Raw genomic sequence first — 72,089 nt, forward strand, 5'->3', positions numbered from 1 at the left:
ACTCATAAAGAGAATTGATTTCATGGTACTTCTCGGTATATCGATATTCTATCAAGTGTTACGGGAGAACTGAAGACATTTGTCTGATTAAAGCCTTTTTTCGTATATTAATAATTTTACTGTGTTTTTGGAAGTATTTGTCCTACTTAACTTTTGGACTTGTTTGTTTATATCAATAATTTCGGACATTTTGGTTTCCCTTTGTCATTGGTTTGGTATATGCCAGTTTTCGCTCCGGGAACCTACAAAATTGAAGGTTTGTTTTGTAATTGTTAGAATCATTGTTATTAGAACGACATTTGGGTCGACTATTTGTAAATCGCGAGTAAACTATGGTATCTAATTGGAATTTGGTTCTGTTGTTGTTGCAAATAGATCGACATACCGTACTCCAATAAAGGGAACTGGCAAAAACTTAGACGTGACATCAAGTATATCTTCAAAGCTCTTCGCTTCTGACTTTTGATCTCACTGGGTTGGCGTATTTGATCAAAGAAAGTGTTACTGGGTGAGGGGTTGTCAAACTCCGAATACTTGTGGAGTCTTTAGTGGTGAGTCCGACGTCATCTGGTACACCTAATTGTATATTGTGTGTCTGTTTCTTGTTGGAACCTCGTAAACCATTTTTTATTCCACTTTTCACGTAGTATGATATTTTGTAGTATTTTTGGATGCTTTTTTATCGTTCATTACAATACTTTATATTAATTATGACCGAACAGACTCCTAAACTATTTAAGATCAGAACACTTTCACCCCCCCCCTCATTTCGACTAATGCCATTCTTACCCAACAACATCGTAGTCAGGCTCTGCTACGAAGAATGTGGTTTCCACGAGCACGACGTGACAGACCTACGTACACAATTCCTTACAGTAATGAAGGCACTACCGCGCGATTTCAGTAAGTATATCACACCGAGTTTGTTTACTAGTAATGATCAGAAAACTTACGAAACGCTAAAAATGATATTCTTAAGCGTGGAGATATAACCAACCGACAAAGGTTGGACCAGCGTTTCCACAACATCAAGCTGTAACATAGCTCAGCAACAGAAATGTCGCCAGGAGTGTGAGAGATCATTGGTCGATGAACATTTGACGAGGGGTTGTTCAGACATTATTTCTAAACTTCCTCGACAGGTGCAGGCAAAACTTGTCTCATATCAAAACAACTCAGTAAACGAACTGGCTGCGCCTGCTGATACTGGAGATCACCAGAACCCACAACGCCAGGGTCTATTCGGTCAAAGAAAAGCCACAAAGAACAAGAAATGGCGTCACAGGCCTCTATAATACCCGGACACGTTACTTTGATGTTCATCACGACCGTATAACTCCTCAGAGGCATTCTTCAGAAAAACGACAGGTCTCTAGATCACTAGAGACAGATAACCCTGATCGGTGCTGGCACCATAATAAGTATGGAAAATCTTGAAATTGCAGAAAACTCTGCAGTCTCCCTAGCTCCAAACCACACAGCACAAGAAACGCTTCCGGAAACTTTCTAGCCGGCCCGGGTTAACGACAATCATGACCGACGAACATAGCTGTATGTTATATACCTTTGGCGTAATGACAAAAGTTCGCTTCTTCGTCTACATCGGCGCAGAAGTTAGCGCTGTCTCTTCAATTCGTAACGACCGACTGCACGAAGCAGTTTTCAACTTACAGGCGGTGAATGGGAAGCCAATCGCCACATATTGAAAGCGATATGTTTATCTTAACGTGGGTTTACACGAACTCAACTAAAATTGAGACGGATGCACCTGGGTTCAAGAATTTTATATAATCGTGTTCAAAAGTTTTATGGGATTTTTTGAACCGGTTTGAAACCTATCACCAAATGATAATCGGTATATTTATCCTAACGTGCGTTTACGCAAACCCATACAATGGATTTTCGTTGTTGCAGATGTTTCTATGCTAGTCATTGGAACTGACCTACCACATCATCATAATTTACTCATCAATACGCGTAAACGGAGGTAAGTAGACGGAAACCCTAATTTATATGTTTGTTTAACTGGTTTTTCCTGTTGTATATTCTCTCCAGTCACAGCAAAACACAAGATCGATCCACACTATCAACAAGTACTTGATAAGTACCTCCCGCTAAGCCAAACGCAACCGATATTGCCATATGTAACCGTGCTGGTTGCATATCACATCACAACTACAGGACCACTCGTAGCCTCAAAAACGCATCGACTACCTCCCGAAACGCTGAAGCTGGGTAAAGATGAATTCGAACACATGATAAACTCAGGAATCATTCGAGCGTCAAACAGCCCATGAGCATATCTCTTGCTCATGGTCCCTTAAAAAACATCAGTGATTGTCGTCCAACCGGTGACTATCGGCGACTGAATGCAAAAACCATTCTCCATAGTTACTCGCTACCTCACATTCACGGGTTGACAGTTCCTGTGAAAGATACAAATGTGTTTTCAAAAATCGATTTGGTTGAGACATATAACCAAATCCCCACAGCTGTTGACGACATTCCTAAACACGCTCTCATCACAGACTTTTGCACATTCTACAGATTCTCGGATGACCATTTTCGAGGTTTCAACTTCGTACACGCATATGTGGTTGACTGCTTGATCAGAAGTCCAAACATAGAATCTCATCTCCAGCATCTGCACCTTGTTTTTGAAAGACCACAGAAACACACATTACTGTAAATATTCGGAAATGTTGGATCGGCTTCGACTCCCTGGATTTTCTCAAACGGTGGCCATTCTGAATTACCCATAATCCGCCAAAACCAAGCAACCAGGCACGTTCAACGGCCTGGTAAGTTTTAGTCGACGGTTCATACCAAACCACGCGTCTCTCATAAGACCTTTAAGCGACCGACTTCGTGTAAATGCGAAATTCATCTATTTTGAACGACATCGTGAAGAATGCATTCTCCAAAGTTAAGGAAGTTATTACCAGAGCAACACTGCTTGCACACCAGGACACCGTAGCACCCATCAGTATCACAGCAGACTCATCTGACTCAGCGATAGGAGCAGTCAAACTACAATGAATAAAGAAAAGTTGGCAACCTTTGGCATGCTCGAGATGATTACTAGACACTAAATCGAGGTATTGCACTTTCGGTATGGAACTGCTGGCTATATATCTTGTTGTGCGGTACATTAAAATCTCTGAAGAAAGTTGAGAGTTCATTCTCTTCACCAATTGCAAACCTCTTACGTTTTCGTTTAGTGAGGGAGGAAATACCATGTTTCTGTGCTCTAAATGGAGACGAATGAAACTGCTGAAGATTGTGGGAAACGTTTTTCCATTAAACTGGCAAAAAATGTGCTTAAATGTTATGAGTGCAAGATTTTCTTGAAAGGCATTTTTGTCGCAATTGGCATAAGACTTCAAATCGTAGGGTTCCAACACTCATATGTCGTTTGCGAATTGGGGCACTTCGTGGGAAGAATTTCCTAGATTGTAACCGTGGTCTGCAACATATTTTAGGTGGACTACTTTACACTTTGAAGTGTTAAAGGTAAGTCCGTAATCATCTGCTTAACTTCGAAGTCGGGTCAGATCCTCCCGAAGTGCCTGTATATCCTCTTGTTTAAGTATCACTCTCCAAAGTTTCACACCATCAGCAAAAAGTTATAAATCTGACAATAGCTTTTGTGGAAGATCATTTATGTGGATCAAGAAGAGAAGAGATCTTAGTATTTAGCCCTGGCGGACTCCACTAGAACATTCCATAGTCGGAGATAAAGTGAAGTTAACCCTGACCTTAAAATGTCGATTTTTCAGATATGAAGTGAGCCTATCAATTAGAGGTAGTCAGATACCCAATCGTCTGAGCTTATTAATAAAACATATATGGTTAACCCTATCAAAAGCTTTTGAAAAATAAAGGTAAATGATATCAATCTTCCCCTTGCGATAGAGGATGCTTATCCATCTGTCCACCGCAGTCGGCAGGTTGGTTATACAAGAGTAACCATTCCTGAAACCATGCTGTTGTGGTGGGAAGAAATCTAAGGACAGTAAATAGTCATATATACCATCGCATATCATAGACTCCATGGTTTTTGAAGGTATAGAGAGAAGTGCCACCGGTTGACAACGTGAAGGTTATCTGCGTCGACCTCCTTTGAAAATCGGTGTGATGTGAGCCAGCCTCCAAATTTCTGTTAGTTCGCCTTGTCTTAGCGAGTGTGAGAACATTACGCTAAGCGGTGTTGCCAAGATTGAGGCTGCCTCCCTCAATATAGCAGAATGAACCATATCCGGGCCAGGAGAAGTGTCTTTTCTTAGGTGTTGTAGTTTCCGGAACACCAAGTCAGCTCTGATGTTCACTGCGGAAAGTCCTGTGCAGTTGCAGATGAAGCTGTCATCAGTGTAGTTGATGTGTGTCGGTTGAAATATCAGAGAGTATTGTTCAACCAAAGGGTTAGCGGCGTCGCCGTCGTTATTGGCCGGGCCATTAGGACCTAGCAGTTGCGAAACTCCAGTTTTGGCTTCACGAAGAGAGGCTGCATAACGGAATAAGCTTTCGGATTGGAGACAAATTTATCCATAAGCTTTATCTGGTACTGTAGCCCGTCTTCTTTTATAGCCTTTGTGTTTATAGTGCCTGTACGCACTGTTCTTATCAGTTCGTTTGTATTCTGCCCAACAGTGCCTTTTGCGGCTTAGCGAACAAAGGGTGCGGTTTTCGATTATTGTAGGTTGCTTGTAGCTATTGGAGACCGTTTGGGGAACTGGCTGCCTTGTAGTACATAAGAGCTCTTCCCCAGGTGAGCCAGGATTGAGAGGTTGTCAACTGGAAATTCTTCAATTGTAAATACACAGTCTAAGCGCAACGGCGTCTGATTGTTTCTTCAACGAGTTGCCGATTTCACATTCTTGTGTAATCCCAGATCCTCAATGAGGTTGAAGAACCGAGCTTCAGTTGTGTTTTCACCTCCAATATACGTATGTCCCGCGAAATTGACTCCAGGGAGATTGAAGTCCCCTCGAATCAGGATATGAGTGAATCTGTGACGAGTAGAGCGGGATAATCCTTCCAGTATACAGTTGTCGTACTCGATGTCAACAGTGGGCTTCATATAGATGACCTCGACTAGGCATCTTGAAGTGCTAGACAATCTTACTGAATACCATATGTATTCATCAAGATTCATAAACCCTCGGTTATGAAGTTGGTGTACCTCCAGGCAAGATCTTATGCATAAGGCTACTCCACCCCAAATTCCTGTTTTTCTGTCATTGCGAAACAAAGATATCCCAGGTATTGCTAGCTCCTGGTTCGTAAACTGAGAAGATATCCAAGTTTCAGATATTCCTATCAGATGAGCATTATCAGCATTGCTAAGTTCACTTAGCTCATCCGTTTTATTTGGTAGACTCGCTGCGTTCATGTATAAGCAGTTTATACTTTCAATTTGAAACACGTTAGCTTCTTTCTGTTCGTCTGTATGAGCCTTACGTGGATGGACAGATAGCCTTCTTATATAAGGTTTGCCGAGTTGGTAGGCCCTGTCTTATACACGTTTTTTGTGGTGAAGACAGTTCACAAGTGGAATGATCAGCTCCAACTTGCCTTTGTGCTTGATCCTGGCGTCATGTGGCCTATCCGGGTGCATATGGATTCCAGTTGGCAACCGACGTCTGTTGGTACGAAATGCTTCCCGAGTTGCAGCCGCCATATGGGAGGATGGGAAAGTTGTTCTCACTAGCCGAGATCTAGAACCTCCCTCCTTCTTGGCTAGGCTCGTCACATGTTGAGTCAGTATGTTTTTGAGACTCAAGGATCGCTTGATGAATTCCCATTCCCTATTATCAGAGCATTCTTAAGTGCTACACGAGGTATCCTTGGGTGATTCTGATGCTTAGATTCTTTTCTTCTAGTGAGCCATGTGACCGTCAAAGGCTCTATTCTAAGATGTTCAAGCTTCTTGTTCAATTTTCTCCAAAGCATCCTGTCATTTTTGTCCTGCAAACTGAGAGGGAGGTCAGGGTTGTCTTTGATGTTCATGATTATTAGAGAGTCATCACGAACTGTTATTGTTTTCCCAGGTTTTCCGATGCGTTCAGCACCTTGTTGTTTGGAAATCGAAGCACGTTTCTGATTCCTAGGCTCTTTGATGACCGGACGGACATTCTTTGCGGTAGACTGTGCGGTCAAGTCACCAGCTGATTTCCGCACAATACTTGCGATGTTCAGCTTAGACGGTGACGCCTGGTCCTTTTTAGCTCTGTTGACGTGGGTCCAGTCACCCGCATAGTTTTGGGGAATCACTGTTGCATTCAAGTACCCTGTTCTGGGAGACTCAAGTTTGCTGAAGGAGTCTATTACCGTCGATGTTATGATGGTGCTGAGTTTCAGCATGTTATCACTAGTGCTAATGCATGCTTCATCGACATTTGACCTGTCGACATCCCTCTCGTTGTTTCCATTGCGCGTCCATGTTCGTCTACCCGTTTCGTGACTGTCTTTTTCCAAGTTTGCTGATAACTTATTCAGCAGACCCGTCAATGGTACAATGATGTTACTTAGCAAAACCACAGCATCCGTGCTGCACGTAACACATATCCACTTATGATCCGATTTGCTGAATCTGTTCTAAGCAGCTGCTGTGAGATCTGCGCACGCTTCATGGAACCAACCTTCGAAGTTATTGCACTACATACCAGATGTAACAGCGAAACGACATCCGGGTCGTTTGCATGATGTTTTCATGACTATATTGACGTAAACTGTATTATAGATGTTAGCAAAAGCCTAAGACCGTCAAAAATACACTAAAAAGCACACTCAAAGCAGGCAAAAATTGATAAAAACAGATGAGATAAACTGAACTAACCTTTACGTGAAAAACTAAAAAAAAGTAATAATAAGTTGAGGTAAAACCACAATTAGCTATTAAATTGAGTGAAACTCGAAAAAAGTAATCTACTGAACAAATGGCCAAGAATAGGTTCTTGAGATCAGAAATGGTACTGTTGTTGCGTAAGAACACAGCAAAAGTTTGAAAAATGCAAACCAAATTAGGACTAAACATCCCGTTTGAAAAGCGCGCGTTTATGCAGACTTATATGTTCATAGTATAAACATTGTTCCAGCACCATCGTAGCAAACCAGAGTGTTGTTCGCAGTGTAAATTCAATAACTCAATACTTGTTTTACAGTATGGTGATGATCATACATTAATGTCGTAAAAAGGCGCCTTGTGCGTATTGCAGACGTTTTCAACTGTCATTCCGAAAAGCAAGCGAAGCCATGAGTCATACTAGAGATGCAGCTGACCAAAACTTCGATTACATGTTCAAACTGCTTATTATCGGCAATTCGTCTGTTGGAAAAACGTCGTTCCTTTTTCGGTACGCTGACGATAGCTTCACATCGGCTTTCGTTTCGACTGTCGGGATTGACTTCAAAGTAAAGACAGTATTCAGACAAGACAAAAGGGTGAAACTGCAAATATGGGTGAGCAAGAATACTTTCAGTTTATATATCTCGTCTTTATTGTATTCGGGAATGAACCCAGTCTTACGTCATCCAGTCAGTCGTGGACAACATAGGATCTGTCACGTGTGTGCATCTGTCCAAGTTGCCATCAAGACAACTACCTAAGTAATAGATTTGTTAGTGTTAGTAATAGTGAAAAGATAGCAATATGTATAGACAATATGATTTTAAGGAAATTTATTTCCTTTCTTATTTGCTTCTACCTCCGTTCACTGATGTGGTTACTTGAGCAGTTCGTTATTCTCTCAGCTCGTATCTCTATCTTCTACCATATTATAGGATAAGTTGTTATTGATATAGCCAAATTTTACTCGCTAAAGTGATATGTCTGACTACGAGCGAGTTAAAAAATCTTCCATCTCTAAGGTGTTCATGTGACAAGTGTATAAATCCCACTGGATTTAATATGGCTGTGTTGGACCGTGGAGGAAACTACAAAAGCTGGTAGTATTAACAGTATATACTAAGGGATGTTCACTTCTTCGCTTTCACTCTGTTAGGTGTAGTGTTGGGACAATCTGAATGTTTACACGCCTCATAAATTTATCCATGTAGGGATTTTTAGTTCCCTCATAGAGTAGACAACGTATTTCCCATTAACCAAAAAGTTTAGGGGGGCACAGATCATTTTGAGCAGTTTAGTGGAAGATGTGTGTTTACGTTACATTTCGCACCTACTTTATCAAGAATGACTTTATGGTTTAAGTTTTGAGTGTTTATCACTCTTACCATCTAAGTTTCATGGACACATATAGAAAAAGCTAGTCTTCATCATGACTTACAACCGGTTGTAAGCTATTCAGACGTGTATCAAAGTATGTCTTTCAAATGTAGACAAGATAATAGTAGATATTCATAGGTACCCTCAAGTATTCACTGAGATTTGGTATGACTTCCGAAGAAAATGACGATTGGACGTAAGGCTTTAGGCGAGCGTGGCAAGATATTTGAAGAGGTGAAATTTCAATCTACCATGCCGTCTATATGTGTTGTGCATCAAATTGCTGCTTGGTTTGATGTTTTACCCCGTCATAAACAGGTAATGTGATTTGAGGTGTGTTGAAAGTAAATTTCTCATCTAAGCTTATTCAAGTGACAAAAGTCGGCAAATATTTTAAAATTCTCATGGTAGGCATTCGATCAACATAATCCACAAACTTTCACTCTGCCTTTTCCTAGGTTGTCCAAATATACTTTCAGTCCTATGTTATCACAACGGTAGCACTTAATCCGTTGGTTGTTTGTCCGTTTCCGAGAATTTGTGACAAATTGATGTAATGTGTAGATATACTAGGTTTGGACGTCAAATTAGTCTGTTTGCTGTGTGCACAGAAGTAGCTTGTTCGGGGATCTACTTTCCATTAGTCTTGCTGATTGAAATGCACCACGCCCCTAAAATGAGGTTAGAATAGGGTCTCTTATTACTTGTGTTAGCACAACCGTAGATTATCATATGGCTTCAAATATGTATGCTGAATCATTGCATCAACCCTTTGGTTTCTGAACGTTCCCTTCCAACCATGTACCCTTATGTTTGTTGTCTGAGACTTCCTGTTTCATTTTCATAAATTTAGATGTCTGGTTCCACATACCTATTGCGTTTACCACTATCATACTTAAGCACCGTAGTTGTTATTCATTTACGATAAAGATTTGCCTAGAAATTATTTACCTGATGTTTACCGTTGTTTGTTGCCTAATCTAGTCATGTAATTATTCATGGTAATTACACAAGGACTAATTGTAGACTCCTGGTATGCAGGCCTATTGTTCAGTCGCATAGGTTTTGAGAAGACTATGTTAGGCAGTTTACTTGTCCGTATTGTTTACTGGATCTTACATTTACTAGATAAAATTAAGTTAAGACCTGTCTGGATAGATTGCTTAATAGAACAGTAACCTGGTAATCTCAGTATAATCCTGACCCTATCTTTCTACAACTCCAATTATTAATCATGCAGTCCGCATTATTTCATGCTCTTTAGTGTAAACCATACAATCAGTTGTTTGGATTTGTGCTTGATAGAGTACCCGGGATTCAGACCTGTTAATACTTGTGGGTTTAAGTCAGTATATAACTTCTCTAAATCTAGGAGACAGTCATAAATCAACCTAGCCTATGCATATCTATAAATATATTGGAATGATAAATTTTTTATTAGTAAATCTTTTCTAGTGACAACAAATAATGTAATGAGTTATGTCGTGTCTGTCAAAGTAGACAGTGGATCTTATTAGTTTAAAGGATTGTGTTAATATACCCTACCCGTAATGATAAACTGTCACTTACTATAGACAGAGTTTTGTAAAAATTATGAATAAGTCTATCTTAACTCGTATAGTAAATTATTTTCCAGCATTGCTTTTAATTATCATTATCAGTTTTACTGTTGTAGTTATTTCAGGGATTCGTTGTCAACCATGTTGGTCACTCACCATGATTTGTGTTTTATAATGCTCAATTTAAAGTAGACAACAGCCTTGCTGTAAAAAAGGAACGTGACGTCATTATTAACGTACGTTCGGTATACAGATTAAAAAAATAACCAAAATCAGGTTATTGTAGCGCCGAATATCGATGAAAATCAGATTTTTTAAGATCTCATTGGATGCAAATTCCTCGATTTACCTGTTTCATGAAATGCATTTGTAAATCTCTAGAGTGCCCTTATTGGAACGTTAGTTTTATGATTGAAGGGACAAATTTGTATTGTTATTCTGTGTGCTTAGATCAAACAATCAATGTGTAGTCACCCGGAATTAATGTTATGTAATTTCCACTTGATTACCGAAATAGGACACAGCTGGTCAGGAACGTTACCGTACCATAACAACAGCTTATTACCGTGGTGCAATGGGTTTCATATTAATGTATGATATTACCAACGAAGAATCTTTCAATGCTGTTCAGGATTGGTGAGTTGTTTAATCTGAATTTATTCTTTCTCTAGAAAGCCCCAAAATTATGCTAATCCGATTCCCATATATTTTAAATTGTTGGGACTTGTGTAGGCAACTATTCAGTAAAAAAGGACACATCGTAATAGTGATAGTATAGTTCCATGAGTCAACAGGATAAATAAACAGATTGCCGATCGGTGGCCGCAGTGCAATGATACGACATACCTAAGTGGTAACTGTTCAGGAAACTGAGCTAATGATGTATGCCGCTAGCAAACTGGTATTAAAAGACACGATCACTCATAAGTAGAAAAGGTTTCGTCTAGTAAAATGGCACGTTATACACAGTCCTAAACACAAAAATAAGTGTAATCAGAAGTCACTTGTACCGTAAGAGGTGGAAGGATACGGATCTCATAGATCACTCAATTCCAATGAAATTAGAATCTGGCTGTCCTCAAGCAGATCGTAGGAATAGATATTCTTGTGTTTTATACTCATGCTGATAGAAACGTCATTAGAAATAAAAACAATTTAGGATTGTTACTTCTTACCTTCTATGTTAGATACCAGTGGGTTTTTTTATAGGAAACACAGAATATTGAATTCAGAGTTTCCTTTGGTAAAAGGTATAAAAGTTTCAGATACTCTTACGTACACTGATGTAAAAACAGTTGGATAATAATAGTTACATTACTCTTTTTCTAACGTAATCGTAATAAACATCCAGTCGTACACATGAAAGCCCTGTTTACTTGCTTTTTAACTTCCTGCTTTCCTGGCTGCGATTTTTTAAGAGCTATCATAAGATAAAATAATGCTTAGATTACTTCCAGTGGATGGTCAATATACGCGCTCTCTCTCTAAACTTAATGTACTAAATGCCTAATTGCATCGTATAAGGTTACGTGATTTCTAATAAATAAAATAACTAGGGTATTAATATCTTCAATAAAACTTAAGAAAAACGTTTAGGGTACATATGAGTTGTTTAGAAATGCTTGTGGAAATGTTGCGTCGAAGATGTCTCTAATCTAGCAGGTCGGACGCTTTACTGAGGCTGTGAAAATTACAAGGATGATGCCAGGCTAGCACAACTATCAACCTCTTGCTTTAATGATGACATCAGACCTATACGATTTGTTATGCCTTCTAGTTGCTGATCCACTGTTTGAATGATCATCGGTGGATTGAATTTGAAGTAATCATCTATGCACATGTTTTCAGTATAACGCGAGCCGACGAGGCGGTTGTCAAGCGTTTTTAATGAACCGACTATGAAGAGTGAACTATTCGACATATATTCAATGTCACTAATCATTTGGATATTACAATAAAAAGGAGGGTTTAGTTGTCACCATAAAACGATATTGAAGAAATAACCCTTTGGTCCATGATAATTGTGTAAATACAAGGTGTTATTGTAAAGATAAATTCACGAGGTAACCTGGGCTATCAATTTTCAGTCTGGTTTCGGGTATTTTCTATCAATACCGTCAAAACTGGTTTTCAAAGGATTTAATGAATGTGACCGAAGAGTCCGTCTTAGTTTGATGTATGTGTATTTATTATGATGCCTAACAAATGTTCTATAATAATTGGCTTTGCTTTTTCCCATCCTAGCTTATTTCGCTTATCTTCTATTTTGTTCACTAATATTGCCATCATTACTTTCATCCTCTATTTATTTTTCATCATGAATCAAAACCGGTTTTGGGAGCTGGAGAGCATTAGTATTTGATTCCCCCTAGTTCGAGGTTGCTCTTCAATGGGCACCCACAACCTTATCAGGGATCAGGCTCAAAACCTGATGTCGCGATGAGCACAATACTAGTGAGTCGGTTGATCCCTAATTCCAATCACTCGGTGATTTTGTGTTTCTGTCATGCTGTTTTTTATTCCATTCTTCGTGCTGTTGGTAAGGTTGAAATACGGTAACGTGAACTAGAAGGCCATTGCTACGTTTTCTGTGCTCGTTTTGAAAATCTTAAGTGATAACGATCAAAACAATAGCATGTATATGTGATTCAACTGTTAAAACAGCTTATATTGATCTATTATTACGTTTTTAATAAACTAGACGTTGTGTTAAAATATTTAATGTACTTTCTAATTAGTTTCTCATGAGTTATAAATAATTCATTTGAAATTCACATGTTCTTTGGAAGTTAATTTTTTTCTGGTTTATTCATTATGCTTGGAAATCGTCATATGTTCAGTTTTACTATTATTCTAGGTGTTCAACCTTTTCATGTGTATTGTGCAGAAATGTTAATACTGTTTAGAAAGCTTTAAGCCACTAGTTTTCCGTTCAAGATACATTACCATAAGGGATGGAACTGACGTTTAAGGAGGTACATTCTTGTTAACTGAAGTGATTTACTGCAGCTCACTTAACTATCAAAAATTACAATTACAAACTTATACATAATCTCTTCTGTGTATATTTATATGATCACATTTCCCTAAGTATACAGGCTTTCTTGTAGATAATGTTCCCTTTTATTATTTTTGAACTACAGGATGTTGTAGAGCAAAGCCTTATAGGTTAAATCATTCAGCCATTTTAGTTGCAGGTTCATGTCTCGTTCCACTTCACTCTAGAAATTCCCTAAAACACCAGTTGCCCAGTATATAAGTGTATAATTGATAAGCTAGTTTCATTTTTACTGAGTGTTGCTTTTCATATTTAGTCCCTGGATAATATTGTGTTGTTGTATCACGACCCTTTAGGTCGATAGGATACCTTACAAATAGGAGGAGTAAGCTATTTATTCTCATGGATTATCAGATGATATGCGTTGTCATTAAGTTTGTCTCTTAATACATTAACCAATAGTTAAATGATACTTTTATGCACAATTAATTTTTATTGTATTAAACAGGGTAACTCAAATTAAAACGTATTCATGGGATAATGCGCAAGTGGTTCTTGTTGGTAATAAATGTGATCTCGTAGATGACAGAGTTGTATCTGTCGATCGAGGCAGACATTTAGCTCATCAATTGGGTGAGTTTAGTATCTTCTCAACCTATCTACAAGTTATAATATTTGATATTAATGTAGAGCAACTAATCATATGTTTGAGTTCCGCTCAGTTTTATAATTTTTTTATATTAAACCTCCACTGGTGTAGTTTTTCAAAATCCAAGTTGGTTTTAGTTGAATTTTAAAATTCGGATTGTTATCATGTTGCGCAGATTAATGTGCGTGAAGTGATGTTCGGACCTTTAACCTGCTGATTAAGTGACAAATTTTTAAGTCATTAAATTATCACTACTCAAGATTACTTATACTGGTTCACAAAATTGTTAAAGCACCATTATAACACAGTCGTATGAACACGCAGTCCGTAAACTTGAAATATGAAAACAAGGAAAACGAAAGGTTCTAACCATGTTAGAAAAAGCTCGTTATGTATGATAACGTACAACAGGATTTAGTCGCCTACAGATACAATTTTAAGCTAGTCCTTAGGCTGTCGAACACAAAGTCCTCGGTCTGAGCACACGGGCAGTATCACAGCCCACACGCGAATCAAATGACGATTACTACTGGAAATATTCTTGCATCAATTAGCATTCAGGTAAATCATATTGACAATCATTTGATAACATTCTTTATCTTTCTTTATATACTACGTCGCTTATCTACTCTCTTCTATTTTCACTTTGTGTACTCTTATTTTCCAACTTATACCGAAGCTCGCCTATGGTGGAAATTCTGTCCTATCTAAACAATCTCGAATCACTGACTGGTCGAAAGTTGAATGCTACCACCGACTAAGAATACTGAAAGTCTTTCTGAAACCACGTATACCATTCAAACTGGCTTCCTTCAACGTTCACACACTAATGCAGATCGGACAACGGATAGGTTTGGCTGTCTTTAGAAAGTCTTAATATCGATGCCTGTTTGTCCGTGACCCGTGTTTAGGACTAGTGAAGTACTACAAATTAGCTCTCCATCTGTCGCTTCAAAAGGTTTATTTTACGTGCGCTTATCCGGGGACCCTGTGGCATATTCGTCTGGTTTTGCTGGTGTTGGTGTCGCACTAAGTGCCAGAGCTGAGGCAGCACTAATCGATTGGATCCCCATTAACAGTCGGTTATGTGCTGTTATATTAGAAATTTCCATCAAAGTAAGAAGAAATCGGTGTGAGAAACGATGTCTTTTCGTCATCTCCACCTATGCTCCGACAGATTGCAGCCCGGATGCGATCAAGGATGAGTTTTACCACCAGTTATCTGTTCTTCTCCAGAAAGTGTGCCCGATAGACATTGTAATACTAGACGGAGACTTGAAAGTTCAGTTCGGGCGTCTAGGCACAGAAGAGAGTCGTTTAGGTAGCCGATGGGGACATCTTGGACGCAAGTCAGATAACGGGGACCGTCTACTTCTGTGCGCAGATCACAACCTGTTTCTCACTAGCACTAACTACCGGCACAGTCATCGCCGATGTACCACCTGGCGTCCTCCCTCTGCATCTCAAGCCTGAACTCAGATTGACCACATCGTGGTCAGCTACCAGAGGCGTGGTTGTGTACAAGACTGACACTCCTTTTGGAGTACCTTTCTAGACTCTGATCATGCCCTTGTTTGCGCTAATCTTACCTTGCTATTCACTGGCCAACAGATTCATCGTCCTAAACAAATCGATGTCAGTAAATGGGTCACAGCTTCTGTTGTAACTAAATATCAAACCGAGATAGGTTTGAGGCTATCTACCATCTCACCGAAAACTATGGATGAGCATTGGTTGAAAATGCATAATGTCATGAAAATGTCAAGTCACTCATAAGCACTGGGTTTCTTCAGGCTCCTTACAAATCGATGGAGCCCGTCGGTCTGCTCCGGGTGATTGCGAGTTTGACCACAAACAAAGATTTACGAAATGAAATTGTGAAGCAGCAACTGCATCTGGTAACTGCTGGAAGCTCGTTCAACTCATCCGAGTCACTAGGAGCAAGAACTCTGGTGTGAGTGAAACAATCTGTGAAGGTGGCGGGATGCCAATCAGTAGCATTTATTGACGTTCTGGACAATGGGTAGAGTTTTTCGAGGAGCAGCTCAACTGGTCTGCAGTCTCAGCAACATCGATCAGACTTTCCTACCCCCATGACCCGTGACGACTGATCGACCTAATGAGGCGGAAGTCCACAAGACACTCTAACTCTTGAAGTGCAACAAATCTCCAGGCCCACATTACTTACCGCAATCCATTTTTAGACTTTATGATTATGGAACTAAGTTATAAAGGTTTGGCAATAAGTGGGTTTTCCAACATCGTAGAATAAGTTAGTGTTTGTTCCCATCTTTAAAAGGGTTCGATTGACCTAGTTAACAACGTCTCACTACTTTGGTTTGGACAACCGGGTAATATAGTCGGTCCTCACACACCGAGAGTGTGGCTCATACCCAACACTTGATGAATAAGTTAATGCTTGGTTGACTGATGCGCTACCGCTTCATCTATCTCTATGTGAACATCAGGTACTAGTTCAACGCCACGACCTTGCTTGTCTCATGTCAATGTGTGTGGGTATGATTTTTGATTGGGTAAACTTCCAAATACTGTACAGTGGAAGCAAAAGAAGCCCGGTTATTTTTTTAGAGGTTTAGCACCCCACTAACACATCAGTCAATAGATCTATGTACAACCCCAAGGTCAGAGATCAAGCCAGAGGTGAAAACGATAGAGACGAATATGCAGCACAATAACAGATAACTGTTAACTAGGTTCTAGGTCAACAAAACAAGCAGCTAGTCAGTTGAGAAGAAATCTTAGTAGCTCCTTATGGAGTTGTGTATCGATGATATCAAGAAGGATAATGAAAGCATCACAATAACATCATCCAGCTCAAAAACACTGAAATAGTAATATTAATTAAAGTCGTTTGTTGAGCCTTATCCGGTCAAGAAAAAGATAAGAATGATATGCAGAACCAATCAGAAGTAGTCGAATGAAAAGTTCAGTCGATGTCAATCAGAAGTGACCTAGGTGGCGAGTACATTTCATTGTCTATGAAATGGGTCAATTTCCTGAGGATAGTGTGGTATATATGTATGAATGAGTATTTGTGCACTTTATTCGGTAGCCCAATACATTTTCTCACTCAATCTTATGTTCCCGCCCAAGTAGTCATTTGGGGGCTTAGCACATCGTTTATCAATATCGGATTTTGGACACTGCCCGTCAAAACGGTTTCTGGCGAAGTTATTTTTGTCAAGCTTACGCAATGTTATCAGATCAGCTTAAATCTATTTTTCAGCAGCAACAAAAAAAGAATTTAAAACGACTCCCTGGTTAGGATCCTACAGATGGTGCAACACATTGGCTAGAGACTTCATCAGACGTGGCTCTGAATAGAAGCCTGTGGCAATCCTGCTGTCACTTTCTTTTACTTTCTTCATAAAGAAATGAACTTGACTTCTTCAACTGAATGAATTTTTTCTGGTTGTACCTTTGCTAACTGGACTGCCCCTCCCATTATTATTATTTCACTCTCACACTAATTTCTGTTCGTCATTGTTCTGCTTTTTCTTATACGCATTTTACATTCTCTTTCTTTTCACATTCACATTGTTGTTGTGTGGCTCATATTTATTTGGTGCCCCTTTGTACCAGTATTCATATGTTCAAGTAATAATAATACTAAGTGTTAGCGTAGCCAAAGTTAGAAAAAGTAAGGTATTTGGCTAGATAAACTTGATCGGTTTCCGAAACACAATTTAACAGCGTTACTACAAAAAAAACAAATTAGTAGTCGTTTATAAAAACATAGGAGATTGTGATTGGTAAATAATTGAAGCATAGTTGCAGAATGTCATCAAAGTGATGAGCAATTACTACTATAATTGGTGAGCTTATCAATCACACCTTGCATACAACACAACCCTCTGTGATTGCTTTAAAGTTCTACTAGTAGTCGGTAGTAGACGAAAGGCAATCTAAACAATGCACTTCTGTATTCTGTTTTGTTTCTCATAACCTTTCATCTCATTCAGCATCCCAATATTTTATATCAAACTGCTCAAAAATTCACATTTATTCCATTATCATTTAAAATGCTAGAATAGACAGTTGACCTTTGGATTCCGTAATTTAGTGTAGGGTTAGGAATTTAACTGCTTCTATTGTATTTGTCCATTTTGTTCGCCGAACATAAATAATCATTTTTCAAAAGAAAAATTATCTAGCAAAATGTGCATTTGGTTATGTAATGTTGTAGACAAGTAATTATTTCGTGTTCGAATAAGAGTTAAAGTATCACAATTTTTTCCAGCCAATTAAACACAATACAGATACCAAATGCTCACTTCGTAGTTTATCCCAATTTCATGTCGATCATTTAAAAATAGTTTTCCAAGCGAATCAGTAACCATATTAGTAAGTTTTTACTAGAGGGTAACTAACAATCATATTAGGTATCTGATTATTTGGAGATTTCTGTGTGAATTACTCTGTTATCGGTCGTCAACACTCTTCTTTAAAGTAGCTTAGACATAATGTGTATGCAACAAATCTTAAAGGCCAATAATTAGATTATAACCTCGTACAACCTCACTTATATTTCTTTTTTAAATAAACTAAACAGAGAAGTATATCTTACTGTTTAAGTCATAATGAGTAACAAATCATTTGAGAATTTGAGGTATTATTCTTATAAGAGATAACAGTGCAAATCTTACAGATATGTGTTGTATATATAATGTTTACACTTATTGTATAATTAGTAGACACATGGGTCACCATATCTTTATATTTCTATTTGTGCGATTTCATTTGATACATAAACTATTCTTGTATGTATTTACTTTGAGTCTTTAATTCATCACAGACCCATTGTCTAGTTTATCTGTTTTATGGCATAGTTATACGTACAATGTAATCTTCTATTTATGTTGATATGTCCAAAAATTACTATCATAATAGCAACCACACGTTAGAGATCTTATCTCCTTTGTCGTCTTACAGGAATGAAGATAGGGCATAGAAGGCGTGCTCCTGATTCAATCGACCCTTATATTATCTCAATTACAGCTCAAGCTTGATTGTTGCCACTCAAAGAGTGTTCAGTGTTGTTTTAAGTATTAAGATGAGAAAAACCATATCTACTTTTGTTGAGATAAAAGTTTACATTCACGAACCGCTGACGACCAGATGTTTTAATTGGTCACTCTAGGTTCTAGGTTTTCGACGATCTATATCTAACTATATATATATATATATATATATATATATATATATATATATATATATTGAAAACAACAGTGCATCTTTTTTCAAGGAAGAAACAGAAATTAGTTTTACCAACTCAAAATAAGATGTTCATTTGTTTTGTTGATAATTTCCCTGATTAATTATTACTTCGTCTATAATACTTTGAAAAAGGGGTGGATGTGTTTTCTAATTATTTGTTGTTCTTTCGCTTTTTTCTTTGAAATTATATGACACTTTACGGGGACCAAAAAGGCTTGGAATTTTTCGAAGCCTCAGCCAAAGAAAATATTAACGTAAAGAATGTATTTGATCGTCTTGTTGATATTATATGCGATAAAATGTCTGATAATATAGATAATAACCCAGGTGTGGTTGGTGGGACATCGAAAGGTGAGTTTTGGGGGAAAATACATGTTTACAATAATTAGATGCTTGGCAGAAATGATTAAATCATATCTTGTTATTGAAACTTTTATTTATACTGATGACGTGGCTGTATAGTACTAACGGTCGGTCACCCAGTCTTGGAAGACACATTACCTGGTCCTGATGTGTATTATTTCTTGTTACTAAACTGAACTGACATCTTCAACCATAGTTTAGGTTTATTTCATGAATAGTGGGCTGACTTTGACGTGACATTCTTAATAAAGTCTTAAACACGTAAGAAGTTGGTGGTTTTATGATTTCGTCAGCTTACCTACCATTATTTAATAGTTAAGACCTTTAAATTTCAGCCACTAAGTTCTGAGTGCGCACCTCACTCCATCTACTTTGGTTTGGACAACCGGGTAATATAGTCGGTCCTCACACACCGAGAGTGTGGCTCATACCCAACACTTGATGAATAAGTTAATGCTTGGTTGACTGATGCGCTACCGCTTCATCTATCTCTATGTGAACATCAGGTACTAGTTCAACGCCACGACCTTGCTTGTCTCATGTCAATGTGTGTGGGTATGATTTTTGATTGGGTAAACTTCCAAATACTGTACAGTGGAAGCAAAAGAAGCCCGGTTATTTTTTTAGAGGTTTAGCACCCCACTAACACATCAGTCAATAGATCTATGTACAACCCCAAGGTCAGAGATCAAGCCAGAGGTGAAAACGATAGAGACGAATATGCAGCACAATAACAGATAACTGTTAACTAGGTTCTAGGTCAACAAAACAAGCAGCTAGTCAGTTGAGAAGAAATCTTAGTAGCTCCTTATGGAGTTGTGTATCGATGATATCAAGAAGGATAATGAAAGCATCACAATAACATCATCCAGCTCAAAAACACTGAAATAGTAATATTAATTAAAGTCGTTTGTTGAGCCTTATCCGGTCAAGAAAAAGATAAGAATGATATGCAGAACCAATCAGAAGTAGTCGAATGAAAAGTTCAGTCGATGTCAATCAGAAGTGACCTAGGTGGCGAGTACATTTCATTGTCTATGAAATGGGTCAATTTCCTGAGGATAGTGTGGTATATATGTATGAATGAGTATTTGTGCACTTTATTCGGTAGCCCAATACATTTTCTCACTCAATCTTATGTTCCCGCCCAAGTAGTCATTTGGGGGCTTAGCACATCGTTTATCAATATCGGATTTTGGACACTGCCCGTCAAAACGGTTTCTGGCGAAGTTATTTTTGTCAAGCTTACGCAATGTTATCAGATCAGCTTAAATCTATTTTTCAGCAGCAACAAGAAAAGAATTTCAAACATCGCAATTGAAAATGATCAAACTTACTGCACAAAAATGATTAATTCAAGAAAATTCGGTAGAAGTGTTTAAATTAAAAGGCTTAACTACCGTATCATTGACCAAATCAATGAGGGAGTTTTGTTTTGATATCTCCGGTCACAATCAGGATGCTGCAATTTCCCGTGAATACGGTTGTTATTTCGTATCCATACAACTTCTGTATGTAGGAGACGTGTTTGAAACCCACTAGTAAAAGTTAATGTTTTATGATAAAGAACTGAATAATCTGGTTCTTTCTGCAAAATGACCGCTATCAACCAGGTGAAGTAGAAGAGAGCTTCATAATTTCTGTTTTCCTAGTTTGAATACGCCTGGGAATTCGTTCCTCGTCTCCTTTTCCATATGTTCAAACTTTTCTACTTCCATCGATAGTTTTATTACATCTACACTGTTATTTATTTTGATAAATTCTTCTCTTTGTTTTGCGACGACTTGACATATATATCTGTAATAAGCTCTACGTTACTTCTGATTATCTGACATTGTTTACTACCACACCATTTAATTGGCTTTTCTTCATCTCCAAACATTTACTTTGTAAACTACACTCTTGCATATTGCTATCATAAACTTTATTTTTTTTTGTACTCAATAAAATTAGGTAATCGATTGACCGATAAACCTCAACAGCAACAACAAAATCAACAGGGTCAATGTCAATGCTAAACGCTTACATAAACACAGAAGAAAAAGGATAAAAGCTAGTCGCGCGTCATAACTAATACATATTAATTTGCACGTATTTTTGCTTTCATTAAATGTGAAAATTAACTTGATTTTGTTGAAACCGGGTCAAACATTAAGATAAGTATTTGATGTTATTCAATGAAGTCGTTTTTCTCTTACCTTTATCATTTAACAGTCAATACTGGTATTTATCTTTATGAAGCGACGATGTTTTGTTACAACCACAGGAATTTATCTAGTATTAACAACATAAAGCGGAAATCAATCCTTATTTATAACTTCTTGATTTTCGGAAATGTCATTCACAAAATATATACTTCACCCATTACGTGCATATATAAATGCATATACACGAGCACTTTTTCAACTAAATAAAAATACGATGAAATGCATTTAATTCATACCTATATGAATACATGACTACTGATTCATTCCGTCGTTTTTTTTTCTTAAATATTAATGTTTCCTTCTATGCCTTACATTCTGTCGAATTGATTGTTCCACTTATGTTCTTTTTGATGTTTGTCAACCTCTTTCTTCATCCTATTCTTATCAAAACTATTCATCTATGCATATGATATATGTATCATATCTTCTCATGCCCACATATTCATCACGATTACTTGATTATTGTTTCTGCTCTCTGTATTGATTCTTTTTATCATTCTTTTACAATGACAATGGATGTGGCGAAAATTGTTTTTTTCTTGTTTTGTAGATTTGTTTCTGCGATCAGGTTCTTTTTAATTATTGTTTGTATGTAACTAACAATGTAAAATCTCCTGATTTCAGTATCTCGTTTGTCTAACCAGTGATTACTCTTCAATAAAGTAGCGAGTGGTTGATACAATAAAGATAATGATACGTCATACATACTTTGTGATCTAGAAAAAGAGAAATTATTAGTGTGGCTGACGAAAATGAAAAGACATCTATTACACACTGATAAATAACTCAACTGTTCTCAATTTCACAGAATTACAAGAATAATGGTTGCAACTACTCCGTTCTTACTTCATTATTTATGTGTCTGTTGTTTGTTTATTAGAAAATTTAGTTAAACTCCCATTTATTGCTGTTGTGTGCGTTTATGTATGTGGCAGATAAAAAGCTCATTCAACTTCTACTTATTCGAAAGATCATGCATATACGCATTTTTGTCTAACTTCCTTTAATCTATTATATTATTAGACTAAATAGCCGTGTGATCACTATAGATATTCGCATTCTGGTGCAACAACTCTTTTTTCATCTTTGCTCTTACGAGCACAGTACACATTTTTCCTGTAATGTGATGTTCATAAGTTTCTTATCTATTGAGTTCCGTTTTATTCGTCCATATAAATCTTTATTTCATACTATTATATTATTTGCTGTTTTTATAATTTATCTGATCCGTGACCATTCCTATTATCTTGGAACACTTTTCATTTGCTTAACTTGGGTTTCTTCTGTCGAGGTTGTTACCCTCTTTCTTCCTTGACATTCCTATATACTTTTGTGATTGAGCTGATAGTGCTCGACCAAGAAATGAAAATTTATCAAAACCTAATGTTCTGTTTTCAATATGTCTGTGTTATTTCAGTTTTGATTTTTCTGTCATCTGTTTACTTGTTCAGATTTCTGTGAACGCTTCACTCTTTTCTCCTTATATGCACACAAGCAGTTAGTACAACTGCATATATATATATATATATATATATATATATATATATATATATATATATATATAAAGGAATGCATAATTAATCTTCTTAGATAATATTTATTTTAAAAGTTTACTCTCGACAAAATGTGGAAAAGCGTATCTTAGTTAACTATTTATTTGCTTAATGTTCTGGCCTGCCTACTAGATCTAGCACACAATATATATATATATATATATATATATATATATATATATATATATATATATATAATTCCTCTTGGTAATTGCTCCTTACAACTCGGTTCATTGTAAAATATTTTTGAGCATACGGATTGTATATTTGTAGTTTAAAATGGGTTATTATTATTTATCAATGATCCGTTGTGCCTCTGCAACTATGAACTACTTGTCTACTGATGACATTGTTGCTAGTTTCTCCACTGGGCTGTTTTTTATATAAAAAATTAGATTACAGAATAAAAATGCCTCGACAAAAGAAATTTCCTCTCCGGTAATACCAATTAATTATTCTGTCCAATCGTATTTATATTAAATAACACATCTGTTAGCCTATAATATAGTACGATGATTTTGCTTCATTTTACAAGATTATCAAAAATTAGTCTTAAAGGTAATAGAAAGTAATAAATTGAGAAACAAAACTAACAGGTGGTTGTTCACGGGGTTCATATGCAAGTGAAAAATAAGAGGATAATTGGCGTCCGTAATTAGTAGCATTGCCATGGTAAAATGAGGGATTGTACGCTCCTATTTTACTCAGATACAAAGGTTGAATTAGTAACTTCTTATAAATTCAGTCGTGCTCAAATCCCCAGACATACGTAAACACGTACGTACATTATTACTGTTTACTCACTCTTTACTGCTCTTTAGACAGTGCTGAGACCAGGAAGCGTTAATCTTCTCTGTCCTAGGTTCTCCTCTCCAGTTTTTCCCATGTGCTACGCATTCCTTTCATGTCCGTCTCCCGTTTCCGGTGCATTGTGTTCTTCCTTCTGTTCGTTTTCTTCCAGTCTTGAGGACTCCAAGTCAGGACTTGTCTTGTGATCCAGTTTGATCACTTGTGCAATCGGTATCCTACCCACCGCTAGTGTCTTTTCGTAATTTCCTCTTCAGCTGGAAGCCGGTTTGTTCTATGCCAAAACAGGTTATCTCTGATGGTGTCTGGGCAACGGATCTGAAGTATCTTGCGTGGACAGTTCTTTATAAGTCCATGCACATTTTTGGTGGTGCTTGTAGGAGTTCCGCAAGTTTCAGCTCCGTACAATAAAACTGTCTTGACGTTTGTGTTGAAAATGCTGACTGTGATGTCGGTTGACAGTTATTTTGGGTTTCATGTGTTCTTCAATTGTAGATATGCTGCCCTCCTCCTGGAGTGCTTCTATGATTACGACTGGTCATCGTTCCTGATAAAAAAGGAGTCTTACGTATGGGATTGGCAACCCTATTAGGTGGAACGACAACCTTGTTGAGAAACGCTAACCAGAGTTATTCGTGTACCTATGATAGTTTTAATATTATAAGAATAGAACGTGGTCAACAGGGTTCAAAAAGAAGAAAAGAGTACACGAAATTTGAAATGTCAAGGAAGATTGTTACTCAGAATTCAGGGAACTAAAGAGAATAAATACGTTTGTACCACGTTTCACAGCTTTCAACCTTATCATCCGGTCTCGGATCACTAATTTCATTTGTTGTTTTTATTTATAGTGATTTTTGGTTCTTCCGACTTTCGTTTAACTTTTTTTTCAGAATATTCCTATCCAGTTTTGCTCTTTCTATCACACCACATAACTTTTAGATTCTAGTCTTGTCTGTCGTATAGCGTTTAGGTTGATCTTCTTTGGCTCGTTCATAGGTTTTAGATGCTTATTCACACTTTCTTTGTGTTTTCTTTAGAGAATATTTACAGTCGCAACCAAAAGTTTATTGTTACCTAGGACTTGTCTTCTTCCTGCTATAAGTATTAACAGTAAATCCATATAATACTTAATAGTCATATTTTATCAAATAATTTATACTACTTAATTTGCCAACACTCATAGACCATCTTAACAGAATTAATGAAATAAAGAGTAATGTAGTGCCTCGTGCACTTGAATTTCTAAAAACAAAAACACCGAACAAAAGGATATATTTTGAGGTAGTTTACTCATTATCATTTCCGTTTAGAAAAAGACAAAATGTTTTAGAATATAAATTTGTTCATTAGTTGATGATAGTCATTACTATAGTGTATTGATCAGGAAACAGAAAATATAAGTAGAACAAATTATTTCCACGTCTCATTCACTTTAGGTTTTCGATCGTCTTGCTGTCCTCCATGTATTTTAAGTATTATTTTTTGTTAATTTTATGGGGATTTTGAGAGTAGCACAGACATTCAACGTTATTCAAACAGGCAGGTAATTAGCCAAATAAAAACACTCAACACTATCTTTTTGCCCATACAGATATATATATATATATATATATATATTTTTCTGATTAGTTTAGTGCGTGACAGTAAACCTTTTATCAATAGTTCAGATAAACGTCATGAAAAAACCTGGACTTGCACATCATTTAAGAAACTGATTTACTAATATTGAAGGTTCGGTCTCTGCAATCTCCACTTGCATATAGTTAATGTACGTAGTCTACGAAGCGGTCAAAATTCCCTCATCTTGTGGTAAAATTAATTAAACCTTCTGAAAGTCATCCGAAATAAGAAAATCTTGTTCAACGCCAGCCGTCTTAACTATTCACACATCAACTGAAACATGTCAGGAACTGGAAGCTTGACAAATAGCTCTAGATGTTTTACTGAAGAAGTGAATAGACGATCCCTGGAATTGCATGTCACTGTATTTACTGATATTACATTATTTTAGGAACATAGTACGATCTTCAGAGAAGCGGGTAAGGTGGTAGCTTTTCAATGGACAAATACTCAAAACCGAACACAATGTTTGCACTGAAATAGTACGGTTTTAAAATTACGCTCTAATTAAATATTAGTGCATTTATCTCTGCTAATATAATGAATGACCTGTCCCCGAAATTGTAGATGTGTCATGATGTGACTATCTAACCTATAAGCTCTTACTCAGAAGTGACGTCATAGTCTACACTGACTCGTCCTACATGACAGTCAGTAATATGTCACCTAACACTTGAGAAGCACACATTTGGTCTGGATAGGAAGGTATGTAGTCAATAAAAAGCATTAGGCTATACAGACGGCAACACTTGCATGGCTGATCCATGCCATTTTGACTCTTTGCTGCCGCCTTCACCATTACTGAACATTTCTAAGTGCTGTATGTCGAATGCAAATCTTTTCAGTAATTATATGCTCGACCTCAAAGATCATGTAGTTAGGAACCAATATCACTTCACTTTAACACAAACAAAATAAGTTCAAACAACATTTTTTAGGTTTTTAGACGTCAACAGACTATTCAATAATGCGAACACTAAGAACTGATGAAAGCTTAACTCACTCAACCGACATCGGATGTGGGATAAAAGCTTTCAGATGGGTAGTATGAAAGCTGTCTTACAACGCAGGTATGTGTAGGGGTAATAATCAACCTACTAATAAATCACAAAGTACCTTCAGGATGTAGTATTATGTCTTCGGCGAGACTATAATTTATGGACGAGCTAATCAGAAGCGTTTAAGGGATTTTAAGGTCACGGTGCCAAGTTCAGTACCTGATGCTCACATACGATCGGTTCACAGCGGACTTTAGAGAAAACGTGATAATTGAGGGGCTGAAACAAATACGAGTACTAAGAACTCCCTTTATTTGTGATTGTGGTAATCAAATTACTTATGGACTTTGTACAGACTGCCTTAATAATGTTGTCTTTCGATGTAATGTGTGTTGGAGGAAGAAGTCTGCTAGAATAGGATTTCTGTACACTTTAATTATTTGGTTTTGTGCACTATATTTTTACTCTATATCAACCTAAGCTCCCAACTTTGGCGAAACATTGGGGAAATCACCAAAGTGAAATAACCTTCCCCAGAGTTTGGGGAAATATTGGGGAAAATCCCCAAAGTGTTCGTAGCGCATTATTCCACAGTAACATTTTATCTCCATTGGATTAATAAACCATAAAATATTAAATAACAATGAACCATTATTAATTTTTATACAATAAGAAGTTTTGGTCGGGAATGGTCTGTCGAATTTCAGGTGTTGTTTTAATACGTCAAACAGACACGAGACTATTAGTTGTCAGCTCCAAACCACTTTTTCAAAATTCGAACGCTATGCAGGTGTTATTTGCACTGTCCAAAACTTCGGTTACTGTTTCTGTTCAGTCTTACTTAAGTCAATTGTCTCTTTCAGAATAATAATTTACAGCTCGATAATATTGCTAAAAGGCGGGATCAAGCCACCAAAAACCTGAGGTTGCTGGGCTGTCCCAGATCAATCTATTACAGAAGGTTGAGGAAGTCAGAGGCTGACTTCATAAAAAAGTGTCAGTTATCGAGCAGTGACGAAGAAAACGACAACTCTGTTTTCGTTACAGAAGCAGGGACCACTGCAGCTATACAGCAGTGTACTAATGTGGTCTTCGATATAGCCACTGCTTCATGTGGTCACGTCCAGTATTCTGACACTACAGCCAGCGGTAGTATAGCTTTATTTATTAACAATTTGTAGGTGCTGTGATTTCAGGAATGTCTCCAACCATTCATCTTTCAGTGAAAGAAGAGGTAGACAGAGTTGTCATTGGGATGATGAATTTTTTTTTTTTTTTTTTTTTTCTTTTTTTTTTTTTTTTTTTTTTTTTCTTTTTTTTTTTTTTTTTTTTTTTTTTTTTTTTTTTTTTTTTTTTTTTTTTTTTTTTTTTTTTTTTTTTTTTTTTTTTTTTTTTTTTTTTTTTTTTTTTTTTTTTTTTTTTTTTTTTTTTTTTTTTTTTTTTTTTTTTTTTTTTTTTTTTTTTTTTTTTTTTTTTTTTTTTTTTTTTTTTTTTTTTTTTTTTTTTTTTTTTTTTTTTTTTTTTTTTTTTTTTTTTTTTTTTTTTTTTTTTTTTTTTTTTTTTTTTTTTTTTTTTTTTTTTTTTTTTTTTTTTTTTTTTTTTTTTTTTTTTTTTTTTTTTTTTTTTTTTTTTTTTTTTTTTTTTTTTTTTTTTTTTTTTTTTTTTTTTTTTTTTTTTTTTTTTTTTTTTTTTTTTTTTTTTTTTTTTTTTTTTTTTTTTTTTTTTTTTTTTTTTTTTTTTTTTTTTTTTTTTTTTTTTTTTTTTTTTTTTTTTTTTTTTTTTTTTTTTTTTTTTTTTTTTTTTTTTTTTTTTTTTTTTTTTTTTTTTTTTTTTTTTTTTTTTTTTTTTTTTTTTTTTTTTTTTTTTTTTTTTTTTTTTTTTTTTTTTTTTTTTTTTTTTTTTTTTTTTTTTTTTTTTTTTTTTTTTTTTTTTTTTTTTTTTTTTTTTTTTTTTTTTTTTTTTTTTTTTTTTTTTTTTTTTTTTTTTTTTTTTTTTTTTTTTTTTTTTTTTTTTTTTTTTTTTTTTTTTTTTTTTTTTTTTTTTTTTTTTTTTTTTTTTTTTTTTTTTTTTTTTTTTTTTTTTTTTTTTTTTTTTTTTTTTTTTTTTTTTTTTTTTTTTTTTTTTTTTTTTTTTTTTTTTTTTTTTTTTTTTTTTTTTTTTTTTTTTTTTTTTTTTTTTTTTTTTTTTTTTTTTTTTTTTTTTTTTTTTTTTTTTTTTTTTTTTTTTTTTTTTTTTTTTTTTTTTTTTTTTTTTTTTTTTTTTTTTTTTTTTTTTTTTTTTTTTTTTTTTTTTTTTTTTTTTTTTTTTTTTTTTTTTTTTTTTTTTTTTTTTTTTTTTTTTTTTTTTTTTTTTTTTTTTTTTTTTTTTTTTTTTTTTTTTTTTTTTTTTTTTTTTTTTTTTTTTTTTTTTTTTATTTTTTTTTTTTTTTTTTTTTTTTTTTTTTTTTTTTTTTTTTTTTTTTAATTAATTTTTTTTTTTTTTTTTTTTTTTTTTAATAAAAAATTTTTTTTTTTTTTTTTTTTTTTTTTTTTTTTTTTTTTTTTTTTTTTTTTTTTTTTTTTTTTTTTTTTTTTTTTTTTTTTTTTTTTTTTTTTTTTTTTTTTTTTTTTTTTTTTTTTTTTTTTTTTTTTTTTTTTTTTTTTTTTTTTTTTTTTTTTTTTTTTTTTTTTCCCTTTTTAAACTTTATTTTTCTTATAACTTTAATACGAGTAACTCTCTGTATGCTACACACAAGAATATAGTCTAGTTTAATCGAATACATTCAGGTCGTTTCATTGGGTCTGAGAAGGAAAGGGAGAAAATAAGGAAATAGAAATAAATGAGACGCGAAATACGTAAACAGTTTAATAGGCGTGTTTGTGAACACAGAACAAGAATAAATGTCAATATATGTATCGCCAAACGAGTAACAAACATGAAATGAAATAAACATATTAGGAAAATAACTAATTATTGCAGTAAGGTATGACGTTAGAATAAGTGTTTGTGCAGTCATAGTTACGAAAGTCCCAATTAAGTGCAAAGGTTTGTTAGCTGCTTAGAGTATGGACAATACGAGTGTTTTCCGTTCATATTAATCATAATCAAATAGAAAAGTCACATGTATGGTAGGTTTCAGTTATACGACGACAAAAACAAAATATGTAAACTGTAATTTATACAAATTAAAGTTTGTCACGATGTGAAAATTGGGTTTAAGCACGCCACATGTATTCGGAGTTTTACAACACCTTAACCAGTAACACTCATATAATCGAAATGTGCCAACACAGTCGAATCAGAAGTGAAGATTGTTGTAACTTTGTGAGCCGCTTGTTATCACATAATCTATTCGCCAATCAAAATATGACTTATTCGCTCTTATACTATACTGAACCAATGACGTTCGACCGGTCTGATCAGCCTAGCGTTCTATTGGTCCGTTGCTCGCCTAACCTGTCCAGCTGAGTCCAGAATGCTAATAATAGCCTCCACTATGCGGATCATTTATTTCAGATATACTGGGTTTATATACCACGGCATTCCCACTCGTGATCTGATGAGGATGCGTGACCGAGTGCTTTCGGCTGGGTGAGTCCACCAAAACTAATGCGGTCAGCATCAAATGTCGAAGACTTACAGGGCTCTTTATTTGTCGCTACATATCACTCCACACTAGTGGGGTAGTGATGGTCCTAAGACGTGACTAGTCAGAGGCTTACACTCAATGAGCTTATCGTTGATAAACACTCTTCTGATAGCTTGCTATGTCCAACAGTGTCTGGCCTCCTTCCTTACTATAAGTGGCCATGTGATATAATATACTAATGGAAAACAAGTACAATAAAATTTCCATTCATCTTAATCTCCGTCGCTTTTCCATCCTTCCCAGCCGTCCCGGGAAGAAAGAAAAATATATGTGAGCGCGTGTCGAATTACACCCGCATGTGCGTAAGGACACAAGACGGGCGAAAAATGAACTCACATACATGCGTTTTGCAATCATGCATTTGAGTAAAAACGATTTTCGCAAAGTGATTTTTGGTTTCCCCAGAAAAATATAATTATGCACATATAAACAAGCACAATGGCAACAAAATCTTTGGGTTTTGTTTTTTCTTGGGACAAAAAAGTGTGTATGAGCATATTCAAACGTTTTTTTTGTTTTTCGGACATAATAATACGAAAACTCGAGATGAAACAAGTGTTATGCAGTGTTTTAAATGCAAGCGCTAGTTACGTTCTTATCGATTATATTGTACTTAGGTTCACACTGAAGGCCGTTGAAGGGTCCTTCGTATGTTGTTCGAGAGGTCGTCGTAATGAGTCGTGACGTGCAAAAACGTGTATACTATATCGTAGAGCGAGTTGATCGAATTCATCAGTTGATTGAGTGCGCGTTGAGTGAAAACAGTTTTGGCTACACGTATGGGGTTTGCAAGCCTGCTTGTGTAAGAGATTAGATCCACGTGAAGAATCCACGAACTCTCCTGGAATCCGAAGTGTTGTTCCATAAACGAGTTGGGCTGTAGTATATCCACTATTAGTTTTCACTTCATTGTAAATGCCTAACAACACGAGTGGAAAAGCGTCAGTCCACCGTAAAGTGTTTGCAGCTGAGATTGAAAACTTTAGCTGTATCAAAACTACTGCTTATAAACAGAAGTTTTGGTAAGTAATAAACGATCAGAACAGCAATTGAAAATACCATTGTACCCTTAAATAGCACGCGTAAATCGAGGTCTTTTTATAAAAATCATTTTATAACTACTGAAGTCAGATTTTTTAAAATTGTTGATAAGGACAGTTATATACAAAAATGTATTTTTGTTTATATTGAGTGCCTATCACCTGTTAAGCCTTAGAAGATGTATTTTCGCTGTAAGATCACAAAATAAATTTATCGCGCAAGTAAAACATCGTTATGCCAGACCTGTAACCTATTACCCCGTCGACGATAGGATGCAAAATAACAAATGCAATGAATGGTAAAAATATTTATGCTTACTTACTTACTTACTTACGCCTGTTACTCCCAATGGAGCATAGGCCGCTGACCAGCATTCTCCAACCCACTCTGTCCTGGGCCTTCTTTTCTAGTTCCATCCAATTCTTGTTCATTTTTCTCATGTCTATCTCCATTTCTCAGCGTAATGTGTTCTTTGGTCTTCCTCTTTTCCTTTGACCTTCAGGATTCCATGTGAGGGCTTGTCTTGTGACGCAGTTGGGTGCTTTCCTCAATGTGTTTCCTATCCACTTCCAGCGCTTCTTCCTGATTTCTTCCTCCACTGGGATCTGGTTTGTTCTCTCCCACAGTACGTTGTTGCTAATAGTGTCCGGCCAATGGATCTGAAGTATTTTGCGTAGACAATTGTTAATAAACACCTGTATTTTCTGGATGATGGCTTTCGTAGTTCTCCAGGTTTCTGCCCCATACAGTAGAACTGTCTTGACATTTGTATTGAAAATTCTGACCTTGGTGTTGGTTGACAGTTGCTTTGAGTTCCAGATGTTCCTCAGTTGTAAATATGCTGCTCTTGCTTTGCCGATCCGCGCCTTCACATCTGCATCAGATCCACCCTGTTCATCAATGATGCTGCCCAAATACGTAAAGGTTTTTACATCTTCCAAATCTTCTCCGTCAATTGTGATTGGATTGGTGCATTCTGTGTTGTATCGGAGAATCCTGCTTTTCCCTTTGTGTATATTGAGACCTATTGCTGCTGAGGCTGCTGCCACACTGTTCGTCTTCTCCTGCATCTGTTGTTGCGTTTGGGATAGAAGGGCCAGATCGTCTGCGAAGTCTAGATCATCCAACTGCATCTTAGATGTCCATTGTATCCCGAGCTTTCCTTCAGACGTTGACGTCTTCATGATCCAGTCGATCACCAGGAGAAAGAGAAAGGGTGAGAGTAAGCAACCTTGCCTAACACCGGTCTTCACTTTGAACGACTTTGTCAACTGTCCTCCATGTACGATTTTGCAGTGTAATCCATCATATGAGTTCTGTATGATATTGACTATCTTCTGAGGCACGCCGTAGTGTCGAAGAAGTTTCCATAGTGTTGTTCTGTCCACGCTATCAAATGCCTTTTCGTAGTCAATGAAGTTGATGTAGAGTGATGAGTTCCATTCAATTGATTGTTCCACAATGATCCGTAGGGTTGCTATTTGGTCTGTACACGATCTATCCTTACGGAATCCTGCCTGTTGGTCACGAAGTTGGGCGTCTACGCAGTCCTTCATCCTGTTTAACAATACCCTGTTGAAGACTTTTCCCGGTATTGAGAGAAGAGTGATGCCCCTGTAATTATCACAGTTGCTGAGATCGCCTTTCTTCGTTATTTTGATCGGAAGTCCTTCTTTCCAGTCTTTTGGTACTTGTTCTTCATCCAAATCTTATTGAAGAGAATGTGGAGTATCCTTGCAGTTACCGCTACGTCTGCTTTCAGTGCCTCTGCTGGAATGTTGTCTGGTCCTGCTGCTTTGCCACTCTTGATTTGCCTGATGGCCATGCTTTTCTCTTCAGTTGTTGGTGGGCCAACATTGATTGGGAGGGCCGTGGGTGCTGTTTCGATGTTGGGTGGGTTCAGTGGGGCCGGTCGATTCAAGAGTTCTTTGAAGTGTTCTACCCACCTGTTTTGTTGCTCTTCAATGTTGGTGATTACCTCGCCTTCCTTGCTTTTCACTGGTCGTTCTGGTTTACGGCGATTTCCAGAGAGTTTCTTTGTCGTGTCATGCAGTTTTCTCATATTTCCTTCTCTTGCAGCCTTTTCCGCCGTCGTTGCTAAATCTTCCACATATTTACGTTTGTCGGTTCTGATGCTCCTCTTCACTTGTTTGTTTATTTCCGTGCATTCAGCTTGTGCCTTGGCTTTTTCTGCTCTTGTTCGGCTGGTATTGATCGCTGCCTTCTTGTTCCTCCTTTCTAGAATCTTATCCAGTGTATCAACAGTGATCCATTCCTTGTGGTGGTGCTTCTTGTGACCCAGAACCTCATGACATGTTGAAGTGATCGCCTCTTTGATCCCCTTCCAGTTGCTCTCCACAGTAGTTCCTTCTCCATTGAGTAGATCATGAAAGGCCTGGAACTTGTTGCTGGGGACTATCTTGAATTTGTTGAGTTTGTTAGTATCCTGAAGAAAGGCCGTATTGAACTTTTGTGATACTATCTGCCCCGTTGTCCAGTGTTTCTTGAGTTTCAATTTCATCTTGGCGACCAGTAAGTGATGATCTGATGCTATATCAGCTCCTCTCTTGGTTCTCACGTCCTCTATAATCCTCCTGAACGTTTTGTTGATGCAAATATGGTCGATTTGGTTTTGTGTATAGTGATCCGGTGAAGTCCATGTGGTTTTGTGTATGCGTTTATGTGGGAATATGGTGCCGCCTATGACCAGCTTATTGAAGGCACATAGATTTGCAAATCTCTCACCATTTTCGTTTCTTTCTCCCAGTCCGTGTCGTCCCATGATGTCTTCATATCCAGTGTTGTCCGTTCCAACCTTGGCGTTGAAATCTCCCACCAGAATGGTCGGGTCCTTTGTTGGGCACTTCTCGACTATTGACTGCAGCCTATTGTAGAATTGATCCTTAGCGTCTTCATTGTAGTCGTTGGTAGGCGCATAGCACTGGATGATGTTCATCGAAATGCCCTCTTTCTTTGTTTTAAACGAGGCTTTGATGATCCTTGGTCCATGAGATTCCCATCCTATAAGCGCATTTTGCGCTTGTTTGGACAGCATCAATGCAACTCCTTGTGTATGTGGTGCATTTTCTTCTTCATGGCCGGAGTATAACAGGAGCTCTCCTGTAGTTAGTCGTTGTTGTCCAACTTGTGTCCAATGTGTTTCACTGATCCCAAGTACCTCTAGGTTGTATCTTCTCATTTCTGCAGCAATCTGGAAGGCTCTTCCGGTGTCCCACACTGTACGAATATTACATTAACCTAAATAAATGGTCGCTCTGGTTGTCAGAAGGGGCATCGGCCTCGTAACTTACGAAGGGATTCGGCTTTCATCATGCGGCGTCATAATTCTTCTAAATGAAGATCTTCTGACTCCCACGGCAGAGTTTCAAATGTTTCAATAATTTTCTCTGGTTAGCGTTTTTTTAGCGAGTTAGCATTCTACGGGATGGGGACGCTAAACACATGCTCAAACCTCCTCCTCTATCCGGGCTTCGGACCGGCAATAACCACCGGAGGGACTACAGGCGGAGTTTATACACCAAACTATTAATGGCCACACAGGCAAGAAATTGCAAAAAATCAGTCAAGACCAACGATGTAGCACCGTCTACTGACGAAGGTTACTGAGCTTTTGAAGGTCAATCTGTTGTAGAACGATTCGTGCGTCACCTCGACAAATCGCAAGGTTTTGCAGAAGCGGTCAATTCAAGACAACTTTGAATTTGATTTGAATTTAGGTACACTGTCTGGTAACATCCATCCGTCAAGTGATGAAAGTGATGCCATGTGGAAGACCTGCATGCTTTTTTCCAGTGGATGATGGAATTCAGTGTGACAACTGCGATAAGTGGTATCACAATGTGTGCACCGCACTCACACTGCCGTAGTGGTAGAAGTATTGAGAGTATAAGCAGTAATCCGAAAGATTGGGGTTTGAAGATATTATTCAAGGAGTATAATCCAGTGAAATAAATTTGGAAAGAGAAAAAAGAAAGAGACTTGAAGAATTCAGAAGATTAGAATTTGGGAGAACACAGAGAGTGGATACACCTGCTCCTTAGCAAACGATTCTGAGCCATGTATGTCATTCAGGGTCTTTAACCGTCACCACCGCGTAGATATATCTGGTGGGAATTCTTAATGCTGTGACACTGATTTTGCTTCTCACTATGTCACATCAATTGTCGCTTGTGATTACCACCTGACATACCCTTGGTAGTGACAAGTAATGCCTCAAAATAGTGTTTCTATCGGGGTTGGCAAGACTACAATAGTCATATAAGTAACAGCATTATACCTACATTTATGAATTACAATTGTCCTAACTAACCTAGGATAAATTATGTATTCTAACTTGTGAATAACTGCTTTCAGGAATGCGACTATGACCACAGTTCAAATTTCTTTACCGGAAATCTAAGTAACAGAGATTCATGTGATCGTTTGACAAACGTATGACAGTATTTTATTAGCTCTTCTGAATATATTGTCTTTTCTCATGTGTAAAAGCACCAGTGTAACGACAACACTTATGAACCATATGGGAAATTGCAAAAACAATTGAGGAATATAAGAAGTGAAATACACCACTGAAAATTAGGTTAATAGTTTTAGGGTAACTTAAATAACTACGAATTCTTACACACACGAAAACTTTCGAATTCCATGAGGATAGTATCTTACATTTTCTGCAGTTCGCAAACACAAAACTGGAAAGTATTGACAAAACTGACAATGCCATACACCTACAATATAATATTCAATAGAAGCAGCTAGAAATAACATAATCAACTATATGGTGCACAACAACAGCCTTTTGAATCCATTATTTATCTCTAAAGCTATCAGAAGAAATGTTTCAGTAATAGACATTCCATATACTTAAGATACAACACCATCCCTCTTAATTCCTGATCTCATGAGATCGTTTGTAATGCTACTGCAGTAACATTCCTAGTGTTCTCAATTGAGAACTTTAAAGTCCTTGTTCTGGACAAAAGTACTGGATACATTACCGGGGAACTGAGTATATGTAACAAGAAAGTAAAATACTGATATCATTAAGTAGTAGCATATGGAGTCTCAGATATGTATTGAACAATATTACCCACCACAATCAAGATTGGAGACGAACAGTATCAAGTAAATATGCCAAATAATAGACATCAATGTACGTAGATGAATAAGTTTTCCTTTGAAAAGATAAGTTATAATTTCAAACCCACATTACTGAGAAAAGGGACTACATCGATACAAGACACACGTTCAATCTATAAGTCAAAGCCAACGATGTAGCACCGTCTACTGACGAAGGTTACTGAGCTTTTGAAGGTCAATCTGTTGTAGAACGATTCGTGCGTCACCTCGACAAATCGCAAGGTTTTGCAGAAGCGGTCAATTCAAGACAACTTTGAATTTGATTTGAATTTAGGTACACTGTCTGGTAACATCCATCCGTCAAGTGATGAAAGTGATGCCATGTGGAAGACCTGCATGCTTTTTTCCAGTGGATGATGGAATTCAGTGTGACAACTGCGATAAGTGGTATCACAATGTGTGCACCGCACTCACACTGCCGTAGTGGTAGAAGTATTGAGAGTATAAGCAGTAATCCGAAAGATTGGGGTTTGAAGATATTATTCAAGGAGTATAATCCAGTGAAATAAATTTGGAAAGAGAAAAAAGAAAGAAACTTGAAGAATTCAGAAGATTAGAATTTGGGAGAACACAGAGAGTGGATACACCTGCTCCTTAGCAAACGATTCTGAGCCATGTATGTCATTCAGGGTCTTTAACCGTCACCACCGCGTAGATATATCTGGTGGGAATTCTTAATGCTGTGACACTGATTTTGCTTCTCACTATGTCACATCAATTGTCGCTTGTGATTACCACCTGACATACCCTTGGTAGTGACAAGTAATGCCTCAAAATAGTGTTTCTATCGGGGTTGGCAAGACTACAATAGTCATATAAGTAACAGCATTATACCTACATTTATGAATTACAATTGTCCTAACTAACCTAGGATAAATTATGTATTCTAACTTGTGAATAACTGCTTTCAGGAATGCGACTATGACCACAGTTCAAATTTCTTTACCGGAAATCTAAGTAACAGAGATTCATGTGATCGTTTGACAAACGTATGACAGTATTTTATTAGCTCTTCTGAATATATTGTCTTTTCTCATGTGTAAAAGCACCAGTGTAACGACAACACTTATGAACCATATGGGAAATTGCAAAAACAATTGAGGAATATAAGAAGTGAAATACACCACTGAAAATTAGGTTAATAGTTTTAGGGTAACTTAAATAACTACGAATTCTTACACACACGAAAACTCTCGAATTCCATGAGGATAGTATCTTACATTTTCTGCAGTTTGCAAACACAAAACTGGAAAGTATTGACAAAACTGACAATGCCATACACCTACAATATAATATTCAATAGAAGCAGCTAGAAATAACATAATCAACTATATGGTGCACAACAACAGCCTTTTGAATCCATTATTTATCTCTAAAGCTATCAGAAGAAATGTTTCAGTAATAGACATTCCATATACTTAAGATACAACACCATCCCTCTTAATTCCTGATCTCATGAGATCGTTTGTAATGCTACTGCAGTAACATTCCTAGTGTTCTCAATTGAGAACTTTAAAGTCCTTGTTCTGGACAAAAGTACTGGATACATTACCGGGGAACTGAGTATATGTAACAAGAAAGTAAAATACTGATATCATTAAGTAGTAGCATATGGAGTCTCAGATATGTATTGAACAATATTACCCACCACAATCAAGATTGGAGACGAACAGTATCAAGTAAATATGCCAAATAATAGACATCAATGTACGTAGATGAATAAGTTTTCCTTTGAAAAGATAAGTTATAATTTCAAACCCACATTACTGAGAAAAGGGACTACATCGATACAAGACACACGTTTAATCTATAAGTCAAAGCCAACGATGTAGCACCGTCTACTGACGAAGGTTACTGAGCTTTTGAAGGTCAATCTGTTGTAGAACGATTCGTGCGTCACCTCGACAAATCGCAAGGTTTTGCAGAAGCGGTCAATTCAAGACAACTTTGAATTTGATTTGAATTTAGGTACACTGTCTGGTAACATCCATCCGTCAAGTGATGAAAGTGATGCCATGTGGAAGACCTGCATGCTTTTTTCCAGTGGATGATGGAATTCAGTGTGACAACTGCGATAAGTGGTATCACAATGTGTGCACCGCACTCACACTGCCGTAGTGGTAGAAGTATTGAGAGTATAAGCAGTAATCCGAAAGATTGGGGTTTGAAGATATTATTCAAGGAGTATAATCCAGTGAAATAAATTTGGAAAGAGAAAAAAGAAAGGGACTCGAAGAATTCAGAAGATTAGAATTTGGGAGAACACAGAGAGTGGATACACCTGCTCCTTAGCAAACGATTCTGAGCCATGTATGTCATTCAGGGTCTTTAACCGTCACCACCGCGTAAATATATCTGGTGGGAATTCTTAATGCTGTGACACTGATTTTGCTTCTCACTATGTCACATCAATTGTCGCTTGTGATTACCACCTGACATACCCTTGGTAGTGACAAGTAATGCCTCAAAATAGTGTTTCTATCGGGGTTGGCAAGACTACAATAGTCATATAAGTAACAGCATTATACCTACATTTATGAATTACAATTGTCCTAACTAACCTAGGATAAATTATGTATTCTAACTTGTGAATAACTGCTTTCAGGAATGCGACTATGACCACAGTTCAAATTTCTTTACCGGAAATCTAAGTAACAGAGATTCATGTGATCGTTTGACAAACGTATGACAGTATTTTATTAGCTCTTCTGAATATATTGTCTTTTCTCATGTGTAAAAGCACCAGTGTAACGACAACACTTATGAACCATATGGGAAATTGCAAAAACAATTGAGGAATATAAGAAGTGAAATACACCACTGAAAATTAGGTTAATAGTTTTAGGGTAACTTAAATAACTACGAATTCTTACACACACGAAAACTTTCGAATTCCATGAGGATAGTATCTTACATTTTCTGCAGTTTGCAAACACAAAACTGGAAAGTATTGACAAAACTGACAATGCCATACACCTACAATATAATATTCAATAGAAGCAGCTAGAAATAACATAATCAACTATATGGTGCACAACAACAGCCTTTTGAATCCATTATTTATCTCTAAAGCTATCAGAAGAAATGTTTCAGTAATAGACATTCCATATACTTAAGATACAACACCATCCCTCTTAATTCCTGATCTCATGAGATCGTTTGTAATGCTACTGCAGTAACATTCCTAGTGTTCTCAATTGAGAACTTTAAAGTCCTTGTTCTGGACAAAAGTACTGGATACATTACCGGGGAACTGAGTATATGTAACAAGAAAGTAAAATACTGATATCATTAAGTAGTAGCATATGGAGTCTCAGATATGTATTGAACAATATTACCCACCACAATCAAGATTGGAGACGAACAGTATCAAGTAAATATGCCAAATAATAGACATCAATGTACGTAGATGAATAAGTTTTCCTTTGAAAAGATAAGTTATAATTTCAAACCCACATTACTGAGAAAAGGGACTACATCGATACAAGACACACGTTTAATCTATAAGTCAAAGCCAACGATGTAGCACCGTCTACTGACGAAGGTTACTGAGCTTTTGAAGGTCAATCTGTTGTAGAACGATTCGTGCGTCACCTCGACAAATCGCAAGGTTTTGCAGAAGCGGTCAATTCAAGACAACTTTGAATTTGATTTGAATTTAGGTACACTGTCTGGTAACATCCATCCGTCAAGTGATGAAAGTGATGCCATGTGGAAGACCTGCATGCTTTTTTCCAGTGGATGATGGAATTCAGTGTGACAACTGCGATAAGTGGTATCACAATGTGTGCACCGCACTCACACTGCCGTAGTGGTAGAAGTATTGAGAGTATAAGCAGTAATCCGAAAGATTGGGGTTTGAAGATATTATTCAAGGAGTATAATCCAGTGAAATAAATTTGGAAAGAGAAAAAAGAAAGAAACTTGAAGAATTCAGAAGATTAGAATTTGGGAGAACACAGAGAGTGGATACACCTGCTCCTTAGCAAACGATTCTGAGCCATGTATGTCATTCAGGGTCTTTAACCGTCACCACCGCGTAGATATATCTGGTGGGAATTCTTAATGCTGTGACACTGATTTTGCTTCTCACTATGTCACATCAATTGTCGCTTGTGATTACCACCTGACATACCCTTGGTAGTGACAAGTAATGCCTCAAAATAGTGTTTCTATCGGGGTTGGCAAGACTACAATAGTCATATAAGTAACAGCATTATACCTACATTTATGAATTACAATTGTCCTAACTAACCTAGGATAAATTATGTATTCTAACTTGTGAATAACTGCTTTCAGGAATGCGACTATGACCACAGTTCAAATTTCTTTACCGGAAATCTAAGTAACAGAGATTCATGTGATCGTTTGACAAACGTATGACAGTATTTTATTAGCTCTTCTGAATATATTGTCTTTTCTCATGTGTAAAAGCACCAGTGTAACGACAACACTTATGAACCATATGGGAAATTGCAAAAACAATTGAGGAATATAAGAAGTGAAATACACCACTGAAAATTAGGTTAATAGTTTTAGGGTAACTTAAATAACTACGAATTCTTACACACACGAAAACTTTCGAATTCCATGAGGATAGTATCTTACATTTTCTGCAGTTTGCAAACACAAAACTGGAAAGTATTGACAAAACTGACAATGCCATACACCTACAATATAATATTCAATAGAAGCAGCTAGAAATAACATAATCAACTATATGGTGCACAACAACAGCCTTTTGAATCCATTATTTATCTCTAAAGCTATCAGAAGAAATGTTTCAGTAATAGACATTCCATATACTTAAGATACAACACCATCCCTCTTAATTCCTGATCTCATGAGATCGTTTGTAATGCTACTGCAGTAACATTCCTAGTGTTCTCAATTGAGAACTTTAAAGTCCTTGTTCTGGACAAAAGTACTGGATACATTACCGGGGAACTGAGTATATGTAACAAGAAAGTAAAATACTGATATCATTAAGTAGTAGCATATGGAGTCTCAGATATGTATTGAACAATATTACCCACCACAATCAAGATTGGAGACGAACAGTATCAAGTAAATATGCCAAATAATAGACATCAATGTACGTAGATGAATAAGTTTTCCTTTGAAAAGATAAGTTATAATTTCAAACCCACATTACTGAGAAAAGGGACTACATCGATACAAGACACACGTTTAATCTATAAGTCAAAGCCAACGATGTAGCACCGTCTACTGACGAAGGTTACTGAGCTTTTGAAGGTCAATCTGTTGTAGAACGATTCGTGCGTCACCTCGACAAATCGCAAGGTTTTGCAGAAGCGGTCAATTCAAGACAACTTTGAATTTGATTTGAATTTAGGTACACTGTCTGGTAACATCCATCCGTCAAGTGATGAAAGTGATGCCATGTGGAAGACCTGCATGCTTTTTCCAGTGGATGATGGAATTCAGTGTGACAACTGCGATAAGTGGTATCACAATGTGTGCACCGCACTCACACTGCCGTAGTGGTAGAAGTATTGAGAGTATAAGCAGTAATCCGAAAGATTGGGGTTTGAAGATATTATTCAAGGAGTATAATCCAGTGAAATAAATTTGGAAAGAGAAAAAAGAAAGAAACTTGAAGAATTCAGAAGATTAGAATTTGGGAGAACACAGAGAGTGGATACACCTGCTCCTTAGCAAACGATTCTGAGCCATGTATGTCATTCAGGGTCTTTAACCGTCACCACCGCGTAGATATATCTGGTGGGAATTCTTAATGCTGTGACACTGATTTTGCTTCTCACTATGTCACATCAATTGTCGCTTGTGATTACCACCTGACATACCCTTGGTAGTGACAAGTAATGCCTCAAAATAGTGTTTCTATCGGGGTTGGCAAGACTACAATAGTCATATAAGTAACAGCATTATACCTACATTTATGAATTACAATTGTCCTAACTAACCTAGGATAAATTATGTATTCTAACTTGTGAATAACTGCTTTCAGGAATGCGACTATGACCACAGTTCAAATTTCTTTACCGGAAATCTAAGTAACAGAGATTCATGTGATCGTTTGACAAACGTATGACAGTATTTTATTAGCTCTTCTGAATATATTGTCTTTTCTCATGTGTAAAAGCACCAGTGTAACGACAACACTTATGAACCATATGGGAAATTGCAAAAACAATTGAGGAATATAAGAAGTGAAATACACCACTGAAAATTAGGTTAATAGTTTTAGGGTAACTTAAATAACTACGAATTCTTACACACACGAAAACTTTCGAATTCCATGAGGATAGTATCTTACATTTTCTGCAGTTTGCAAACACAAAACTGGAAAGTATTGACAAAACTGACAATGCCATACACCTACAATATAATATTCAATAGAAGCAGCTAGAAATAACATAATCAACTATATGGTGCACAACAACAGCCTTTTGAATCCATTATTTATCTCTAAAGCTATCAGAAGAAATGTTTCAGTAATAGACATTCCATATACTTAAGATACAACACCATCCCTCTTAATTCCTGATCTCATGAGATCGTTTGTAATGCTACTGCAGTAACATTCCTAGTGTTCTCAATTGAGAACTTTAAAGTCCTTGTTCTGGACAAAAGTACTGGATACATTACCGGGGAACTGAGTATATGTAACAAGAAAGTAAAATACTGATATCATTAAGTAGTAGCATATGGAGTCTCAGATATGTATTGAACAATATTACCCACCACAATCAAGATTGGAGACGAACAGTATCAAGTAAATATGCCAAATAATAGACATCAATGTACGTAGATGAATAAGTTTTCCTTTGAAAAGATAAGTTATAATTTCAAACCCACATTACTGAGAAAAGGGACTACATCGATACAAGACACACGTTTAATCTATAAGTCAAAGCCAACGATGTAGCACCGTCTACTGACGAAGGTTACTGAGCTTTTGAAGGTCAATCTGTTGTAGAACGATTCGTGCGTCACCTCGACAAATCGCAAGGTTTTGCAGAAGCGGTCAATTCAAGACAACTTTGAATTTGATTTGAATTTAGGTACACTGTCTGGTAACATCCATCCGTCAAGTGATGAAAGTGATGCCATGTGGAAGACCTGCATGCTTTTTTCCAGTGGATGATGGAATTCAGTGTGACAACTGCGATAAGTGGTATCACAATGTGTGCACCGCACTCACACTGCCGTAGTGGTAGAAGTATTGAGAGTATAAGCAGTAATCCGAAAGATTGGGGTTTGAAGATATTATTCAAGGAGTATAATCCAGTGAAATAAATTTGGAAAGAGAAAAAAGAAAGAAACTTGAAGAATTCAGAAGATTAGAATTTGGGAGAACACAGAGAGTGGATACACCTGCTCCTTAGCAAACGATTCTGAGCCATGTATGTCATTCAGGGTCTTTAACCGTCACCACCGCGTAGATATATCTGGTGGGAATTCTTAATGCTGTGACACTGATTTTGCTTCTCACTATGTCACATCAATTGTCGCTTGTGATTACCACCTGACATACCCTTGGTAGTGACAAGTAATGCCTCAAAATAGTGTTTCTATCGGGGTTGGCAAGACTACAATAGTCATATAAGTAACAGCATTATACCTACATTTATGAATTACAATTGTCCTAACTAACCTAGGATAAATTATGTATTCTAACTTGTGAATAACTGCTTTCAGGAATGCGACTATGACCACAGTTCAAATTTCTTTACCGGAAATCTAAGTAACAGAGATTCATGTGATCGTTTGACAAACGTATGACAGTATTTTATTAGCTCTTCTGAATATATTGTCTTTTCTCATGTGTAAAAGCACCAGTGTAACGACAACACTTATGAACCATATGGGAAATTGCAAAAACAATTGAGGAATATAAGAAGTGAAATACACCACTGAAAATTAGGTTAATAGTTTTAGGGTAACTTAAATAACTACGAATTCTTACACACACGAAAACTTTCGAATTCCATGAGGATAGTATCTTACATTTTCTGCAGTTTGCAAACACAAAACTGGAAAGTATTGACAAAACTGACAATGCCATACACCTACAATATAATATTCAATAGAAGCAGCTAGAAATAACATAATCAACTATATGGTGCACAACAACAGCCTTTTGAATCCATTATTTATCTCTAAAGCTATCAGAAGAAATGTTTCAGTAATAGACATTCCATATACTTAAGATACAACACCATCCCTCTTAATTCCTGATCTCATGAGATCGTTTGTAATGCTACTGCAGTAACATTCCTAGTGTTCTCAATTGAGAACTTTAAAGTCCTTGTTCTGGACAAAAGTACTGGATACATTACCGGGGAACTGAGTATATGTAACAAGAAAGTAAAATACTGATATCATTAAGTAGTAGCATATGGAGTCTCAGATATGTATTGAACAATATTACCCACCACAATCAAGATTGGAGACGAACAGTATCAAGTAAATATGCCAAATAATAGACATCAATGTACGTAGATGAATAAGTTTTCCTTTGAAAAGATAAGTTATAATTTCAAACCCACATTACTGAGAAAAGGGACTACATCGATACAAGACACACGTTTAATCTATAAGTCAAAGCCAACGATGTAGCACCGTCTACTGACGAAGGTTACTGAGCTTTTGAAGGTCAATCTGTTGTACAACGATTCGTGCGTCACCTCGACAAATCGCAAGGTTTTGCAGAAGCGGTCAATTCAAGACAACTTTGAATTTGATTTGAATTTAGGTACACTGTCTGGTAACATCCATCCGTCAAGTGATGAAAGTGATGCCATGTGGAAGACCTGCATGCTTTTTCCAGTGGATGATGGAATTCAGTGTGACAACTGCGATAAGTGGTATCACAATGTGTGCACCGCACTCACACTGCCGTAGTGGTAGAAGTATTGAGAGTATAAGCAGTAATCCGAAAGATTGGGGTTTGAAGATATTATTCAAGGAGTATAATCCAGTGAAATAAATTTGGAAAGAGAAAAAAGAAAGAAACTTGAAGAATTCAGAAGATTAGAATTTGGGAGAACACAGAGAGTGGATACACCTGCTCCTTAGCAAACGATTCTGAGCCATGTATGTCATTCAGGGTCTTTAACCGTCACCACCGCGTAGATATATCTGGTGGGAATTCTTAATGCTGTGACACTGATTTTGCTTCTCACTATGTCACATCAATTGTCGCTTGTGATTACCACCTGACATACCCTTGGTAGTGACAAGTAATGCCTCAAAATAGTGTTTCTATCGGGGTTGGCAAGACTACAATAGTCATATAAGTAACAGCATTATACCTACATTTATGAATTACAATTGTCCTAACTAACCTAGGATAAATTATGTATTCTAACTTGTGAATAACTGCTTTCAGGAATGCGACTATGACCACAGTTCAAATTTCTTTACCGGAAATCTAAGTAACAGAGATTCATGTGATCGTTTGACAAACGTATGACAGTATTTTATTAGCTCTTCTGAATATATTGTCTTTTCTCATGTGTAAAAGCACCAGTGTAACGACAACACTTATGAACCATATGGGAAATTGCAAAAACAATTGAGGAATATAAGAAGTGAAATACACCACTGAAAATTAGGTTAATAGTTTTAGGGTAACTTAAATAACTACGAATTCTTACACACACGAAAACTTTCGAATTCCATGAGGATAGTATCTTACATTTTCTGCAGTTTGCAAACACAAAACTGGAAAGTATTGACAAAACTGACAATGCCATACACCTACAATATAATATTCAATAGAAGCAGCTAGAAATAACATAATCAACTATATGGTGCACAACAACAGCCTTTTGAATCCATTATTTATCTCTAAAGCTATCAGAAGAAATGTTTCAGTAATAGACATTCCATATACTTAAGATACAACACCATCCCTCTTAATTCCTGATCTCATGAGATCGTTTGTAATGCTACTGCAGTAACATTCCTAGTGTTCTCAATTGAGAACTTTAAAGTCCTTGTTCTGGACAAAAGTACTGGATACATTACCGGGGAACTGAGTATATGTAACAAGAAAGTAAAATACTGATATCATTAAGTAGTAGCATATGGAGTCTCAGATATGTATTGAACAATATTACCCACCACAATCAAGATTGGAGACGAACAGTATCAAGTAAATATGCCAAATAATAGACATCAATGTACGTAGATGAATAAGTTTTCCTTTGAAAAGATAAGTTATAATTTCAAACCCACATTACTGAGAAAAGGGACTACATCGATACAAGACACACGTTCAATCTATAAGTCAAAGCCAACGATGTAGCACCGTCTACTGACGAAGGTTACTGAGCTTTTGAAGGTCAATCTGTTGTACAACGATTCGTGCGTCACCTCGACAAATCGCAAGGTTTTGCAGAAGCGGTCAATTCAAGACAACTTTGAATTTGATTTGAATTTATGTACACTGTCTCTGGGTAAACCTACTCCTAAGCAAACGATTCTGAGCCATGTATGTCATTCAGGGTCTTTAACCGTCACCACCGCGTAGATATATCTGGTGGGAATTCTTAATGCTGTGACACTGATTTTGCTTCTCACTATGTCACATCAATTGTCGCTTGTGATTACCACCTGACATACCCTTGGTAGTGACAAGTAATGCCTCAAAATAGTGTTTCTATCGGGGTTGGCAAGACTACAATAGTCATATAAGTAACAGCATTATACCTACATTTATGAATTACAATTGTCCTAACTAACCTAGGATAAATTATGTATTCTAACTTGTGAATAACTGCTTTCAGGAATGCGACTATGACCACAGTTCAAATTTCTTTACCGGAAATCTAAGTAACAGAGATTCATGTGATCGTTTGACAAACGTATGACAGTATTTTATTAGCTCTTCTGAATATATTGTCTTTTCTCATGTGTAAAAGCACCAGTGTAACGACAACACTTATGAACCATATGGGAAATTGCAAAAACAATTGAGGAATATAAGAAGTGAAATACACCACTGAAAATTAGGTTAATAGTTTTAGGGTAACTTAAATAACTACGAATTCTTACACACACGAAAACTTTCGAATTCCATGAGGATAGTATCTTACATTTTCTGCAGTTTGCAAACACAAAACTGGAAAGTATTGACAAAACTGACAATGCCATACACCTACAATATAATATTCAATAGAAGCAGCTAGAAATAACATAATCAACTATATGGTGCACAACAACAGCCTTTTGAATCCATTATTTATCTCTAAAGCTATCAGAAGAAATGTTTCAGTAATAGACATTCCATATACTTAAGATACAACACCATCCCTCTTAATTCCTGATCTCATGAGATCGTTTGTAATGCTACTGCAGTAACATTCCTAGTGTTCTCAATTGAGAACTTTAAAGTCCTTGTTCTGGACAAAAGTACTGGATACATTACCGGGGAACTGAGTATATGTAACAAGAAAGTAAAATACTGATATCATTAAGTAGTAGCATATGGAGTCTCAGATATGTATTGAACAATATTACCCACCACAATCAAGATTGGAGACGAACAGTATCAAGTAAATATGCCAAATAATAGACATCAATGTACGTAGATGAATAAGTTTTCCTTTGAAAAGATAAGTTATAATTTCAAACCCACATTACCGAGAAAAGGGACTACATCGATACAAGACACACGTTCAATCTATAAGTCAAAGCCAACGATGTAGCACCGTCTACTGACGAAGGTTACTGAGCTTTTGAAGGTCAATCTGTTGTAGAACGATTCGTGCGTCACCTCGACAAATCGCAAGGTTTTGCAGAAGCGGTCAATTCAAGACAACTTTGAATTTGATTTGAATTTATGTACACTGTCTCTGGGTAAACCTACTCCTAAGCAAACGATTCTGAGCCATTTATGTCATTCAGGGTCTTTAACCGTCACCACCGCGTAGATATATCTGGTGGGAATTCTTAATGCTGTGACACTGATTTTGCTTCTCACTATGTCACATCAATTGTCGCTTGTGATTACCACCTGACATACCCTTGGTAGTGACAAGTAATGCCTCAAAATAGTGTTTCTATCGGGGTTGGCAAGACTACAATAGTCATATAAGTAACAGCATTATACCTACATTTATGAATTACAATTGTCCTAACTAACCTAGGATAAATTATGTATTCTAACTTGTGAATAACTGCTTTCAGGAATGCGACTATGACCACAGTTCAAATTTCTTTACCGGAAATCTAAGTAACAGAGATTCATGTGATCGTTTGACAAACGTATGACAGTATTTTATTAGCTCTTCTGAATATATTGTCTTTTCTCATGTGTAAAAGCACCAGTGTAACGACAACACTTATGAACCATATGGGAAATTGCAAAAACAATTGAGGAATATAAGAAGTGAAATACACCACTGAAAATTAGGTTAATAGTTTTAGGGTAACTTAAATAACTACGAATTCTTACACACACGAAAACTTTCGAATTCCATGAGGATAGTATCTTACATTTTCTGCAGTTTGCAAACACAAAACTGGAAAGTATTGACAAAACTGACAATGCCATACACCTACAATATAATATTCAATAGAAGCAGCTAGAAATAACATAATCAACTATATGGTGCACAACAACAGCCTTTTGAATCCATTATTTATCTCTAAAGCTATCAGAAGAAATGTTTCAGTAATAGACATTCCATATACTTAAGATACAACACCATCCCTCTTAATTCCTGATCTCATGAGATCGTTTGTAATGCTACTGCAGTAACATTCCTAGTGTTCTCAATTGAGAACTTTAAAGTCCTTGTTCTGGACAAAAGTACTGGATACATTACCGGGGAACTGAGTATATGTAACAAGAAAGTAAAATACTGATATCATTAAGTAGTAGCATATGGAGTCTCAGATATGTATTGAACAATATTACCCACCACAATCAAGATTGGAGACGAACAGTATCAAGTAAATATGCCAAATAATAGACATCAATGTACGTAGATGAATAAGTTTTCCTTTGAAAAGATAAGTTATAATTTCAAACCCACATTACTGAGAAAAGGGACTACATCGATACAAGACACACGTTCAATCTATAAGTCAAAGCCAACGATGTAGCACCGTCTACTGACGAAGGTTACTGAGCTTTTGAAGGTCAATCTGTTGTAGAACGATTCGTGCGTCACCTCGACAAATCGCAAGGTTTTGCAGAAGCGGTCAATTCAAGACAACTTTGAATTTGATTTGAATTTAGGTACACTGTCTGGTAACATCCATCCGTCAAGTGATGAAAGTGATGCCATGTGGAAGACCTGCATGCTTTTTTCCAGTGGATGATGGAATTCAGTGTGACAACTGCGATAAGTGGTATCACAATGTGTGCACCGCACTCACACTCCCGTAGTGGTAGAAGTATTGAGAGTATAAGCAGTAATCCGAAAGATTGGGGTTTGAAGATATTATTCAAGGAGTATAATCCAGTGAAATAAATTTGGAAAGAGAAAAAAGAAAGGGACTTGAAGAATTCAAAAGATTAGAATTTGGGAGAACACAGAGAGTGGATACACCTGCTCCTTAGCAAACGATTCTGAGCCATGTATGTCATTCAGGGTCTTTAACCGTCACCACCGCGTAGATATATCTGGTGGGAATTCTTAATGCTGTGACACTGATTTTGCTTCTCACTATGTCACATCAATTGTCGCTTGTGATTACCACCTGACATACCCTTGGTAGTGACAAGTAATGCCTCAAAATAGTGTTTCTATCGGGGTTGGCAAGACTACAATAGTCATATAAGTAACAGCATTATACCTACATTTATGAATTACAATTGTCCTAACTAACCTAGGATAAATTATGTATTCTAACTTGTGAATAACTGCTTTCAGGAATGCGACTATGACCACAGTTCAAATTTCTTTACCGGAAATCTAAGTAACAGAGATTCATGTGATCGTTTGACAAACGTATGACAGTATTTTATTAGCTCTTCTGAATATATTGTCTTTTCTCATGTGTAAAAGCACCAGTGTAACGACAACACTTATGAACCATATGGGAAATTGCAAAAACAATTGAGGAATATAAGAAGTGAAATACACCACTGAAAATTAGGTTAATAGTTTTAGGGTAACTTAAATAACTACGAATTCTTACACACACGAAAACTTTCGAATTCCATGAGGATAGTATCTTACATTTTCTGCAGTTTGCAAACACAAAACTGGAAAGTATTGACAAAACTGACAATGCCATACACCTACAATATAATATTCAATAGAAGCAGCTAGAAATAACATAATCAACTATATGGTGCACAACAACAGCCTTTTGAATCCATTATTTATCTCTAAAGCTATCAGAAGAAATGTTTCAGTAATAGACATTCCATATACTTAAGATACAACACCATCCCTCTTAATTCCTGATCTCATGAGATCGTTTGTAATGCTACTGCAGTAACATTCCTAGTGTTCTCAATTGAGAACTTTAAAGTCCTTGTTCTGGACAAAAGTACTGGATACATTACCGGGGAACTGAGTATATGTAACAAGAAAGTAAAATACTGATATCATTAAGTAGTAGCATATGGAGTCTCAGATATGTATTGAACAATATTACCCACCACAATCAAGATTGGAGACGAACAGTATCAAGTAAATATGCCAAATAATAGACATCAATGTACGTAGATGAATAAGTTTTCCTTTGAAAAGATAAGTTATAATTTCAAACCCACATTACTGAGAAAAGGGACTACATCGATACAAGACACACGTTCAATCTATAAGTCAAAGCCAACGATGTAGCACCGTCTACTGACGAAGGTTACTGAGCTTTTGAAGGTCAATCTGTTGTACAACGATTCGTGCGTCACCTCGACAAATCGCAAGGTTTTGCAGAAGCGGTCAATTCAAGACAACTTTGAATTTGATTTGAATTTAGGTACACTGTCTGTGGATACACCTGCTCCTTAGCAAACGATTCTGAGCCATGTATGTCATTCAGGGTCTTTAACCGTCACCACCGCGTAGATATATCTGGTGGGAATTCTTAATGCTGTGACACTGATTTTGCTTCTCACTATGTCACATCAATTGTCGCTTGTGATTACCACCTGACATACCCTTGGTAGTGACAAGTAATGCCTCAAAATAGTGTTTCTATCGGGGTTGGCAAGACTACAATAGTCATATAAGTAACAGCATTATACCTACATTTATGAATTACAATTGTCCTAACTAACCTAGGATAAATTATGTATTCTAACTTGTGAATAACTGCTTTCAGGAATGCGACTATGACCACAGTTCAAATTTCTTTACCGGAAATCTAAGTAACAGAGATTCATGTGATCGTTTGACAAACGTATGACAGTATTTTATTAGCTCTTCTGAATATATTGTCTTTTCTCATGTGTAAAAGCACCAGTGTAACGACAACACTTATGAACCATATGGGAAATTGCAAAAACAATTGAGGAATATAAGAAGTGAAATACACCACTGAAAATTAGGTTAATAGTTTTAGGGTAACTTAAATAACTACGAATTCTTACACACACGAAAACTTTCGAATTCCATGAGGATAGTATCTTACATTTTCTGCAGTTTGCAAACACAAAACTGGAAAGTATTGACAAAACTGACAATGCCATACACCTACAATATAATATTCAATAGAAGCAGCTAGAAATAACATAATCAACTATATGGTGCACAACAACAGCCTTTTGAATCCATTATTTATCTCTAAAGCTATCAGAAGAAATGTTTCAGTAATAGACATTCCATATACTTAAGATACAACACCATCCCTCTTAATTCCTGATCTCATGAGATCGTTTGTAATGCTACTGCAGTAACATTCCTAGTGTTCTCAATTGAGAACTTTAAAGTCCTTGTTCTGGACAAAAGTACTGGATACATTACCGGGGAACTGAGTATATGTAACAAGAAAGTAAAATACTGATATCATTAAGTAGTAGCATATGGAGTCTCAGATATGTATTGAACAATATTACCCACCACAATCAAGATTGGAGACGAACAGTATCAAGTAAATATGCCAAATAATAGACATCAATGTACGTAGATGAATAAGTTTTCCTTTGAAAAGATAAGTTATAATTTCAAACCCACATTACCGAGAAAAGGGACTACATCGATACAAGACACACGTTCAATCTATAAGTCAAAGCCAACGATGTAGCACCGTCTACTGACGAAGGTTACTGAGCTTTTGAAGGTCAATCTGTTGTAGAACGATTCGTGCGTCACCTCGACAAATCGCAAGGTTTTGCAGAAGCGGTCAATTCAAGACAACTTTGAATTTGATTTGAATTTAGGTACACTGTCTGTGGATACACCTGCTCCTTAGCAAACGATTCTGAGCCATGTATGTCATTCAGGGTCTTTAACCGTCACCACCGCGTAGATATATCTGGTGGGAATTCTTAATGCTGTGACACTGATTTTGCTTCTCACTATGTCACATCAATTGTCGCTTGTGATTACCACCTGACATACCCTTGGTAGTGACAAGTAATGCCTCAAAATAGTGTTTCTATCGGGGTTGGCAAGACTACAATAGTCATATAAGTAACAGCATTATACCTACATTTATGAATTACAATTGTCCTAACTAACCTAGGATAAATTATGTATTCTAACTTGTGAATAACTGCTTTCAGGAATGCGACTATGACCACAGTTCAAATTTCTTTACCGGAAATCTAAGTAACAGAGATTCATGTGATCGTTTGACAAACGTATGACAGTATTTTATTAGCTCTTCTGAATATATTGTCTTTTCTCATGTGTAAAAGCACCAGTGTAACGACAACACTTATGAACCATATGGGAAATTGCAAAAACAATTGAGGAATATAAGAAGTGAAATACACCACTGAAAATTAGGTTAATAGTTTTAGGGTAACTTAAATAACTACGAATTCTTACACACACGAAAACTTTCGAATTCCATGAGGATAGTATCTTACATTTTCTGCAGTTTGCAAACACAAAACTGGAAAGTATTGACAAAACTGACAATGCCATACACCTACAATATAATATTCAATAGAAGCAGCTAGAAATAACATAATCAACTATATGGTGCACAACAACAGCCTTTTGAATCCATTATTTATCTCTAAAGCTATCAGAAGAAATGTTTCAGTAATAGACATTCCATATACTTAAGATACAACACCATCCCTCTTAATTCCTGATCTCATGAGATCGTTTGTAATGCTACTGCAGTAACATTCCTAGTGTTCTCAATTGAGAACTTTAAAGTCCTTGTTCTGGACAAAAGTACTGGATACATTACCGGGGAACTGAGTATATGTAACAAGAAAGTAAAATACTGATATCATTAAGTAGTAGCATATGGAGTCTCAGATATGTATTGAACAATATTACCCACCACAATCAAGATTGGAGACGAACAGTATCAAGTAAATATGCCAAATAATAGACATCAATGTACGTAGATGAATAAGTTTTCCTTTGAAAAGATAAGTTATAATTTCAAACCCACATTACCGAGAAAAGGGACTACATCGATACAAGACACACGTTCAATCTATAAGTCAAAGCCAACGATGTAGCACCGTCTACTGACGAAGGTTACTGAGCTTTTGAAGGTCAATCTGTTGTACAACGATTCGTGCGTCACCTCGACAAATCGCAAGGTTTTGCAGAAGCGGTCAATTCAAGACAACTTTGAATTTGATTTGAATTTAGGTACACTGTCTGGTAACATCCATCCGTCAAGTGATGAAAGTGATGCCATGTGGAAGACCTGCATGCTTTTTTCCAGTGGATGATGGAATTCAGTGTGACAACTGCGATAAGTGGTATCACAATGTGTGCACAGCACTCACACTCCCGTAGTGGTAGAAGTATTGAGAGTATAAGCAGTAATCCGAAAGATTGGGGTTTGAAGATATTATTCAAGGAGTATAATCCAGTGAAATAAATTTGGAAAGAGAAAAAGAAAGGGACTTGAAGAATTCAAAAGATTAGAATTTGGGAGAACACAGAGAGTGGATACACCTGCTCCTTAGCAAACGATTCTGAGCCATGTATGTCATTCAGGGTCTTTAACCGTCACCACCGCGTAGATATATCTGGTGGGAATTCTTAATGCTGTGACACTGATTTTGCTTCTCACTATGTCACATCAATTGTCGCTTGTGATTACCACCTGACATACCCTTGGTAGTGACAAGTAATGCCTCAAAATAGTGTTTCTATCGGGGTTGGCAAGACTACAATAGTCATATAAGTAACAGCATTATACCTACATTTATGAATTACAATTGTCCTAACTAACCTAGGATAAATTATGTATTCTAACTTGTGAATAACTGCTTTCAGGAATGCGACTATGACCACAGTTCAAATTTCTTTACCGGAAATCTAAGTAACAGAGATTCATGTGATCGTTTGACAAACGTATGACAGTATTTTATTAGCTCTTCTGAATATATTGTCTTTTCTCATGTGTAAAAGCACCAGTGTAACGACAACACTTATGAACCATATGGGAAATTGCAAAAACAATTGAGGAATATAAGAAGTGAAATACACCACTGAAAATTAGGTTAATAGTTTTAGGGTAACTTAAATAACTACGAATTCTTACACACACGAAAACTTTCGAATTCCATGAGGATAGTATCTTACATTTTCTGCAGTTTGCAAACACAAAACTGGAAAGTATTGACAAAACTGACAATGCCATACACCTACAATATAATATTCAATAGAAGCAGCTAGAAATAACATAATCAACTATATGGTGCACAACAACAGCCTTTTGAATCCATTATTTATCTCTAAAGCTATCAGAAGAAATGTTTCAGTAATAGACATTCCATATACTTAAGATACAACACCATCCCTCTTAATTCCTGATCTCATGAGATCGTTTGTAATGCTACTGCAGTAACATTCCTAGTGTTCTCAATTGAGAACTTTAAAGTCCTTGTTCTGGACAAAAGTACTGGATACATTACCGGGGAACTGAGTATATGTAACAAGAAAGTAAAATACTGATATCATTAAGTAGTAGCATATGGAGTCTCAGATATGTATTGAACAATATTACCCACCACAATCAAGATTGGAGACGAACAGTATCAAGTAAATATGCCAAATAATAGACATCAATGTACGTAGATGAATAAGTTTTCCTTTGAAAAGATAAGTTATAATTTCAAACCCACATTACCGAGAAAAGGGACTACATCGATACAAGACACACGTTCAATCTATAAGTCAAAGCCAACGATGTAGCACCGTCTACTGACGAAGGTTACTGAGCTTTTGAAGGTCAATCTGTTGTACAACGATTCGTGCGTCACCTCGACAAATCGCAAGGTTTTGCAGAAGCGGTCAATTCAAGACAACTTTGAATTTGATTTGAATTTAGGTACACTGTCTGGTAACATCCATCCGTCAAGTGATGAAAGTGATGCCATGTGGAAGACCTGCATGCTTTTTTCCAGTGGATGATGGAATTCAGTGTGACAACTGCGATAAGTGGTATCACAATGTGTGCACAGCACTCACACTCCCGTAGTGGTAGAAGTATTGAGAGTATAAGCAGTAATCCGAAAGATTGGGGTTTGAAGATATTATTCAAGGAGTATAATCCAGTGAAATAAATTTGGAAAGAGAAAAAGAAAGGGACTTGAAGAATTCAAAAGATTAGAATTTGGGAGAACACAGAGAGTGGATACACCTGCTCCTTAGCAAACGATTCTGAGCCATGTATGTCATTCAGGGTCTTTAACCGTCACCACCGCGTAGATATATCTGGTGGGAATTCTTAATGCTGTGACACTGATTTTGCTTCTCACTATGTCACATCAATTGTCGCTTGTGATTACCACCTGACATACCCTTGGTAGTGACAAGTAATGCCTCAAAATAGTGTTTCTATCGGGGTTGGCAAGACTACAATAGTCATATAAGTAACAGCATTATACCTACATTTATGAATTACAATTGTCCTAACTAACCTAGGATAAATTATGTATTCTAACTTGTGAATAACTGCTTTCAGGAATGCGACTATGACCACAGTTCAAATTTCTTTACCGGAAATCTAAGTAACAGAGATTCATGTGATCGTTTGACAAACGTATGACAGTATTTTATTAGCTCTTCTGAATATATTGTCTTTTCTCATGTGTAAAAGCACCAGTGTAACGACAACACTTATGAACCATATGGGAAATTGCAAAAACAATTGAGGAATATAAGAAGTGAAATACACCACTGAAAATTAGGTTAATAGTTTTAGGGTAACTTAAATAACTACGAATTCTTACACACACGAAAACTTTCGAATTCCATGAGGATAGTATCTTACATTTTCTGCAGTTTGCAAACACAAAACTGGAAAGTATTGACAAAACTGACAATGCCATACACCTACAATATAATATTCAATAGAAGCAGCTAGAAATAACATAATCAACTATATGGTGCACAACAACAGCCTTTTGAATCCATTATTTATCTCTAAAGCTATCAGAAGAAATGTTTCAGTAATAGACATTCCATATACTTAAGATACAACACCATCCCTCTTAATTCCTGATCTCATGAGATCGTTTGTAATGCTACTGCAGTAACATTCCTAGTGTTCTCAATTGAGAACTTTAAAGTCCTTGTTCTGGACAAAAGTACTGGATACATTACCGGGGAACTGAGTATATGTAACAAGAAAGTAAAATACTGATATCATTAAGTAGTAGCATATGGAGTCTCAGATATGTATTGAACAATATTACCCACCACAATCAAGATTGGAGACGAACAGTATCAAGTAAATATGCCAAATAATAGACATCAATGTACGTAGATGAATAAGTTTTCCTTTGAAAAGATAAGTTATAATTTCAAACCCACATTACCGAGAAAAGGGACTACATCGATACAAGACACACGTTCAATCTATAAGTCAAAGCCAACGATGTAGCACCGTCTACTGACGAAGGTTACTGAGCTTTTGAAGGTCAATCTGTTGTACAACGATTCGTGCGTCACCTCGACAAATCGCAAGGTTTTGCAGAAGCGGTCAATTCAAGACAACTTTGAATTTGATTTGAATTTAGGTACACTGTCTGGTAACATCCATCCGTCAAGTGATGAAAGTGATGCCATGTGGAAGACCTGCATGCTTTTTTCCAGTGGATGATGGAATTCAGTGTGACAACTGCGATAAGTGGTATCACAATGTGTGCACAGCACTCACACTCCCGTAGTGGTAGAAGTATTGAGAGTATAAGCAGTAATCCGAAAGATTGGGGTTTGAAGATATTATTCAAGGAGTATAATCCAGTGAAATAAATTTGGAAAGAGAAAAAAGAAAGGGACTTGAAGAATTCAAAAGATTAGAATTTGGGAGAACACAGAGAGTGGATACACCTGCTCCTTAGCAAACGATTCTGAGCCATGTATGTCATTCAGGGTCTTTAACCGTCACCACCGCGTAGATATATCTGGTGGGAATTCTTAATGCTGTGACACTGATTTTGCTTCTCACTATGTCACATCAATTGTCGCTTGTGATTACCACCTGACATACCCTTGGTAGTGACAAGTAATGCCTCAAAATAGTGTTTCTATCGGGGTTGGCAAGACTACAATAGTCATATAAGTAACAGCATTATACCTACATTTATGAATTACAATTGTCCTAACTAACCTAGGATAAATTATGTATTCTAACTTGTGAATAACTGCTTTCAGGAATGCGACTATGACCACAGTTCAAATTTCTTTACCGGAAATCTAAGTAACAGAGATTCATGTGATCGTTTGACAAACGTATGACAGTATTTTATTAGCTCTTCTGAATATATTGTCTTTTCTCATGTGTAAAAGCACCAGTGTAACGACAACACTTATGAACCATATGGGAAATTGCAAAAACAATTGAGGAATATAAGAAGTGAAATACACCACTGAAAATTAGGTTAATAGTTTTAGGGTAACTTAAATAACTACGAATTCTTACACACACGAAAACTTTCGAATTCCATGAGGATAGTATCTTACATTTTCTGCAGTTTGCAAACACAAAACTGGAAAGTATTGACAAAACTGACAATGCCATACACCTACAATATAATATTCAATAGAAGCAGCTAGAAATAACATAATCAACTATATGGTGCACAACAACAGCCTTTTGAATCCATTATTTATCTCTAAAGCTATCAGAAGAAATGTTTCAGTAATAGACATTCCATATACTTAAGATACAACACCATCCCTCTTAATTCCTGATCTCATGAGATCGTTTGTAATGCTACTGCAGTAACATTCCTAGTGTTCTCAATTGAGAACTTTAAAGTCCTTGTTCTGGACAAAAGTACTGGATACATTACCGGGGAACTGAGTATATGTAACAAGAAAGTAAAATACTGATATCATTAAGTAGTAGCATATGGAGTCTCAGATATGTATTGAACAATATTACCCACCACAATCAAGATTGGAGACGAACAGTATCAAGTAAATATGCCAAATAATAGACATCAATGTACGTAGATGAATAAGTTTTCCTTTGAAAAGATAAGTTATAATTTCAAACCCACATTACCGAGAAAAGGGACTACATCGATACAAGACACACGTTCAATCTATAAGTCAAAGCCAACGATGTAGCACCGTCTACTGACGAAGGTTACTGAGCTTTTGAAGGTCAATCTGTTGTACAACGATTCGTGCGTCACCTCGACAAATCGCAAGGTTTTGCAGAAGCGGTCAATTCAAGACAACTTTGAATTTGATTTGAATTTAGGTACACTGTCTGGTAACATCCATCCGTCAAGTGATGAAAGTGATGCCATGTGGAAGACCTGCATGCTTTTTTCCAGTGGATGATGGAATTCAGTGTGACAACTGCGATAAGTGGTATCACAATGTGTGCACAGCACTCACACTCCCGTAGTGGTAGAAGTATTGAGAGTATAAGCAGTAATCCGAAAGATTGGGGTTTGAAGATATTATTCAAGGAGTATAATCCAGTGAAATAAATTTGGAAAGAGAAAAAAGAAAGGGACTTGAAGAATTCAAAAGATTAGAATTTGGGAGAACACAGAGAGTGGATACACCTGCTCCTTAGCAAACGATTCTGAGCCATGTATGTCATTCAGGGTCTTTAACCGTCACCACCGCGTAGATATATCTGGTGGGAATTCTTAATGCTGTGACACTGATTTTGCTTCTCACTATGTCACATCAATTGTCGCTTGTGATTACCACCTGACATACCCTTGGTAGTGACAAGTAATGCCTCAAAATAGTGTTTCTATCGGGGTTGGCAAGACTACAATAGTCATATAAGTAACAGCATTATACCTACATTTATGAATTACAATTGTCCTAACTAACCTAGGATAAATTATGTATTCTAACTTGTGAATAACTGCTTTCAGGAATGCGACTATGACCACAGTTCAAATTTCTTTACCGGAAATCTAAGTAACAGAGATTCATGTGATCGTTTGACAAACGTATGACAGTATTTTATTAGCTCTTCTGAATATATTGTCTTTTCTCATGTGTAAAAGCACCAGTGTAACGACAACACTTATGAACCATATGGGAAATTGCAAAAACAATTGAGGAATATAAGAAGTGAAATACACCACTGAAAATTAGGTTAATAGTTTTAGGGTAACTTAAATAACTACGAATTCTTACACACACGAAAACTTTCGAATTCCATGAGGATAGTATCTTACATTTTCTGCAGTTTGCAAACACAAAACTGGAAAGTATTGACAAAACTGACAATGCCATACACCTACAATATAATATTCAATAGAAGCAGCTAGAAATAACATAATCAACTATATGGTGCACAACAACAGCCTTTTGAATCCATTATTTATCTCTAAAGCTATCAGAAGAAATGTTTCAGTAATAGACATTCCATATACTTAAGATACAACACCATCCCTCTTAATTCCTGATCTCATGAGATCGTTTGTAATGCTACTGCAGTAACATTCCTAGTGTTCTCAATTGAGAACTTTAAAGTCCTTGTTCTGGACAAAAGTACTGGATACATTACCGGGGAACTGAGTATATGTAACAAGAAAGTAAAATACTGATATCATTAAGTAGTAGCATATGGAGTCTCAGATATGTATTGAACAATATTACCCACCACAATCAAGATTGGAGACGAACAGTATCAAGTAAATATGCCAAATAATAGACATCAATGTACGTAGATGAATAAGTTTTCCTTTGAAAAGATAAGTTATAATTTCAAACCCACATTACCGAGAAAAGGGACTACATCGATACAAGACACACGTTCAATCTATAAGTCAAAGCCAACGATGTAGCACCGTCTACTGACGAAGGTTACTGAGCTTTTGAAGGTCAATCTGTTGTACAACGATTCGTGCGTCACCTCGACAAATCGCAAGGTTTTGCAGAAGCGGTCAATTCAAGACAACTTTGAATTTGATTTGAATTTAGGTACACTGTCTGGTAACATCCATCCGTCAAGTGATGAAAGTGATGCCATGTGGAAGACCTGCATGCTTTTTTCCAGTGGATGATGGAATTCAGTGTGACAACTGCGATAAGTGGTATCACAATGTGTGCACAGCACTCACACTCCCGTAGTGGTAGAAGTATTGAGAGTATAAGCAGTAATCCGAAAGATTGGGGTTTGAAGATATTATTCAAGGAGTATAATCCAGTGAAATAAATTTGGAAAGAGAAAAAAGAAAGGGACTTGAAGAATTCAAAAGATTAGAATTTGGGAGAACACAGAGAGTGGATACACCTGCTCCTTAGCAAACGATTCTGAGCCATGTATGTCATTCAGGGTCTTTAACCGTCACCACCGCGTAGATATATCTGGTGGGAATTCTTAATGCTGTGACACTGATTTTGCTTCTCACTATGTCACATCAATTGTCGCTTGTGATTACCACCTGACATACCCTTGGTAGTGACAAGTAATGCCTCAAAATAGTGTTTCTATCGGGGTTGGCAAGACTACAATAGTCATATAAGTAACAGCATTATACCTACATTTATGAATTACAATTGTCCTAACTAACCTAGGATAAATTATGTATTCTAACTTGTGAATAACTGCTTTCAGGAATGCGACTATGACCACAGTTCAAATTTCTTTACCGGAAATCTAAGTAACAGAGATTCATGTGATCGTTTGACAAACGTATGACAGTATTTTATTAGCTCTTCTGAATATATTGTCTTTTCTCATGTGTAAAAGCACCAGTGTAACGACAACACTTATGAACCATATGGGAAATTGCAAAAACAATTGAGGAATATAAGAAGTGAAATACACCACTGAAAATTAGGTTAATAGTTTTAGGGTAACTTAAATAACTACGAATTCTTACACACACGAAAACTTTCGAATTCCATGAGGATAGTATCTTACATTTTCTGCAGTTTGCAAACACAAAACTGGAAAGTATTGACAAAACTGACAATGCCATACACCTACAATATAATATTCAATAGAAGCAGCTAGAAATAACATAATCAACTATATGGTGCACAACAACAGCCTTTTGAATCCATTATTTATCTCTAAAGCTATCAGAAGAAATGTTTCAGTAATAGACATTCCATATACTTAAGATACAACACCATCCCTCTTAATTCCTGATCTCATGAGATCGTTTGTAATGCTACTGCAGTAACATTCCTAGTGTTCTCAATTGAGAACTTTAAAGTCCTTGTTCTGGACAAAAGTACTGGATACATTACCGGGGAACTGAGTATATGTAACAAGAAAGTAAAATACTGATATCATTAAGTAGTAGCATATGGAGTCTCAGATATGTATTGAACAATATTACCCACCACAATCAAGATTGGAGACGAACAGTATCAAGTAAATATGCCAAATAATAGACATCAATGTACGTAGATGAATAAGTTTTCCTTTGAAAAGATAAGTTATAATTTCAAACCCACATTACCGAGAAAAGGGACTACATCGATACAAGACACACGTTCAATCTATAAGTCAAAGCCAACGATGTAGCACCGTCTACTGACGAAGGTTACTGAGCTTTTGAAGGTCAATCTGTTGTACAACGATTCGTGCGTCACCTCGACAAATCGCAAGGTTTTGCAGAAGCGGTCAATTCAAGACAACTTTGAATTTGATTTGAATTTAGGTACACTGTCTGGTAACATCCATCCGTCAAGTGATGAAAGTGATGCCATGTGGAAGACCTGCATGCTTTTTTCCAGTGGATGATGGAATTCAGTGTGACAACTGCGATAAGTGGTATCACAATGTGTGCACAGCACTCACACTCCCGTAGTGGTAGAAGTATTGAGAGTATAAGCAGTAATCCGAAAGATTGGGGTTTGAAGATATTATTCAAGGAGTATAATCCAGTGAAATAAATTTGGAAAGAGAAAAAAGAAAGGGACTTGAAGAATTCAAAAGATTAGAATTTGGGAGAACACAGAGAGTGGATACACCTGCTCCTTAGCAAACGATTCTGAGCCATGTATGTCATTCAGGGTCTTTAACCGTCACCACCGCGTAGATATATCTGGTGGGAATTCTTAATGCTGTGACACTGATTTTGCTTCTCACTATGTCACATCAATTGTCGCTTGTGATTACCACCTGACATACCCTTGGTAGTGACAAGTAATGCCTCAAAATAGTGTTTCTATCGGGGTTGGCAAGACTACAATAGTCATATAAGTAACAGCATTATACCTACATTTATGAATTACAATTGTCCTAACTAACCTAGGATAAATTATGTATTCTAACTTGTGAATAACTGCTTTCAGGAATGCGACTATGACCACAGTTCAAATTTCTTTACCGGAAATCTAAGTAACAGAGATTCATGTGATCGTTTGACAAACGTATGACAGTATTTTATTAGCTCTTCTGAATATATTGTCTTTTCTCATGTGTAAAAGCACCAGTGTAACGACAACACTTATGAACCATATGGGAAATTGCAAAAACAATTGAGGAATATAAGAAGTGAAATACACCACTGAAAATTAGGTTAATAGTTTTAGGGTAACTTAAATAACTACGAATTCTTACACACACGAAAACTTTCGAATTCCATGAGGATAGTATCTTACATTTTCTGCAGTTTGCAAACACAAAACTGGAAAGTATTGACAAAACTGACAATGCCATACACCTACAATATAATATTCAATAGAAGCAGCTAGAAATAACATTATCAACTATATGGTGCACAACAACAGCCTTTTGAATCCATTATTTATCTCTAAAGCTATCAGAAGAAATGTTTCAGTAATAGACATTCCATATACTTAAGATACAACACCATCCCTCTTAATTCCTGATCTCATGAGATCGTTTGTAATGCTACTGCAGTAACATTCCTAGTGTTCTCAATTGAGAACTTTAAAGTCCTTGTTCTGGACAAAAGTACTGGATACATTACCGGGGAACTGAGTATATGTAACAAGAAAGTAAAATACTGATATCATTAAGTAGTAGCATATGGAGTCTCAGATATGTATTGAACAATATTACCCACCACAATCAAGATTGGAGACGAACAGTATCAAGTAAATATGCCAAATAATAGACATCAATGTACGTAGATGAATAAGTTTTCCTTTGAAAAGATAAGTTATAATTTCAAACCCACATTACCGAGAAAAGGGACTACATCGATACAAGACACACGTTCAATCTATAAGTCAAAGCCAACGATGTAGCACCGTCTACTGACGAAGGTTACTGAGCTTTTGAAGGTCAATCTGTTGTACAACGATTCGTGCGTCACCTCGACAAATCGCAAGGTTTTGCAGAAGCGGTCAATTCAAGACAACTTTGAATTTGATTTGAATTTAGGTACACTGTCTGGTAACATCCATCCGTCAAGTGATGAAAGTGATGCCATGTGGAAGACCTGCATGCTTTTTTCCAGTGGATGATGGAATTCAGTGTGACAACTGCGATAAGTGGTATCACAATGTGTGCACAGCACTCACACTCCCGTAGTGGTAGAAGTATTGAGAGTATAAGCAGTAATCCGAAAGATTGGGGTTTGAAGATATTATTCAAGGAGTATAATCCAGTGAAATAAATTTGGAAAGAGAAAAAAGAAAGGGACTTGAAGAATTCAAAAGATTAGAATTTGGGAGAACACAGAGAGTGGATACACCTGCTCCTTAGCAAACGATTCTGAGCCATGTATGTCATTCAGGGTCTTTAACCGTCACCACCGCGTAGATATATCTGGTGGGAATTCTTAATGCTGTGACACTGATTTTGCTTCTCACTATGTCACATCAATTGTCGCTTGTGATTACCACCTGACATACCCTTGGTAGTGACAAGTAATGCCTCAAAATAGTGTTTCTATCGGGGTTGGCAAGACTACAATAGTCATATAAGTAACAGCATTATACCTACATTTATGAATTACAATTGTCCTAACTAACCTAGGATAAATTATGTATTCTAACTTGTGAATAACTGCTTTCAGGAATGCGACTATGACCACAGTTCAAATTTCTTTACCGGAAATCTAAGTAACAGAGATTCATGTGATCGTTTGACAAACGTATGACAGTATTTTATTAGCTCTTCTGAATATATTGTCTTTTCTCATGTGTAAAAGCACCAGTGTAACGACAACACTTATGAACCATATGGGAAATTGCAAAAACAATTGAGGAATATAAGAAGTGAAATACACCACTGAAAATTAGGTTAATAGTTTTAGGGTAACTTAAATAACTACGAATTCTTACACACACGAAAACTTTCGAATTCCATGAGGATAGTATCTTACATTTTCTGCAGTTTGCAAACACAAAACTGGAAAGTATTGACAAAACTGACAATGCCATACACCTACAATATAATATTCAATAGAAGCAGCTAGAAATAACATAATCAACTATATGGTGCACAACAACAGCCTTTTGAATCCATTATTTATCTCTAAAGCTATCAGAAGAAATGTTTCAGTAATAGACATTCCATATACTTAAGATACAACACCATCCCTCTTAATTCCTGATCTCATGAGATCGTTTGTAATGCTACTGCAGTAACATTCCTAGTGTTCTCAATTGAGAACTTTAAAGTCCTTGTTCTGGACAAAAGTACTGGATACATTACCGGGGAACTGAGTATATGTAACAAGAAAGTAAAATACTGATATCATTAAGTAGTAGCATATGGAGTCTCAGATATGTATTGAACAATATTACCCACCACAATCAAGATTGGAGACGAACAGTATCAAGTAAATATGCCAAATAATAGACATCAATGTACGTAGATGAATAAGTTTTCCTTTGAAAAGATAAGTTATAATTTCAAACCCACATTACCGAGAAAAGGGACTACATCGATACAAGACACACGTTCAATCTATAAGTCAAAGCCAACGATGTAGCACCGTCTACTGACGAAGGTTACTGAGCTTTTGAAGGTCAATCTGTTGTACAACGATTCGTGCGTCACCTCGACAAATCGCAAGGTTTTGCAGAAGCGGTCAATTCAAGACAACTTTGAATTTGATTTGAATTTAGGTACACTGTCTGGTAACATCCATCCGTCAAGTGATGAAAGTGATGCCATGTGGAAGACCTGCATGCTTTTTCCAGTGGATGATGGAATTCAGTGTGACAACTGCGATAAGTGGTATCACAATGTGTGCACAGCACTCACACTCCCGTAGTGGTAGAAGTATTGAGAGTATAAGCAGTAATCCGAAAGATTGGGGTTTGAAGATATTATTCAAGGAGTATAATCCAGTGAAATAAATTTGGAAAGAGAAAAAAGAAAGGGACTTGAAGAATTCAAAAGATTAGAATTTGGGAGAACACAGAGAGTGGATACACCTGCTCCTTAGCAAACGATTCTGAGCCATGTATGTCATTCAGGGTCTTTAACCGTCACCACCGCGTAGATATATCTGGTGGGAATTCTTAATGCTGTGACACTGATTTTGCTTCTCACTATGTCACATCAATTGTCGCTTGTGATTACCACCTGACATACCCTTGGTAGTGACAAGTAATGCCTCAAAATAGTGTTTCTATCGGGGTTGGCAAGACTACAATAGTCATATAAGTAACAGCATTATACCTACATTTATGAATTACAATTGTCCTAACTAACCTAGGATAAATTATGTATTCTAACTTGTGAATAACTGCTTTCAGGAATGCGACTATGACCACAGTTCAAATTTCTTTACCGGAAATCTAAGTAACAGAGATTCATGTGATCGTTTGACAAACGTATGACAGTATTTTATTAGCTCTTCTGAATATATTGTCTTTTCTCATGTGTAAAAGCACCAGTGTAACGACAACACTTATGAACCATATGGGAAATTGCAAAAACAATTGAGGAATATAAGAAGTGAAATACACCACTGAAAATTAGGTTAATAGTTTTAGGGTAACTTAAATAACTACGAATTCTTACACACACGAAAACTTTCGAATTCCATGAGGATAGTATCTTACATTTTCTGCAGTTTGCAAACACAAAACTGGAAAGTATTGACAAAACTGACAATGCCATACACCTACAATATAATATTCAATAGAAGCAGCTAGAAATAACATAATCAACTATATGGTGCACAACAACAGCCTTTTGAATCCATTATTTATCTCTAAAGCTATCAGAAGAAATGTTTCAGTAATAGACATTCCATATACTTAAGATACAACACCATCCCTCTTAATTCCTGATCTCATGAGATCGTTTGTAATGCTACTGCAGTAACATTCCTAGTGTTCTCAATTGAGAACTTTAAAGTCCTTGTTCTGGACAAAAGTACTGGATACATTACCGGGGAACTGAGTATATGTAACAAGAAAGTAAAATACTGATATCATTAAGTAGTAGCATATGGAGTCTCAGATATGTATTGAACAATATTACCCACCACAATCAAGATTGGAGACGAACAGTATCAAGTAAATATGCCAAATAATAGACATCAATGTACGTAGATGAATAAGTTTTCCTTTGAAAAGATAAGTTATAATTTCAAACCCACATTACCGAGAAAAGGGACTACATCGATACAAGACACACGTTCAATCTATAAGTCAAAGCCAACGATGTAGCACCGTCTACTGACGAAGGTTACTGAGCTTTTGAAGGTCAATCTGTTGTACAACGATTCGTGCGTCACCTCGACAAATCGCAAGGTTTTGCAGAAGCGGTCAATTCAAGACAACTTTGAATTTGATTTGAATTTAGGTACACTGTCTGGTAACATCCATCCGTCAAGTGATGAAAGTGATGCCATGTGGAAGACCTGCATGCTTTTTCCAGTGGATGATGGAATTCAGTGTGACAACTGCGATAAGTGGTATCACAATGTGTGCACAGCACTCACACTCCCGTAGTGGTAGAAGTATTGAGAGTATAAGCAGTAATCCGAAAGATTGGGGTTTGAAGATATTATTCAAGGAGTATAATCCAGTGAAATAAATTTGGAAAGAGAAAAAGAAAGGGACTTGAAGAATTCAAAAGATTAGAATTTGGGAGAACACAGAGAGTGGATACACCTGCTCCTTAGCAAACGATTCTGAGCCATGTATGTCATTCAGGGTCTTTAACCGTCACCACCGCGTAGATATATCTGGTGGGAATTCTTAATGCTGTGACACTGATTTTGCTTCTCACTATGTCACATCAATTGTCGCTTGTGATTACCACCTGACATACCCTTGGTAGTGACAAGTAATGCCTCAAAATAGTGTTTCTATCGGGGTTGGCAAGACTACAATAGTCATATAAGTAACAGCATTATACCTACATTTATGAATTACAATTGTCCTAACTAACCTAGGATAAATTATGTATTCTAACTTGTGAATAACTGCTTTCAGGAATGCGACTATGACCACAGTTCAAATTTCTTTACCGGAAATCTAAGTAACAGAGATTCATGTGATCGTTTGACAAACGTATGACAGTATTTTATTAGCTCTTCTGAATATATTGTCTTTTCTCATGTGTAAAAGCACCAGTGTAACGACAACACTTATGAACCATATGGGAAATTGCAAAAACAATTGAGGAATATAAGAAGTGAAATACACCACTGAAAATTAGGTTAATAGTTTTAGGGTAACTTAAATAACTACGAATTCTTACACACACGAAAACTTTCGAATTCCATGAGGATAGTATCTTACATTTTCTGCAGTTTGCAAACACAAAACTGGAAAGTATTGACAAAACTGACAATGCCATACACCTACAATATAATATTCAATAGAAGCAGCTAGAAATAACATTATCAACTATATGGTGCACAACAACAGCCTTTTGAATCCATTATTTATCTCTAAAGCTATCAGAAGAAATGTTTCAGTAATAGACATTCCATATACTTAAGATACAACACCATCCCTCTTAATTCCTGATCTCATGAGATCGTTTGTAATGCTACTGCAGTAACATTCCTAGTGTTCTCAATTGAGAACTTTAAAGTCCTTGTTCTGGACAAAAGTACTGGATACATTACCGGGGAACTGAGTATATGTAACAAGAAAGTAAAATACTGATATCATTAAGTAGTAGCATATGGAGTCTCAGATATGTATTGAACAATATTACCCACCACAATCAAGATTGGAGACGAACAGTATCAAGTAAATATGCCAAATAATAGACATCAATGTACGTAGATGAATAAGTTTTCCTTTGAAAAGATAAGTTATAATTTCAAACCCACATTACCGAGAAAAGGGACTACATCGATACAAGACACACGTTCAATCTATAAGTCAAAGCCAACGATGTAGCACCGTCTACTGACGAAGGTTACTGAGCTTTTGAAGGTCAATCTGTTGTACAACGATTCGTGCGTCACCTCGACAAATCGCAAGGTTTTGCAGAAGCGGTCAATTCAAGACAACTTTGAATTTGATTTGAATTTAGGTACACTGTCTGGTAACATCCATCCGTCAAGTGATGAAAGTGATGCCATGTGGAAGACCTGCATGCTTTTTTCCAGTGGATGATGGAATTCAGTGTGACAACTGCGATAAGTGGTATCACAATGTGTGCACAGCACTCACACTCCCGTAGTGGTAGAAGTATTGAGAGTATAAGCAGTAATCCGAAAGATTGGGGTTTGAAGATATTATTCAAGGAGTATAATCCAGTGAAATAAATTTGGAAAGAGAAAAAGAAAGGGACTTGAAGAATTCAAAAGATTAGAATTTGGGAGAACACAGAGAGTGGATACACCTGCTCCTTAGCAAACGATTCTGAGCCATGTATGTCATTCAGGGTCTTTAACCGTCACCACCGCGTAGATATATCTGGTGGGAATTCTTAATGCTGTGACACTGATTTTGCTTCTCACTATGTCACATCAATTGTCGCTTGTGATTACCACCTGACATACCCTTGGTAGTGACAAGTAATGCCTCAAAATAGTGTTTCTATCGGGGTTGGCAAGACTACAATAGTCATATAAGTAACAGCATTATACCTACATTTATGAATTACAATTGTCCTAACTAACCTAGGATAAATTATGTATTCTAACTTGTGAATAACTGCTTTCAGGAATGCGACTATGACCACAGTTCAAATTTCTTTACCGGAAATCTAAGTAACAGAGATTCATGTGATCGTTTGACAAACGTATGACAGTATTTTATTAGCTCTTCTGAATATATTGTCTTTTCTCATGTGTAAAAGCACCAGTGTAACGACAACACTTATGAACCATATGGGAAATTGCAAAAACAATTGAGGAATATAAGAAGTGAAATACACCACTGAAAATTAGGTTAATAGTTTTAGGGTAACTTAAATAACTACGAATTCTTACACACACGAAAACTTTCGAATTCCATGAGGATAGTATCTTACATTTTCTGCAGTTTGCAAACACAAAACTGGAAAGTATTGACAAAACTGACAATGCCATACACCTACAATATAATATTCAATAGAAGCAGCTAGAAATAACATTATCAACTATATGGTGCACAACAACAGCCTTTTGAATCCATTATTTATCTCTAAAGCTATCAGAAGAAATGTTTCAGTAATAGACATTCCATATACTTAAGATACAACACCATCCCTCTTAATTCCTGATCTCATGAGATCGTTTGTAATGCTACTGCAGTAACATTCCTAGTGTTCTCAATTGAGAACTTTAAAGTCCTTGTTCTGGACAAAAGTACTGGATACATTACCGGGGAACTGAGTATATGTAACAAGAAAGTAAAATACTGATATCATTAAGTAGTAGCATATGGAGTCTCAGATATGTATTGAACAATATTACCCACCACAATCAAGATTGGAGACGAACAGTATCAAGTAAATATGCCAAATAATAGACATCAATGTACGTAGATGAATAAGTTTTCCTTTGAAAAGATAAGTTATAATTTCAAACCCACATTACCGAGAAAAGGGACTACATCGATACAAGACACACGTTCAATCTATAAGTCAAAGCCAACGATGTAGCACCGTCTACTGACGAAGGTTACTGAGCTTTTGAAGGTCAATCTGTTGTACAACGATTCGTGCGTCACCTCGACAAATCGCAAGGTTTTGCAGAAGCGGTCAATTCAAGACAACTTTGAATTTGATTTGAATTTAGGTACACTGTCTGTGGATACACCTGCTCCTTAGCAAACGATTCTGAGCCATGTATGTCATTCAGGGTCTTTAACCGTCACCACCGCGTAGATATATCTGGTGGGAATTCTTAATGCTGTGACACTGATTTTGCTTCTCACTATGTCACATCAATTGTCGCTTGTGATTACCACCTGACATACCCTTGGTAGTGACAAGTAATGCCTCAAAATAGTGTTTCTATCGGGGTTGGCAAGACTACAATAGTCATATAAGTAACAGCATTATACCTACATTTATGAATTACAATTGTCCTAACTAACCTAGGATAAATTATGTATTCTAACTTGTGAATAACTGCTTTCAGGAATGCGACTATGACCACAGTTCAAATTTCTTTACCGGAAATCTAAGTAACAGAGATTCATGTGATCGTTTGACAAACGTATGACAGTATTTTATTAGCTCTTCTGAATATATTGTCTTTTCTCATGTGTAAAAGCACCAGTGTAACGACAACACTTATGAACCATATGGGAAATTGCAAAAACAATTGAGGAATATAAGAAGTGAAATACACCACTGAAAATTAGGTTAATAGTTTTAGGGTAACTTAAATAACTACGAATTCTTACACACACGAAAACTTTCGAATTCCATGAGGATAGTATCTTACATTTTCTGCAGTTTGCAAACACAAAACTGGAAAGTATTGACAAAACTGACAATGCCATACACCTACAATATAATATTCAATAGAAGCAGCTAGAAATAACATTATCAACTATATGGTGCACAACAACAGCCTTTTGAATCCATTATTTATCTCTAAAGCTATCAGAAGAAATGTTTCAGTAATAGACATTCCATATACTTAAGATACAACACCATCCCTCTTAATTCCTGATCTCATGAGATCGTTTGTAATGCTACTGCAGTAACATTCCTAGTGTTCTCAATTGAGAACTTTAAAGTCCTTGTTCTGGACAAAAGTACTGGATACATTACCGGGGAACTGAGTATATGTAACAAGAAAGTAAAATACTGATATCATTAAGTAGTAGCATATGGAGTCTCAGATATGTATTGAACAATATTACCCACCACAATCAAGATTGGAGACGAACAGTATCAAGTAAATATGCCAAATAATAGACATCAATGTACGTAGATGAATAAGTTTTCCTTTGAAAAGATAAGTTATAATTTCAAACCCACATTACCGAGAAAAGGGACTACATCGATACAAGACACACGTTCAATCTATAAGTCAAAGCCAACGATGTAGCACCGTCTACTGACGAAGGTTACTGAGCTTTTGAAGGTCAATCTGTTGTACAACGATTCGTGCGTCACCTCGACAAATCGCAAGGTTTTGCAGAAGCGGTCAATTC

The 72,089-nt window shown here is 36.3% G+C and overlaps 1 protein-coding gene across 1 annotated transcript; it reads left to right on the top strand.

The window, feature by feature from the left end:
- The first annotated feature begins 7,039 nt into the window (after window positions 1–7,039).
- Window positions 7,040–25,154, top strand: RAB3C (Ras- protein Rab-3C). Its single transcript, XM_051217590.1, has 5 exons — window positions 7,040–7,461; window positions 10,301–10,419; window positions 13,290–13,414; window positions 18,882–19,019; window positions 20,985–25,154. Exons 1-5 carry the CDS (start codon window positions 7,255–7,257, stop codon window positions 21,047–21,049), a joined length of 654 nt encoding a protein of 217 aa, XP_051065007.1. The 5' UTR covers window positions 7,040–7,254; the 3' UTR covers window positions 21,050–25,154.
- The last annotated feature ends 46,935 nt before the right edge of the window (window positions 25,155–72,089 follow it).

This window comes from Schistosoma haematobium, chromosome 5 (genome assembly GCF_000699445.3).
Source record: "Schistosoma haematobium chromosome 5, whole genome shotgun sequence".
NCBI classification, from domain to species: Eukaryota; Metazoa; Platyhelminthes; class Trematoda; order Strigeidida; family Schistosomatidae; genus Schistosoma; species Schistosoma haematobium.

Bases quoted from the DNA above. Each gene is read 5' to 3' on its own strand.
- RAB3C (XM_051217590.1), top strand. From the start codon at position 7,255: ATGAGTCATACTAGAGATGCAGCTGACCAAAACTTCGATTACATGTTC. The intron at 10,420-13,289 runs GTGAGTTGTTTA...TGTATTAAACAG, and splicing joins TTCAATGCTGTTCAGGATTG to GGTAACTCAAATTAAAACGT. The intron at 13,415-18,881 runs GTGAGTTTAGTA...GGGACCAAAAAG, and splicing joins ACATTTAGCTCATCAATTGG to GCTTGGAATTTTTCGAAGCC.